The sequence below is a fragment of the Peromyscus leucopus genome, chromosome 20 (genome assembly GCF_004664715.2).
Source record: "Peromyscus leucopus breed LL Stock chromosome 20, UCI_PerLeu_2.1, whole genome shotgun sequence".
NCBI classification, from domain to species: Eukaryota; Metazoa; Chordata; class Mammalia; order Rodentia; family Cricetidae; genus Peromyscus; species Peromyscus leucopus.
The window spans coordinates 46,506,834-46,571,675 of NC_051080.1; the positions used below are offsets into that span (position 1 = coordinate 46,506,834).

General features: G+C 43.5%; 1 protein-coding gene across 3 annotated transcripts; it reads left to right on the forward strand.

The window, feature by feature from the left end:
* The first annotated feature begins 10,916 nt into the window (after positions 1–10,916).
* Fzd6 (frizzled class receptor 6) lies at positions 10,917–45,264 on the forward strand. Of its 3 annotated transcripts, none has more exons than XM_037197744.1 (7): positions 10,917–11,046; positions 11,800–12,142; positions 31,919–32,115; positions 39,279–40,296; positions 42,297–42,445; positions 43,262–43,690; positions 44,810–45,264. In XM_037197744.1, the coding sequence occupies exons 2-7, from the start codon at positions 11,966–11,968 to the stop codon at positions 44,976–44,978; spliced, it is 2,139 nt and encodes a 712-aa protein (XP_037053639.1). In that variant the 5' UTR covers positions 10,917–11,046; positions 11,800–11,965; the 3' UTR covers positions 44,979–45,264. The 3 variants fall into 3 exon arrangements, with proteins under 3 accessions (XP_037053639.1, XP_028735065.1, XP_028735066.1); XM_028879232.2 differs by having other exon boundaries at positions 11,827–12,142; XM_028879233.2 differs by lacking the exon at positions 10,917–11,046 and adding an exon at positions 11,140–11,236 and having other exon boundaries at positions 11,827–12,142.
* The last annotated feature ends 19,578 nt before the right edge of the window (positions 45,265–64,842 follow it).

Sequence of the window (64,842 nt, forward strand, 5' to 3'; positions counted from 1 at the left end):
CTTAATAGACCGGCACCTTAAAATAACCACAGTTACTGTGCCAAGGACTGTAAGGAAAACAGTAGGAAAGACACAAAAAAATTTAAGGAAGAAAGAATTAAGATTTCCTGGATATAAAAAACACTGCCGGTACTGGGGTTGGCTCAGCAGCTAAGGACAACTCACTGCTCTCGCAGAGGACCTGGGTTCAGTTCCCAGCACCCACGTGGTGACTCAAAACTGCCTATAACTCCAGTTGCAGGGGATCAGACACCCTCTTCTCACCTCTGTGGGCACTAGGCTCGCACAAGGTGCATGTACATACATACATGCAGGCAAAACAAAATAAAAATAAATGAATCTTTTTAAAGGGAACTACTGTAATAAAAATAACAAATTCCTAGGATAGGTTCACTAATATCAGTAGATTGGACATGGTTGAGGAGAGAAGCTCTGAGCTCAAGATAAATCAATAGAAACTTGTAAAACCAAAAAGAGAAAAGCAATGGAATGTAATATCCAAAACTGGCTCAGCTAAAAAGTAACATTTATTCGATGGGAGTAGCAGAAGGGTAAAAACAAAAAGGAACAGAGAAAAAAATAAAACCACATGCTCAAGAATTTCCAAGGTTAGTGCTAGGCATCAATAATGTCAAGATTAATTCCCTAAAAATAGAGGGAATATTTTCCAGCACATTTTATGAAAGCAGCATTACCCAAAATCAAATCTGGACAAAAGCATCAGACAGACAAGTATCTCTCATGAATGTAGACATAAAATGCCTTAATTATCAGATATACTTCAACAGGGGATAAAAATAACTGTTGTAGCTGGAGAGATGGCTTAACCATTGAGACAACACACGCTGCTCTCGTAGACGGCTTGAGTTCAGTTTCCGGCACCCACATCGGGAAGTTCACAACTGCCTCTAACTCCAGCTCCAGGGGATCCAATGCTTCTGGCCTCTGCACTCCCCTGCATGGACCCCCATACACACATATGTTGTCACACACACATATGTTGTGAGATATTTGGTTACACTGGGTAAAGATATGTCACTGTGATGGGCACAATGCTTTAAGGACAATATTAAAACCCAGGTAATTCTTTCATGTCTGTAAGATATATTTTTAGACAGTTCCCTTTTCTACAAGAGGTTCCATGTCTCAATCTCTTTGTAAAAGTTAGACTTTGAGAAAGCATTCATTTTTCATCTCATTATTCCATATTTCTTTCGTCAATATAAACTCCTATGTAGAGTAAAGATGGATCTATCCATCCCCTATTTTGTATTGTTTTTTTTTTTCCCTCTTGGAGCATACCAGATCCTACCAACGATTCTACGCTTGGTGTCCAGGGAACTTACTTTCAACAGTTGGCACCACGTGTATTCCCGAGGCTTTCTCCCTAGTCTGTGTACGCACGCCCTGCTCTCCTTTCCTGAACTGTGAAATACGTACGGTTAATGTTCCAAGTGTTGTGTTCTCATGTGTACCTAGCTATCTCCATTGAGTCAGAAAAGTTTCCAGGGCTGGAAGCTGTAGTTAGTAATTCCAGATAAGAGATTTAAGAAGCATTCACACTCTGCTGAATCTTACAGGAAAATATTTGAAAAGGAACAGAACTTCCAGGGAAAATTACAGCTGTTGCATGTTCGACTGAAAAAGTAAAACTGAAAAAACCACCCAAAGAATCATCAATATAAAGAAAGAGAAAAGGACCCATAAGCTGCAAATTCCTATGCTGTCCCGTGGACTAGTGGTCCTTGCCAAGTGAGAGTCCGTTTCCACAGGTGCCTTGCCCTGAGGACACCTGTTGGACAGGTAGTCATACGCTGATCTGAGACTAGGATGCACAGCTCCCAACAACTCTCCCCTTTTTATTTTTTAAAATAATGAGGCAGACCTAACAGGTCATATCACACAAGGCAGAATTCAAACGTTTGATGATGACTAGAAAAAGAATAACAAGAATCAAAATAGTCCTACTGTAATGTCCAGATTAACAATAAAAGTCCTAAAATCTTCAGCAGAAACATAAGACTGGATAGAAGAAAGGAAGGAGGCAGCAAAGTGGGTGTGTGAGATAATAGACATGTGATGGTTAATCACGAATATTAGTATCTAATCAGAAGTATTTCAGATTTTTTAAATGTGTGCCTGAATCTACTTTCAGGTAAAATTAGTGTCATTATATTGCAAAAGAGTAACAGAAATCCATTTCTATGCGGTATGACAAGAGACCATGAGTCTGACTTTTATATTTTGAATTTGAGGGCACATGCATAATGTAGCTTCTTATAAAACATCAGCCCTACCCATTAATACTTTATCTGTACCTTCCTGTGTCACAAGTGCCAGGGAAACATTTTTGGATAAATTATTAACATGATTAGCTGTATGTACTTGCTGTACCAAAGCAGTGGTAGATGCTGCCCCAGAAGCTACAATAGATATCAGGGCAGTAATGCCCCAAATCAAACCTGCAATAAATCACTTTGGAAGAGAAAAAGTTTGGGAAACAGTCTCCAAGGCATATATACCAGTAACATCAAACCAAGGCAATGATAAGTTTACAGGCAGCAAAACTAAAAGAGGTTGTCTAGTAATTAGGAAATTACCTGGAGTAAAAGTATGATCAATACAGTTAGTAATATCACAGTTAATATAAGAAATAACATAAGTAGAATTTGGTTTTTCCATATGCAAAGGTCCAAAGTTTCCACCTGTCAGTACAGCAGAAGGGGCAGTGACACAGGCCGGAAGGCCACCTATGACTGTGGAGGACTGCAGAGGCCTTCTAACTTAAGTATAACTGGTGGCCGCAAATAACTTGTTAAATGTCTTTGAAGAACAGGATGAGTTGAAGGTTTGGCCAAAACATAGGGACTAGAAACAGACCAGCCATAAATTTTATCTTGAATGTCTTTAAGGGAATAAGCAACACCTCCATAAGAAAAAACCACAAATACCAACTTGAATGCCCCATAACAGGACCAACAGACTCCCATTTGCCCTGGGGCAAGCAATCAAGAACCCCTTGGGGAGACTCTCTTTATTAGTAGCCAATTGAGAGGAGAGGGATTTATCAGTCCCTGAGACAAAAGAGAAAAACCAAAGATCTTTTATTGTCTTACTTCCTCTAGGGGAGTTAGATATCAACGTCCTGTAAGAGAAAGAAACACATCCTGACTCAGGAGTAATATCTTTGAGAAGTAGACAGGCCAGGCATCTGCACGTCCTGTATAGTTTAGAAGACCAGAAATCTTATAATGAACAAGAACATTTATCCCCCCATCAACCTAGAGTCATTAACTGTCGCTCTCACTTCCTCAAAATCCCAAGCTGCAGGGTGAAACAGAGGTAGCCCTGGGACATAATTCCAGAACTGTTCCGGAGCAGCACATATTGGTAATAAAGATAGCGCCATCTGCATGGAGAGTAGAGCAATCATAGCCAAAATCAGAGAGGGAGGAGTGACCTCACCACCTTGATCAATCTCGGATCCTCAGTCATATGTCCCAGGTTTGGAATTCAAAATCCCAGTCCTCCTGTTGAATGAGTGACAACAGGTGATGTTATAGTCTATGCCTACTTCCTGCTGACTCTGGGGCATCGATGGAGGACCCAAAAGTCTGGAATGTTGACCAAGTTGGGAAGAGCAGACTGCTCCATTTGCTGTCCAGGCTCTGCGAGACCATCAGTGTGCTAGGGAACGTACAGGCAGCAGGTGGAGCAGTCTTTAGTCTTTAACTGGAAATCTTCTGAAACAGATGTATATTAAGGGCAGGAAACAAAGTTTTGTTTCCAAAGACTTTTGAGGTTTTTTTTTTTCTTAGATGTACATTTGAAATTTCCAGGTCCACATTCCTGGTAGCTGGGGGAGGGGTGTCTCAAAAGGTCGCGTCCTCCCAGGAGTAGGCAGGTGGAGAAACAGGTTTGTTGATTGGCAATACTTATCTGGAGTCCATTTTGACCCCCAAGAGGAGGATCCACGTTGATTTCCTGAAGCTTATAAGAACCCTTCTCTCTCTCTCTCTCTCTCTCTCTCTCTCTCTCTCTCTCTCTCTTTCTTTCTTTCTTTCTTTCTTTTCTTTGTTTCTTTCTTTCTTTCTTTTTTTTTTCTGTTTCTTTTGAGACAGGGTTTCTCTGTAGCTTTGGAGTCTGTCCTGGACTAGCTCTGTAGACCAGGTTGGCCTCGAACTCACAGAGATCCACCTGCCTCTGCCTCCTGAGTGCTGGGATTACAGGGGTGTGCCACCACCACCCGGCTTTCTTTTTGTCTTTTTAAAGAGGCAAAAGTTTTAGCATGTTAGCATTATCATTGTTTGTAGTCTGTAATGAAATTCACATTGTAGAAAAGGCAGTAGATTCATGCCTTTGAGTCATAGTAAAAGTTTGTAAACCTAAAATAATTTTGGTTAAAAGCATTAACTTTTTTTTCTAGAAGACTGGGTGTATATAGATCAGACAAATGTTTTTAGTACATTGAGAAGCATTTTTTAACTCTATATTTAGAAAACAACCAAAGGGAAATTTAAAATATTGAGCGTGTGACTCTGATAATAAGTAGTTGGTGTTTACCAGTGTAGCTAGAGTTTTCCTGCCTTGCCCACAGTCAGGACAAATCTCTGTCACCCGCCAGTCCCACAGCCGCTCAGACCCAACCAAGTAAACACAGAGACTTATATTGCTTACAAACTGTATGGCCGTGGCAGGCTTCTTGCTAACTGTTCTTATATCTTAAATTAATCCATTTCCATAAATCTATACCTTGCCACATGGCTGGTGGCTTCCCGGTGTCTTCACATGCTGCTGGTCATGGCGGCAGCTGGCAGTGTCTCCCTGCCTCAGCCTTCCGCTTCCCAGAATTCTCCTCTCTCCTTGTCCTACCTACTTCCTGCCTGGCCACTGGCCAATCAGTGTTTTATTTATTGACCAATCAGAGCAATTTTACATACAGACCATCCCACAGCATACCAGAGCTAGATTAATAGATTATCAGAACTTTATTGGTTAATGTTAGAACACTGAACTTTTGAAGTTTTAATATAACAATAGCATAGTGAGAGAAAGAAATCTGAAACATTTTTATACACCTTAAGCCATCTTGTTATATCCTCACAGATTATATCCACATACCTCAAAACACCTTTTCAGACCCTCACCACCCAAGCCTTCATATCCTTAGATCTCCATAACTTGTACTTACATACTTAAGTTATTTTTTTAACCACAAAACATTTTTTAGATCCATATAGCTTATGTTTATATCTTTAGACCTTGTATAAGGTCTCCATCTTTTTAAATCCAGTTGTTTACCATGATCAGTGGTTGATTACTGAACTGCTAACTGTAAGTCATTTTACTTGAAATAAAGGAATAATAAAAAGTTATTTTGAAACCTGTTTGGTGAATTTATCTCTTTTAGGAATCTGGTAGCAAAGCAAAATGTTTTTAGACCTAGTAGTAGCTTTAGGGAAGTGAAGCCTGTGGGATGATTTTTACATTTTACATTTTACTGAGATGGCAGCTGAAGGAACTGGGTTCTTGTTGCCCCCAAAGCTACAGTCAGTCATTATCCTTAGGGATCTGAAAATGGCAAACTATTACTGGAAATATAATTTAAATGGTCTATGTATCAATTAAAATGACAGACACCTATTACCTAGACAGGCTCTGGTGGTCTCCATAGTTTTGTTAGAGGTTTTTGGCTGTCATACAGAGCAGCACAGGCCTTTGGGTGTCAGAACTAGGTCTGAGATTTTTTTTTTCTATAGAAGAGCAGCTTAGAGGATTGACCTCATCTTGACCAGGCAAAGTAGGGTGATCGACCCAAAAGTATTCACAGTTTGAGCAAAGCTCTGGCAACAAGCAAGCCATGGGGGAGTTTTTTCTATTATTGGAAGTTTAAACATTTTAAATGCCATATCTTGTAGCTCTCTGAAGCATATATTTTAATAAAAACTTTATCTTATTTTTAATTACTTGTTTTAGACTTAACTTTTAAAGCTTATATAGAGGGCTAAGAAAGGCTTATTTTTATAATTAATTACATTATTATTTAGCAAGACCATAAGCATAATTTTGAACATATTAAAGAATTTGATCATTTTTATAAGGTGACTAATCATTAACTTGTATTTTTTTAATTATCCTTAATAGTTTACAATAGGTTAATAGCTTTTATAAGACTGAGACTTTATGTTTCATCTCTGTTAGCATTAGCCTTGAAAAAATTATGATTTTGAATTGAATTTTATTTTGTATCAAAATAAAACTTTTAATCATGGATGCAGTCTGTAGAGAGACTGGCAACTCTACTAATCCTTTTATAATGCACCATGAATGAAAATGGACTCAGCAAAGAAATCAGAATAGCCACCCCATGTGTGAAAAGAGAAAAGTTCATTCCAAACTACAAAGGCTGGATCCCAAGAAAGCAAGGAGAAATGGCAAGGAAAAGATTTTTAGGGTTAAACAAGAATTGGAGAGTGCAGACAGATCTCAGGGGATAATGAAGGAGTTCCAGGAAAGAGCTGAGAGCAGTTATGAGGAAGCAGAGGATGTAAGTGTCACAGTAACAAGAATTTCAATCCGGGATGTCTCCAAACCGACCAAAAAACCTGTCAGAGAGAAATACCCCAATCACAGAGGAAAGGAGTCTCTTTCCGTGTGATGGGAGCGCAATGGGGGGAGCAGAAGCTTCCTGGCATACCAGTGTGGCTTTCATAAGTAAAAGTAACAAAGCTGGGAGCAGGAGGGGAGAGGCAAGTGGTTAGAGCAGGAAGGGGAGGGAAAAGCTGGAGAATCAGTGACGTTGTCCCAAGTGCTGGGATTAAAGTGGGGGTGGGGGATCATCCACTGGAATTTCCAGTTTAGTGTCAGTACCCGGCCTGGCACCTTAGACACTGTCAGCCAAGCAGCCTTCCAAGCCATTTCCCCAGACCCATAAGCATTTCCTGAGTTAACTCTTTTCTTTCCTCAGTGAATCACCCTGCGGTGGGCCTGACACATGGCATCGTGGGAGCAAATCCTTTTGGCCCCTTCTTATGTTTGGGGGGTGTGTCATGTGGAGTGATTTAAAGCATGGTATCGTAGGCAGTACCAACCAGAACTATGGTACTTTGCTGCCTCCTTCTTAGATCCTGAATGAGATAACAAAAAAGAAACTTACAAAAGAGATGTAAAGTTTATGAGAGTGAGAGACATAAAAGCTTAAATTATTTATTTATTTAAGAAAACGTTTTAAGGTCTAAAAGGATATTTTAGGCTGGTAATACAAGATGTGATAGAAGATGGTCTAGATATAAAACTTTGGACTCATCAAGACAGGATAGATAATACAGTATTTTCTCTGAAATTGCCAAATACAAATGGACTGGACATTGTGAATGTAATTCTCACTTGATAATTATTCTTATTATATATAGTTTTACTGTGTTAGAATTGAACCCTTTCTTTTTTATTTAGACAAAAAGGGGGAAATGTTGTGGAGTATTATGTACACTGTAAAGCTGTGTCTCTGCCTAAGGCGCCTTCTGATTGGTTTAATAAAGAACTGAAAGGCCAATAGCTACACAGGAAAGGATATGTGGAATTTCCTGGAAGAGAGAGGAAGAGGAGGAGGAATCTAGGCCCATGGACTTTCACCAGCAGACTCTGAGCAAGTCAGATGTGCTGTACTGAAAAAAGGTAAACGCCACATGGTAGAACATAGATTAACAGAAATAGGTTAATTTAAGTTATGAGTTAGTTGGAGAAAAGCCTAAGCTAAGCCTGAGTTTTTATAATTAATAAGAAGTCTCTGTGTCATTATTTTGGGGTCTGGCCATCCAAGAAAAGTCTGCCTACAAGAGATGGAGACATTTCATACACATCAAAAAGGAAAAATCCACCAAGATCACATTTCAATTCTGAACATCTATGCCCCAAATGCAAGGGCACCCACATTTGTAAAAGAAGCGTTACTAGAGCTTAAACCACACACCAGACCTCACACACTGATGGTAGGAGATTTCAATACCCCACTCTAACCAATGGATAGGTCATCCAGACAAAAACTAAACAGAAGTATAATAGAGCTAACAGACATTATGAATCAAATGGACCTAACGAACACCCACAGAACATTTCACCCAAACACAAAAGAATACATCTTCTTCTCAGCACCTCTCAGGACATTCTCCAGAGCTGACCTCGCACTCGGTCACAAAGCAAGTCTCAACAGTTAAGCATCATATGTCACAACCACCATTCATCCTCTGGTTCAACAGATTAGAATCACTGTATAAAGTTCATCACATGAATACGCTAAAGAAGAGAAGTCACATGATCACATCAATGGATCCAGAGAAGCATTTGACAAAATTTGACTCTCAGCAAAGTGGGACCGGAGGAGAACTTCTTCAAGTTGCTAAAGAATATCTGTCAAGAACATACAGCTAGCAGATGTGAGAGTGAGAAAATTCACCAGAGAAGAACGGATCAGAAACAGTGCAGAAAGGAGAGTAGGGTGGAATACTTTACATGCTAAGAAAGAAAAAAAAAAAAAAAAAACATCTACCTTGGAAAAACTATGCTTCAAGATAGAAGTGAAAGTCTGCTTCAACTTTCAGTGACCACACCCCCAGCATTGGCTCAGAGAAACATGAAGAAACCGAGAAGGAAAAGATGAGCAAAGCCATCACTGTCAGAAAAAAAATCTGTGTGTTAGATGATGATGTCCAAGTTCACACGGCTCCAGGTCACACAGCTAGGCTTGGAAGCCAGTAATTCTGAACTCCCAAGTTTGTGCTCTTAATCTGATGCCATTGAAATGAGCTTTTTATATTGAAAGACAAGGATGATACAGATAATTGCTTGAATGTTCCACATCCACCCTCAAATGTCCCCAATCATTTTACTGTATCACTACTCACTATATAATTAAGTGCAATTAGGGATAAAAATAGACCGCATTTCTGTTAAAAAAAAAAAAAAAACTCATGGCATTTCTCCTCCAAATCACATAGTATATGTTTATGGATTTCCAATGTATCACATTAAAATGCCACTACCTGCTTCAGGTATTCTAGCCCGATCAGAGAAATGTTCAGAAAGCTTGTAAGGCAGTTACAGATAATTTTCCCTTCTGTATTTTGAACAAGGGCTCACTATGTATCCTGGGGTGACCCTCAACTTTCTCTGTAACCTAGGCTGGCATTGACTTTGAGATCATATCTCAGCCTTCCGAGTCCAGCTGAGAAATATTTCTTCTATATAGAGCCTTAAAAATTTTGTGAGAAATACTCTTCCCATGTAGAAGGTTAATTTTCCACACGGAAACATCCTGCATAGAAACCCATTCTGCAGTAAATAAACTGTCTGGCTTTTAATAATATTAAGATTAAGATAATATTAAAATTTCTTTAACACTGCCTCGGCGTTTACAGTTGTCCTATGCTTTTTTTTGTTGTTCTTGTTTCGTTTTTTTCTTTTTATTATTAAGAAATTTTCTATTCATTTTACGTGCCAAGCACAGATGCCCTCTCCTTCCTGCCCCTCCCCCTGTCTTCCTCCCCAACCTACCCACCCAATTCCCACCTCCTCCAAGACAAGGCCTCCCCTGGGGAGTCAGCAGAGCCTGGTACATTCAGATGAGGCAGGTCCAAGCCCCTCCTCCCTGCACCACGGCTGCGCAAAGTGCAAAGTGTGCAAAGTGTCTCAGCATAGGCACTGGGCTCCAAAAAGCTGGCTCATGTGCTAGGGACGGGTCCTGATCCCACTGCCTGGGGGGGGGGGGGGCGAGGGGAGCCTAAACAGTTCAAGCTAAACAACTGTCTCGGCTATCCAGAAGGCCTAGTCCAATCTCATTGGGGGCTCCACTAGTTTGGCTGGCCATCTCTGTTTTCCCATCACGATCTCAATGTCCCTTGCTCATAGAATCCCTTCTCTCTCTCTCAGGAACTCAGAGATCCACCTGTCTCTGCCACCCGAGTGCTGCGATGAAAGGCATGTGCCACCATGCCCGGCTTGTCCTAAACTTTTGATAAAGCTGGGAAAGAATTCTCTTCTCCAAATTCATCTCCATTTTAATGTTTTGCCCATCTCAAATCCTGGTTATTCAGTGGTGTCCTTTATCCCAGATGCTGAAATGTGACATTTTTCTATATCTCAGTGATTCGGCTAATAGCAGCCTCAAGTTACTTTACAGGCTGGAAATGTAGTTCAACATAGCAGGCATTCTATTACTAGTATACACAAGGCCTTGGGGTCCCTCCCCATTAGGGACAGCAACAACAAAAAAAGCCACTTTGCATTTGTCAAAGCGTTTCTACAAGTTCGTTTGGACCTCACCCCAGAGTCCTGCAGATTAGATTTAAATGATTGTGAAAGACTAACATCAAGTAACCATCGGGTGTGCGCAGTTATCCCGTCTACATAGGGAGGGCTCTCAGCACTCCCTCGTCCCTTCTAGGTCACGTATCCGAAGCGAGGGTGGCAGAGCTGGTACCAAGCACCGCGTCGACTAAAGCAGTCGAGTTTCTGGGGCCCTTCCCGGCAGGGAAGCTGCAGAACCTGCCGGGGCTGGAATTCCACCGGCACCTGCCGTTCCGGGTGGTTGCCAGCCTGCCCGAGTTCACGGGCTTTGAAGGCAAGCTCCCCGGGAAGTGACAATGCGGGCCAACTCCGGTCTCCGCAACAAGTCGCCGGGGAGACGCCCCGCGCGGTTCAACGGGAAGTGGGTTCCGAGGGGGGGGAGCTTGGGGGTCAGCGCTGCGGCTGCGGAGTGGCCGGGGTGGCGGGGACCGGCCCGGCCGCTGGCGAGCGAGCGGGACGGGGCGGGGCGGGGCGGGGCCGGTCCCGCCGCCGCTGCCTCCGCCGCCGCCGCCGCCGCCGCCGCGAGCCCCAACCTGCCCGGCCGACCTGGCGGCGCAGTCTCGCGGGATCGCCCAGCTCTCGCTCCCCGCGGGGCCCCGGAGGCGGTCGAGGCCCGGACGCTGCCCCCCTCCCCACCCCACCCAGCCCCCGCCCGGGCCGTGAGAGGTGGCGGGGCCGCGCGACGCCGAGGGAGAGCCGCCCGAGGTGAGGCGTCCCCGGGCCGGCCCGACGGGGCGGGCGAGCAGCGGCCGGGGCTGGCGCCGCAGGGGCGTCCCCTCCGGGTCCCCGCGGGCCCCGGGACGCCGCTGCTCCGCTGCAGGCCGGGGACAGGTGCCCGGGCACGGGGCAGCGGGCTCGGGGGAGCCCCCCCCAGCCCGGGAGCCGCCGACGGAAGGTTTGCACCGGGTGGAAGGCGGGGTGAGGAGGGCATGGGATGAGCGCACTGCAGGGTCCGTGCCGAGGTGAACCAGCCCAAGGGGGTGGATGGCACTGTGGAGTCTCCAGGCCGCCCCACTCTTCCTGGGGCACCCGGGTCAACCCGGCCCGACAGACGGGCCTTTGGGGACAACAGCAAAAGCGTGTCCGCAGAAGACTGCTGTTGTAGGGTGCTGACCTTGAACTCCGGGGCTTAGGGACTCCCCCCGGGCTTCAGTGTCCCCCACATAGCGAGGCGACCACCACCCACGTCCCTTTTCTCGCCTCCAGCCTGCCCGTCCCACGTCTCTCCTTTGCCCCGCGTTGTTCCATCCTAAACCCCCCATCACACTTCTCCAGAACTGAAGCCTCCTTAGCAAACCGATGCGGTCCATGCCGGGGCAGGTGGGGACGGAGCTGGCTCGGGTGGACGTTTTCCATGGTTTTTTGACCCCAGGGTCGGTCACCTAGAGTGAAGTTCGGCGTACATTTCAATGTGTGGCAGATGTGGCTGATCGCACACTTTTGGGGTTGTTTTTACAGCAGTTGACCCCAGAACTCATTTTTCAGGAAGCGGCTTCCTTCAGAATGGTCAAAATAAAGGCATGAGGCGTTTGGACGTTTTTATCTCCGAGTGAGAATCTTCTGATGAGGCAAGGAGTTTGAGATTTAATCCAAGCCATGTGGTAAAGTCGGGGGTCCGAAGAAAATGGAAAGGCCCGGGTTTCTGTGGCTGTGCCTCTTCCTGCCCGCGGTAAGGGGACACAGCCTTTTCACCTGTGAGCCCATCACTGTGCCCAGATGTATGAAGATGGCCTACAACATGACCTTCTTCCCCAACCTGATGGGCCATTACGACCAGGGAAAAGCCGCTGTGAAAATGGAGGTCAGTGCTCCTGAAGCCTTTATCGAAAATTGCTTTATACGTAGGTTGTTTTTTTAAACTATTATTTTATCTTTTCTTTTTCACAAGTCATGTTTATCAAATTACTAGTGAAAATTAAATCCCACCCCACTGTCGTATTTTGTGTACAATTGGGGCCTCTAGTTAATTCGCTTAAAGGAAGCGAATTCGCTTAAATCACAATGAACAGTGATTACAGATGATTAAAATATTTTGTGTTTCCAAGTTTTGGATGGTTGTGTCTCTAAAATGGTGAATTCTGAATTCTTTTAATGGTTGACTGAGTGTCTAATCTGTATTGCTTGAGCTAAAATTGAAGAAACTTACATGTTTTTTAAAAAGTACTTGTCATTTGGTTTAGTTTTTTCCAAAGCAAATAAATTATTGAAACGTTTTGGCGTTCAAGATAATGTTTTACTGAAAAGTGACTTTTTCAGGCATAGCATTTGAGGATGTTGTTGTTTTCTATAAGTTCCTTGTGAGCAGAAACCCCACTGGTAGGGTAAAGAACAGAGTGACACTAAAGATTGCCTTAGGTGCCTCAGTTCCCCGCCTGTCTCTGGTTTAGAGATATGCAGATGTCTCAGGGAGCTGTGGGAAGAAAGAGCTACCTGTGGAGACAGGAACCTGCCCTGCCACACAGATCTGTTAGGTTGATAAGTTTCATGAAGGAAAAAAGAGACAAGTGTGTGTTTCTGTAATCTCTCTAGAAAAGCTGAAGGCAGTAAAGGTTTTTCCTCAGGCTGCCTCTAAGAGACAGAAACCCCTAGAAATGTAACTAGATAGGGCTTTTTAAAGTGGCTGCATTTGCTCTTGCTGCTTTGAAGGTCTGCCATTGTCTGACTGCCTCGCTCTAGACTCCTGTCTGGGTAGGACACTTTTTAAATACTAAGATATCATTTTAAAAGATTTACAGGTTACAGGTTTGTAATCTCTCAGGGGTTTTTCCAAACCAATGCAAACTCTCCTTCCCTTTCATCAGACTGAGGACTGATCACTGCCCCTCCCAAATGCAGCGAGTTCCCCCACTCTGCCACATCCTCCACCCTGTGAGGTGTTCTTGGAACACTCCACAAACGATTCGGGGAGACTTCCATCGTTTAATCAGAGCCATAAGTGTGTAGTGGGAATACCATCAAGCGATAATTACAGCCTTTGTTCTTGCTTTCTCTGATGATAATGTTCTACAACCCACTTTTTCAGTGAGTTTTTTCAAGCATTATATTTTCATCCGGCTTCCTCTCTGTGTTTAGCTATGTGCATTTTAAGTCTGAATGCTGACAGTGACTTATAAACTCCTAACATTGACCCTGAGTTCCTTCGTGTTGGATGGCGGGGGCAGCCCAGAAGGACACGCTAGTGTTTTAAAGGCTTTTTGAAGACAGTAACAACTGGTTTCTGTTACATGCACTTTTATAAAGACAAGTGTTTGTTTTCTACCTTAAAAAGTTGTTTTTTTCCTCTCCTAGCTTCTTTCTCAGATAGTTTTAGTCTGCACCCCTCAAGAAGGGTTTTTGCTCTTTATTCGAGTACTGACATTACCGTCTCTTCCTGTATCATCTCCACAATACCAAGCGCTCCTGGCCTTGGGGCTGTCCAGGTTTCCTGTTACATTTCCAGTGAATTAGTTTTAAGATATGGACTGAGGAATTTCATGGCAGTCACGGCAGCCACTTGTTCCTTCTTTCTTTTCTCATCTTTTTGCAAAGACTTCTATTTTGAGACAGAATCTTGCTTAGTTGCCCCGTCTGGTCTTGAACCCTCTCTGTAGGCCAGGCAGACCTTAAACTTAGACACCTTCCTCCCTTTTCCTCCCAGTGGCAGGGGTTAGAAGTCTGCCAGTAGCACAGGATTTCTTTTCTTTTTTAGTGAACATGGTCTTCTTGTGTTTTCCAGACTGGCCTAGAACTTGCTGTCTATCCTGGGCTGCTTTTGAGTTCATGATCCTCCTGCCTTCATGCTCTGAATGCTAGGATTATAGGCACTAATCACCATGCCTACTTCAAATGTACTTTCTTAGCTCCCAGGAATTCCATGTTAAGTCAAGAGATCTATCTTATTTCTCTCTTTTAAAAATTAATTTATTATTAATTGTATGTGTGTATATGCACAGTGTGTGTGTGTGTGTGTGTGTGTGTGTGTGTACATTGCATTCTTAGTAATATGTTACCTAGGCTGCATCTTACTTGCTTTCCATGTGAATCATTTGTGCATTTGTGTGTGGCGTGAAGAGGCCAGACAGGAGTACATTGGGTGTCTTTATTGCTTTCCTCCACATTGTCTTGAGATACGGTCTCTGATTGTACTGGAATCTTGCTGTTTTGTCTAGGATGTCTGGCCAGCAGGCCTTTGGGATCTACCTGTCTGCCCCCATTGCTGGGATTACAGGCATGTACAGCCATGCTCAGCTTTTTATTTGGGTGCTGGGAATTCGAACTTAGGTTCCCATGCTTGCAACTCTTACTGCTCGTGGTGGTTTGAAAGAGAAAGGCTTTTTTTTTTTTTTTTTTTTTTTTTTTTTTTTAAGAGATAGGCTTATATGTGTGAATACTTGCTCCCCAGTTGGTGAAACTATTTGAGAAGGATTAGGAGGTGTGGCCTTGCTTGGAGGAGGTATGTCACTGTGGGGGACTTTGAGGTTTCAGAAAACTGGCACCTTTCTCAGTATCTCTCTCAGCCTCCTACTCGTGGATCAGTATGTTGGCTCTCAGCTACTGCCTCGCCTGCCTGCCTGTCATCATGCTCCCACCATGATGGTCATGGACTCTAACCTCTAACCATAAGCCCCAAATAAACTGTTTCTTCTATAAGTTGCCTTGGTCATGGTGTTTTATCACAGCAATAAAAATATCTAAGACATTCCTTGCACCATCTCGACAGACTCTGAATGTGAATTAAATTTTTTTTTCATGGCCCAGCGGTGGTGGCACACGCCTTTAATCCCGGCGCTTGGGAGCCAGAGCCAGGAGGATCGCTGTGAGATCAAGGCCAGCCTGGGCTACAGAGCGAGATCCAGGACAGGCACCAAAACTACACAGAGAAACTTTGTCAAAAAACGTATTATTTTTGAACTATATGTATGTGCATATGTTTGTGTGAAAGTATTGCATGTGAGTGTAGGTACCCCCAGAGACCAGAAGAAGTCATCATATCCCCTGGAGTTGGAATTACAGGCAGTGCTGAGCTACTGGACATGGGTACTGGGAACTGAGCTGCAGTCCTCTGGAAGAGGCAGCAAGCACTTGTTACTGCTGAACTGTCTCTCCAGCTCTACCCTGCACCACCATGTGAATTTTGTTGTTGTTTTTGAGACTACATGGCTTTTTCTGGCTTAGAACTTGCTATGTTGACCAGGCTAGCCTCTAACTCATAGAGATACACCCACCTCTGCCTCTGGAGTGCTGGGATTGAAGTCATGGACCACCAGACCCTACTCTATATGAGTTTTTAGTCAAATTTATCACAAGTCAAAAGGATCGGACAGGGATATCATGGCTCTTTAATTTTGCTTCAGAAATTGCTTGAAATAAGAGATTTCAGTTTTTCCTCCTCATTTTATTAGCTAAGCATAAGGTCATGTGTATTACAAAGAGTTAAGTTATGATTCTGAGTAGTAAGTTGGCTTTGTAATAAAGGATGTTGTGCAACAACTCTCCCTGGTGGGAAAACAAATGGCGGCTGGTTTTCCATTATGTTTCTTTTGTTTTCTATCAAGAGCATAGCTTCAGAACTTAGGAGGTTGACATCCTGTGAGAAGCTGATTTCATATGCTAGGACTGAGGTTGGTCTAGGGAAAATGGAAACAGGAATATTGTATTATTCTTTGTTGAAGTCCAGACAGAACCCGAGTCATGTGTTGTGTGTTTAGACCAGCATGTGGCCACTCTGCTTTTAAACAGTTTAAAGGAAGTAAGCCACAAAAAAACTTCCTTTCCATATTAAAGTGTCAATGTTCAATTAAAAAAAGGAATGGACAGATACTGGATCAACAGACTTCTAAGAAAAAAATGTTTCTGTGTAGAGTGACTTTTTTAGACATTTGCTTTTTTGTGCTTTTAGAGGAATCCAGTGGACTCTGTCCTGATATCATTTACCGCCTCCCTTCGTTCTTATACCCAAGTCTGTAAAGGAGAGCAGATGTTTAGTGTGGCCCCGCTGCTTTGCTTTAGGGTGTACTAGGTAAAACAGCGGTGGCTCTCCCACAAGTAATAGAGGGGTCGTAGTGAAATAAAGAAACACTTGAGAGTGTTCTCTGTCAGAAGTATCATAGCTGCTGTTTTAAACAGAGACCCACAGCTCACTTTCCCTTGGGATGTTGTGTTGTAGATACAGGGGAAGCCCCCCGACTACTTCTGGGTCTACTGAGTAAAGGTAGACCCCATGTGAACAGAAGGGTCTGTGACTAGGCACAGGGCTCCCACTTGTTCCTAGGTCCCCCAGTCTAGGATGCTGTCAGTCATGCCCTCTGAAGAGCAGAGCCTGTCCACAGAGGGAAGACTGGTGATTGTTTTCTTTCCTTGAAAATGTGGAATGCAGGTAATAATATGTTTTATTTCTCCATTTTGTGTATTTATAATATATTTATTAATATTTATTCATGGTACCTGAATGTATGGTTTTCTCAGAATTAGCTTTCCATGTTGGACAGTTGCCTATCTAATGTCAACCAGTAGTATGTATATTTTTTCCAGTTTTCCAAAGGAAATAAATTAAATGGTATAATGTTCCCTGCCAAGAAATATTTTTCAGATCCATATGGAAATGTTGTGCATTTTTAATTTTTATTGTCTGGAAGCTTCACTTTACATTTGTTAAAGAAGCCGACTAGTCTGAGATTGAACTCGTTGATAAAAGCAAGTAAAAGCATTTGTAACACAGCAATACATAATAGATTGATTTTCTTAAAGAATTCACTCTAGGCCAGGCATGTGGGTACACACCTTTAATCCCAGCACAGGGGATGAAGAAGCAGGAGGATTTCTGAGTCGAGACCAGCCTGGTCTACAAATCAAGGTCCAGGGCAGCCAGGGCTACACAGAGAAACCTTGTCTTGAAAAACAAACAAAACAAAACAAACCACAAGAATTTTCTGCAGACTTTTATAACCACCTTGACAGTGTTTCCATTTAATTGGCATTGGGGACCTTCAAGAGTTCAGTGTTCCTTTTCTCCCTATGGTCTGTCACTTTCTTTATCAGTCTCTTTGCAGATTTCTTGATTGTCTCTCACTTCTCTTCACTATCGCTAGACCTCGGCTTTCTTTTTGGTGCCCTTTAAAGCAGAAGTGAAGCCTTCTTCTTTCTGTGTGCACCACTGAGTGCGACCAGGAGTAGGGAGCATACGTTCTGAAATGAAAATCAGATGCTTGGCTGCTACCGACAGGATGCTGATCGTGCTTCAGTGAAAGGATAATTGTTCTTGAGCACTCACCGAGACACAGCCCCCCAAAGTAGTGCCACAGGACCGCTCTGCTTAGGCTTCAAAAGAAGTACGACACCTTCCCTTCTCTCGGCCGGCACCCCAGTTAAACATTCGAGTGCACACTTTTCAGAACTTGTAGGACTGAACCCCAGGCCCTTTCCTGTGTACTTCACTGAGACTAGCGGGTATCCATCCATTCAACAGATTATTTGAGTGCATAAATCAGTAAATAACCAGAGACACCGGTCATACAATATTGAGTAAGAGCGACCTCCGTGCTCTCGTGGCGCATCAATGAAATATAAAACAATCTATCTGGTTTTGTCTTACTATTTTCCATTATAGTTTTCAGTAAAGGTTTATATTCTTAGATTGCTCTCTGCCCACAGCTGCTCGTTAAACAAAATACACATTTAGAACTGTTTTAATATTATTTTGATCTGATCATTGATTCATTTCTTTTATATGCTTTTGATTATTTGCACTCTGTAAAGGAGCCTCCTTGGTTTTTGGGTTTTTTTTATTCTTCCTAAGATAAGGAGGGCATCTGAATTTGTGAGGCAGGAAGGAATTGACTAGTAGAGCGGTGGGCAACTTATTTAACAGACAGATGAGAAGTGGAGCCCAGCTCCAAGGAAATCAGCTTCACCCAAGACACTGGTGGAGGAGGAGTCTACTTAGGAGAACTGCGCATAGAATTTCATTGAGGGCAGATGCTTACTGGAAGGGATTCAGGGTCTTCACCTGGCAGTGCATAGCTGCATGGTCCATCTGGATGTGGTGCCATATTAAGGGCTTTAGACCGTTTGTTTCTCTGCTTTTGGCATCTCGACCACTCAGTGATAGCCGGGTCAACCTCAAGGGAAGTCATACTATTGAATTTAGATACACCTTCCTGCTACTGTGACCCCGTTGTTCCAGAGCCTAGCAATCAAATCTTGGAATAATGAGAAAAAACAAAACAAAACAAAAACCCGATTCTCGTCCAGAGTGGATATTTAGTCTACATGGTTGAGAGTTTCCTCTGCATCGAAACCTGTTGGCTTGTATTCACACACAGCCACACCACTGGATATTATAGGCTCCTTTTGGAAAAATGTGCTTACATACTGCTTTTCCAGATTTCTAGTCACAAGTTCTCCTGTCTTCCTCTTTAAAATAACTGTGTGGGGCCAGCGAGATGGCTCAGCAAGTAAAGGTGACTGCCACTAAGCCTAGTCAGAGTGGATCCCTGGGGCCTACATGGTAGAAGGAGAAAACTAACTCAGAAGCTGGCCTCTGACCTCCACATGTGCGCTATGGCATGTGTCACACACACACACACACACACACACACACACACACACACACACACGCGCGCGCTAAATTTAAAACAAATTCTCTTTTAAAAATATCCCTATCTGGTTATGCTATTAGTCATATTCTATCAGTGTAACTTCTTATCTCAAACTATCTTCCAACTGATAATGTGGATAAGACACAACAGTTAAAATTCTGTTTACTTAGGGCTCTCTCTAAATAAAGTTAACATGATATAGTAGTTCACTCTTGGCTGGGCCAGCTTGTTTAAGCTAGACTGTTACTGGTCCTCTTTTGTCATTTAGTCAAAGGGAATTCTCCACGAGGCCATAGTGCTGCTGCTGCTGCTGTTTGTTCTCTGGGGCTGGTGCTTGGATGCAGAGCCTTGGGCGTGCCAGGCAAGCTGTTCAAACTTGAGCTGCACCCCAGCCCATCAGTGACGTTTTAGGACAGAACAGCAACACGGCAGCAGTAGATAGTCTAAGAACTTGAACAGTACGCTTATGATGCTGCCCATGTCTTTAAGACATGCTTAGCCGCTTGAAGATGGAATGCCTTTGGGTACACCTGACGTCATGAGTGGGTGAGTTTGATAGCTCCTCGTTCATAGAAGTGACTTAGGTTGGTGACCTAGACGTTATTCAGATTCTCTAGATTTTCCATTGATTTGTTCAATCCCTACTAGGACCAGTACAAGACCAAGGTGGAAAGTGCCTTTAATTCAGTAGAATTAAACCCGTTTATTTGCTCTAATGTGTTACCATGGATCTGGAGCATAGGTCTATGACCTCATCACTTTTACATCCTTAATATAATGGGCTAGTCTGACATCTGTGAAATGGTGATGCGGTTCAGGGTCTCTGGCAGGGAAATTGAGATGCAGAACTGAAGAAATGGTTCTCATCTGAAGAGGTTATCAAGTAGCTCTCTGGTCCCAACTCCAGTTCCCACATCAGTAGATCTGAGATGGATGGCGAATCTGCATCTCTAAGAAGTTCATGGGAGTTGCTGGTGCCATTGATCTTGAGAATCCACTCTTTGAGAATTCCTTTCAAGGCAAGTTAGCCTGGATGTACCACTGGCCCGTCTGTATGTGCTAAAGAGCACTGGCCAGATTAGAGCTGCATACAGGTGCCATGGCAACACTAATTTATTGTAGTAAGGAAACTACATCTGGAAAAGAACCTTACCCATGCACTTGGGGTTGCTCAAGACAACTACTAAGAACACATCTAGTTTCCCTAGGATGTTAAAATGGGCAAGTAGTAGGGTTACTTGTTTTGATGGTGTCACTAATCTCAGAAAACCCTGTTGATCTACATTATTGATTTTCTTTTTAATTTTCTATCATGATAGAGAAAAGACCTCTTACTAGCTTGTGTTTGGCTCTTCCACCCATGGTATTGTTTGTAGGAAACCAAGATAGTGATGGTACTTTTGCTAGGTACAGCTGTTTAAGGCATACATACAGAGGTTGACAGGTGATGGTGGGCTGCCTTTGTCCAGCCTCCAGAAACCCCGTTTCTGAAGCTAGCTTGCCAAATCTAGGTTCTCTGAGAAACAAGCCCATATTCTTGTTGGTTTTATTTTTTAGCTCTTTTGGGGGGCCCACCACCCTGCTCCCAAATAAATCACACAGAGTCTTATTCTAATTATGAATGCCTGGCCTTAGCTTGGCTTGTTTCTAGCCAGCTTTTCTTAACTAATTATCCTGTCTACCTTTTGCCTCTGGGCTTTTGTCTTTCTCTATTCTGTATATCTTTCTTTACTTCTTTTTCCGTGGCTGACTGTGTAGCTGGGTCCTGGTCCCTAGAGTCCTCCTCTCCTCCTTTTCTCATTCCTTGATCTTTTTCCTCCCAGATTTCTCCTCCTATTTATTCTCTCTTCCTACCAGCCTCGCCTATCCTTTCTCCTGCTTTGCTATTGGCCATTCAGCTCTTTATCAGACCCTCAGGTGTTTTAGACAGACAAAGTAAAACAACTTCATAGAGTTAAACAAATGCAACATAAAAAAATGCAACATCTTTGCATCGTTAAACAAATGTTCCACAGCATAAACAAATGTAACACATCTTCAATTAATATTCCACAACACATATTGGTATTTAAATTGTGTTCCTTTTTTCTATCTTTCCCTGGACCCTCAGAAGTAAATCTCAACAGTGTCTTGCAACTAATTTTAGCTTTTTGTTTTCGGATTTTGTTTTGATTTGACCCTCACAGATTATGTCAAAGTGGAACTCTTGGTTGAAGCATTAAAGAGTGATGGGAATGGAGCAGAGGCAGTTTACTTTCTTCTTACAAAGTAAAACTTGCCAAGAAGGAAGGTCTTGCCTCAGAGGCTGTGGGTTTAGAGGGCTGCATTTCCAAGCCCTCTGGCCTTGTCACCGTCCTCATTGGAGCTCTGGGTCTCACGGCTTCCTAACCCTGTCACTGTGGGATTTCTATGAGAGAAAGGCACATCCAGCTGACAGAGATTGACAGCCTGCAGGGTCAACTGTGTATTCCAGCCTCTGCGGCTCTCAGTCCCTTTGAAGTTTCGTGTTTAGAGTCAAGAAATGAGAGCGCTAACCAGGCTGCTCTCTAAACACGCCGCCCTTAGAGCCTTTACTTCACACCGTCTTCGAGGTCTTCACTCCGCTGTCTAGTTCTCTGATGGCAGCTACTCAGTTGATTCAGAAAGATCTATTATCTTTCCTTCATCGGAGGGTTCTGTCTCGGGTGTACTCAGGACCCAAGAGATTGCGAGACTCATTCAGTTTGCCATTTATGCCCCATATGTTGCCAGATTTTCATCTCTAAATGGTAATAGGATGCTTACTGCTTTTGGCCTCCAGTTAGGCTGGAAACTCATTTCTAGAATTTGTTCCATTTACTGAGATCATTTACAGTCCATTCTTTGTGGAATTTCCATACTAGTTAGTCATGTTGGCTGGTTTTAGGGGGAAAAATGGATGAAGCTTCAACAATATATAGACTCAATGACAAGGCTGGCAAAATCAGATTCAGATCTTGGGGGGTGGGGGGCACGAAAAGAGCCAGAACGTAGATAAGATCGTGCCAGAGGGTGTTTGTCACCATGCCAGGCTTTTGTCACTGCAGAGATGGTTGATCCCCAAAGTGGAACTGCTGAATAGCTGGAGAGTAAATGCTGATGCTAGAGCTCAGGCAAGACAGAGTTGCCTGCCAAAAGCACATTTCGTTGTTTCAGAGGTCAGCTTTGCTGCTCATGTCTCTGTTGCTTTTCATAAACTCTTGAGCTATCATGAATGTCCTTAGAGGTAGGTCATCTAGGAATCTTCTCTCATTTCACTCTGAGAATACCTTGAGACTCAGAGACAGAAAATTGTCTTGGAAGGTGACAACAGGTAGTTCAACAGTATTTAGAATTTAGTAAGAATTAAAGTACTGGTAGTATATCCCATCCGTTAAAAGATCATGTGAAGTAGCCCCCTGTTCTTGTTCTCATGGTCTGTTTATTCTATTTTAGCTGGTTTTAGTTTGGTTTTTTCAGAACACAGTAGAGGTGTTAATTCCCTTTTCTCTTGTCTTCTTCCTGGTTTCTGCCGGTACCAATAGTAGCAGCTCTGTCTAGGGTTCCAGCTGAGGATTGACCCTTGAAGGAATCTGCTTTTCATTTCTCTGAAGGTTAAAACTTCAGTTAACAGGACTACTTACTTATTTATTTCTTTGGTTTTTGAGCCAGGGTTTCTCTGTGTAGCCTGGGCTGTCCCAGAACTCTCTTTGTAGACCAGGCTGACCTCAAACTCACAGAGATCCGCCTGCCTCTGCCTCTCAAGTGCTGAGGTTAAAGGTGTGCACCACCACCGCCGAGCTGGACTATTTTTAATCATTATTAAATGCTAGACCCTCAAAAGTATTAGTGATACTTTTTGTTACTGTGTGACTTTCTTTGAGAATACAATAGAAAAATGAAAAATGCATGAGTGAGATCATGAAGACATAGGATCACTGAGAGAGTTGGGATATTTCACCAAGCAGGAAAAACAAATTAAAGAGACCGTGGAGCTTGACTATTTCCTCAGTTCAGAAGTTTACATGGCACTTCCTATGCAAATATACATAATTACAGCATGGAATTCAGAGTATAAAACTGAAGGACGTGAAGATTATCACAGGTTAGGCTTTTAGTATTTGTATCTAAAGATTTGGTTTCCAAATATGGAGCATGAACGTTCTCTGGAAAAATGTTGATTACTAGTGAGATTTTTACTTCAAAAGCTTGAGAAAATACTCTCATCCTGTTCATGCTTTCAAGTGACTGCTATGTTGAGTTCAGTAGCAGGCTGACCCATTGTTTGAAGTAGTGCTTGTTTCTAAAGTATTTGTTCCAAAATTACCTGCGCACATTGAGGAGGTCTGCACAATATTTGGAATGATAAACATACCTTGAGGTTTTTGATGTGTGACCTGTGAATTTCTGTTGTAGATTTCCAGTCCTCTTCTAAGGTATTCCTCCTCCATCCTTGTTGGATTGAGACATTTTTACTTGGCTTGTGGTTTGAGAGTGTGATTTTCAGCAAGAACTGGGGTAAAGATCAAGAGGACAGACTCTGGGGTCACATGGGCTACAATCCCTCCTGTTGCTTACAGCTCTGTCACTATCCAAGGTTACTTAACCTCCCAGAGTCCGACCCTTCATCTGGAGGCTGTTTCACAGGGTTATTGTGGTGTCTGAAAAAGCTCATTTTAACATTTGATAATTATAAGATTTATAAGTATTGTAACAGTAGCAGTGAGTCTGGAATAAGAACATTTAGATTCTAATCCAGCATAGATTTGGGAATTTCCAAAATAATTTGCACTAAGAAGTTGGCACATACTCAGGCTTGGCCCAGCTCAGTGGTTGTGGGTCTGTGATGTCGAGGTGCTGTGAGGTCACTGTAGAAGGGAGCCCGGAGAAGCTCCTCAGCAGGGAGGGTTTCCTTCTGGGCCAGAGCAGCTGAGCCTTTCTTTGTTTGGTAGGCCGGGCTTTTTGTACTTAGCACTTAACCGTTTATTAGCTAGATGAGGTGTACACGGACGTTTTGAGAATCACTGACTCAAAGGTCCTCACAGGCTCCCAAGACTAAGTCCTTTGTCTGTTAGTCTGATCAACTTGCAAGTTGGTGGCTCTATTGGATCTGATCCAAAGATGTGTCCTCTTTGTCCTGCACAGTGTTTTAAATGTGTAAATTAAAGTGCCAAGATTCAAGATTTGGGAGATTTCTCACCTAAAAATTGAGGTTCTCTTTTTTGTATATGCAGAATTGATGTGTCTGATAATTCTGTGCTCACATCTCCAAGGAAAGGTCTGCTGGATCTAGGTGGCAGCCGCTGTCAGCCACTCCCCTGTCTCACACACATTTAACTGATGAGCCAGGCCTTCAGACAGAGTTTCCGTTTTCAGTGTCTGACTTAGTCTCTTTTCTGTATCTAAGTGTCATTGTTGCTGTAGTAGGCAAACTGTTTGTGTCAGGGCTCTCCAGAGGACTAGAACTCAGAATGAATATGTATTGAAAGTAGCTTCGTTAGGCTGGCTTTCATATGGCTCACTGGAGAGTCCAGCATTGACTAGCCGGATGCTGGAGAGCCTGAGAGACCAGAAGCTGCTCAGTACACACACCTTGTGTGTTTGTCCTATAAGAAAGTTGTAGAGCAGCCAGTGGCGCACGCCTTTAATCCCAGCACTCAGGAGGCAGAGCCAGGCAGATCTCTGTGAGTTGGAGGCCAGCCTGGTCTACAGAGCGAGATCAAGGACAGGCACCAAAACTACACAGAGAAACCCTGTCTCAGAAACAAACAAAACAAAAAAAAGGAAGTTGTAAAGCAGACATATGTGTGTGACTTGCATCTTGCCATTGAACTAAACATCAGTTTTTAAATGTTGGCCGTCAGCTCGCTGTGGCAGTTGTGAAGTGGTTTCTCTGTCAGAACACAGCACTGTGCCCTTGCATTCTTCCTACTGAAGAATCTGGTTACCAGACTCTACGTGAGGACCCTAGCCTTTTCATAAAGGCTGTTTTAAAGTCTTTATGTTGGAATATTTAGGGCCTGCTGGGCTGGGGTTGCTGGGCTCTATGGAGATGGATTGTTCTGGCTGTTACTGTGTTTTGTTTTGTTTTTTTTTTTTTATGCTGGTGTCTAGACACCTGGGGTTGGGAAGACTGTAATTCTAGGTGTTGGTATCTTGTCTTTGTTGGGTGGAAGTTTTGTTCCTTGGTTTCTGTTTCTTTTCTAGTTCTTAAGAGAGTGTAGTAGACTGTTGCCTGTAGGAAAATCTGGGGTCCTGATAGGTACGGGCACTGGGGATTTCAGGTAAAATGTGTTTCTGGATATTGGGACCTGGGACTTAGGAATGGGGAGGGGCTGGGGGCAGTAGCGGGCTTTCACAAGAGGGAGAAAAGCAGAGTGTTCCACCAGGATCTGCTCAGTCAGTCCACTCGGTATGCGGGCAGAAAGTGAGGGGAGGCTACAGCAGAATGTTTGCTGAAGAGCCAGGGATGAGACTGGGGGATTGGACTTCGAGGGATGGAGGGAGAGGTGAAGATGTGCAGTTAGCTTACTTGCTGCTCTGGCGGGAGTGGCCTGTGGGTTCCCAGAGAGCGCCTGCTGGAGTTGGGGGCTGCAATAAAGCAGTGCACAGGGCATGGGAGTTAGGAGGGGAAGACCTGTTGGGTCCACTGGAGATGGGGGGAGGGCTGCAGGAGGTATTCTGGTGCAGAGCTGGGGGATTAGATTTGGAGGAACAGAAGGTGAGGCGGAGGTCTGCAGTCAGCCCACCTGCTTCCCTGGCCAGATACTCAAAACTATTCTATTAGAATTAGACTGGTTGAGGACAGTATAAACAAGAAATCAGTGAGCAGCTGTTCATGCCTCCTCACCAGAAGAGGATTCTCATAGGGTCTCGGCAGTTTCCTGGCCAGGTGAAAGGCTGACCATTGAGTGCCTTTTTACTGGAAAAGGTTGAGAGAGAGATACAGAATACCAACTGTGGGCTGGAAAGATGGCTTTGCCATTCTCAAAGGCTTGGCTCACAACCAGAGTGCCAGAATACCAATTGTGATGGCCCTGTATTTCCTTAGTCACTTTGCCCCATCAGGTCGGGTGAACTTTCCATGGGTCCAACATTCTCTAAACTTATTGTCATGTGATTGTTGATTGTGGATCCTCAGGTTTTGATATACCTGGCCGTGAACTTTCTATACTTTTGTCTCAGCCTCATTATTATGAAATTGTCCATCACACACACACACACACACACACACACACACACACACACACACACACTTTTTTTTTTTTTTTAGTTTTTTTTTTTTTTTTTTTTTTTAGTTTTTTTTAGTTTTTCGAGACAGGGTTTCTCTGTGTAGCTTTGCGCCTTTCCACTTTGGAGACCAGGCTGGCCTCGAACTCATGGAGATCCACCTGCCTCTGCCTCCTGAGTGCTGGGATTAAAGGAGTGCACCACCACCACCCAGCTAGCTGTTCATATTTTAAGAAGCAATGTATTAGGTATAAGTAGTATTCAGCAGTGTATTTTAAAGTGTATTTGCAAGTCAGGAGCTGTTTAGTTGGCCGTACTGATGAAAACACCATCCCTATTCCTTTTTATCTTCCAGAAACTTTTCAAACCTTATAATTCACCAATGAGAGCTTTTCCTAGGTTTTTTTTTTTTTTTTAACTTGTTTGTTAATACAGCTGTGATTTTGGGATTTTTTTTTAAATGTTTAAATAAAAGCATTTCTGTGGCATTAAGAAGATGGAGAAATGATGCTAAATGATGATGTTCAGTACATTCCTCTCAAATCAGAATTTCCAGTCCTCTCCTACTACACATTCTCTCTATATGATGTCAGTTTTTATATTGATGACTTTAAGAGTAGGTATTCTTTTTAAAGATACATTTATTATTTATTCATGTATGTGCATGTGTGTGTGTGTGTGTGTGTGTGTGTGTGTGTGTGTGTGTGTGTATCCGTGTCCTCTGGAGTGGGAGTTATAGTCAGTTGTGAGCTGCCCAGCATGGGTGCTGGGATCCGAACTCAGGTCCTCTGGAAGAGCAGGAGTGCCCTTAACTGCCGAGCGTCTCTCCAGCCCCGAATCTGTATTTGAAAGCATCTTGCCTGCACTGCTGTGTGTGTAACTGCCTGCTAGCAGTTGCTCTGCACTGAATTGTCCCATGGACACTGTCCCGTCAACAGTTGGGTGAGTGGAGGAGCAGATGATGGGGTGACAGTGCAGTGGGATCCCACAGCAGTTAGAAGGAATGGACTATTGCTCCACAGAACAGCATGGATGCATCTCACAGTAATGACCTTGGGCTGGAGAGCTGACTCTGCAGTTAAGAACACTTACTGCATTGCAGAGGATGGATGGGGAGGGTGGTTTCAGGTCCCCATATCAGATGGCTCACAGCCACTTGTGACTGCAGTGCCAGGGAATCAGATGACCTCTGACCTCTTGGGACACCTGTATACACACACGGTACACATAAACTCACTCGGGCACACATCACTAAAATCCATAAATGAATCCTTAAACAAATGATGATTCCGGGTTAAAGAAGCTAAGCAACAGAAAAGCACACATACTGTGTGGTTCCACTTGTATAAAATAGAGAAGTGGTTGCCAGGGATGGGAGGTGTGCATGAGGTGGGGAAGTGACGGGGAGGGGAGGGCTACAGGGGAACTAGATTATAGTCATCTTGATTAGAGTAATGCTTTCAACACTTAGCTAGTTGTACACTTCGTATATATTTAATTCATCACATATGACTACCTGAATAAAACTGGGGAAACCCTCCATACCAAAGGCTTTCCACAGAAGAACAGCAGTCCTTGCCCGCACTTCCCACCCTGCTTCCCGGAGCAGCCACTCAACTGTTACGAGTTTTCTCTGTTCTTTGTTGACTGTCTCTGTTGAATTTCAGTCTCTGTTTGTAGGTCAGAGTTTGGTTCTCCTATTCTACTGCTTTTACTTTTCTTTCCTGCATCCTAATGACAGTGTTTAGTCGAATTCTTATTAGTGTTAGTGTTGCAAGGGACATTAAATATCAGATACCGCTGTGTCGAGAAGTCTGTTTTATTTCTTTAATATCTCCCACAGTTAATGCAATAGCTGCATTTCCCCCAGTTCCGTTGCTGTCTGTACGTGTGGCTGATTCTTTCAGATGTCTTAATAGTCTTGTCAGACACCTAGCATCGATTTCCCGAGGTGTTCCAGGTACTGTACAACCTGTTTTCTGTGTGTGTTTCTTTTTATTTCTTCTTGGAGTTTTATTTTTGAGACAGAGCTTCATGTAGCCCAAGCTGGCTTCAGACTGATCCTTCTCCCTCCGCTTCTTGAGTGCTGGGTTCTATTTTCTCTATTGTGTCTTCAGTGTCAGAGATTCTCTGTTCCATCTCTTGCAATCGGTTGGTTATACTTGTTTCTGTAGTTCCTGTTCATTTAGTCAGGATTTCTATTTCTAGCATTCCCTCAGCATGTGTTTTCTTTATTGTCTCAAATTCATTTTTCAGATCTTGGAATGTTTCTTTCATCTTTTTAATTGTTTTTTCTTGGCTTTCTTTGATTTCTTCCCATTTTTTGTTCGTTTTTTCTTGGAGTTTTATTTTTGAGACAGAGCTTCATGTAGCCCAAGCTGGCTTCAGACTCACTGTGTCACCAAGGATGATCTTGAACTTCTGATCCTTCTCCCTCTGCTTCTTGTGTGCTGGCTTTAGAATCCATCATACCTGGTTTACACGGTGCTGGGACCTTATGCATGCTGGGCAAGCACTCAGCCAACTGAGCTACGTCCCCAGCCCCTGCAGTCTGTTGGTTCCAGTATCCCACTCCCCTTCCCAGGGCTCTTTCCTTCACACATCTGCCTTCCTGTGCTCTGATGGCTTTGTGCACTAGACTCAGAGCTGTGCTGCTCAGGGCCCTTTCTACTCTTCAGTGTCGGTCACCTCAGTCCCACACCCTCCACCATTTTCCCTCTTGGTTTCTCCCATCGGTATCTTCTCCAGGAAGGCTGCATACTTGACTTTTCCACCCCTCTTACTGAAAATAGATTTTTATCCCTCACATGATATATCCTGGTTATGGTTTCCCCTCCCTCGACTCTTCCCAGTTCCTCTCCACCTCCCCTCCCATCCAGATCCACCTCCTTTCCGTCTCTCATTAGAAAACAAACGGGCTTCTAAGGGAATATAATATAATATAATATAATATAATATAATATAATGTAATGTAATGTAATGTAATGTAATGTAATACAATACAATACAATACAATACAATACAATACAATACAATATAACCAAAACTAACATTTCCGAACAGAACAAAACAAACAGAAGGAAAAGAGCCCAAGAGAAAGCACAAGAAAGAGACTCACTGATGGTATAATCAGGAATCCCATAAAAACCGTGACCTGGAAATCATAATGCATATGCAAAGGACCTGTAGGGTAAAAGTAGAGAAGGAAAAGTATATATAAATAAAATAGAAAAGGGAAGCCCTGACAGGACAATATGAGACAGGCAGCCTCCAAGGCTCCCGAGTCCACTTCCTGTTGGCTGTCTGCTGCTGGGCGTGCGGTCTACCCTTGAGAGTAGTCTGTTGTCCCCAGTGAGACTCCCTTGGAGTAGATGAAATTATTGTTTGCAGGTGGTTGTCTGCTGGAGATATCTCTGGGTTAGGGATAGGGACACCTGTCCACTCTCCCTTTCCGTTCTAGGACACCATCTGGTGCAGACCTGTACAAGTTGTCTCAGTCTCTCTGCGTTCATAGGTGCCTAGATCATTGATTAAGAGGACCTTGTTTTCTTGGTGGCCTCCATCCCCTCTGGCTGGTACACTCTTTCAGCCTCCTTTTCTGCCAGGGTCCCTGATCCCTGACAGGAGGGATTTGATGGAGACATCCCTTTTAGGACTGAGTGTCTCAAGGTCTCACTCTCTGCATAATGTCTGGCTGTGGGTCTCTGTATTTGTTCCCATCTGCTGCAGGAGGAGTTTCTCTGGACACACTGTACTTTTTAATTTGAAAGTTAATTTTTAAAATTCCTTCCAGGGCCAAAAATGTCATTATTTTACCCTAACCTAAATATTTGGCTAGATATAGAATTCTGTATTGAAAGTGACTTTCCCTCTGAACTTTAGAATTATTTCTTCATTGCCTTTTGGCGCCTGATAGATTATCAAATATTTAGGTATGTCCTCCTTTGGACACAGTTGTGACCCTTTCTTTGCTGGCCCATTGCTTTGTTTTAGGCATGCTTTGCCATTCATTGTCCATCCATCCTCTGCACAGGCATTCATTATTTATATATGTGTATGTATATGACATCACTGGGTAGCAGACACTACTGTAGACTCTGGGGATACAGCAGTGACTGGAACAGACTTCCTTCCCACCTTTAATTTCAGCTAGTGGTCAAGGCCAACGTTAAGAAACAGCAGTACAGAACCACTCCTTAGACAGGTAAGGACAAGCTGCAGGAAGGGGTGGGAAGAGACAGACTGTTTCAGACAGGTGGGTAGAGGATGTCTCCAGGAGACAGGCGAGCAGACTCTAGTGAGGTCAGAAGTCACGACTGAGGCAGAAGGAAAGGACAGAATGTGAAACCACTTGTGACAGCCGTCACACCAAGTCCCATGGCAAACCCTGAGTCTTTATTCTGTTTACAGCAAAACCAGCACACTTCCTCTTGCTGAAGATCTTTTCCTTTTGTCTTACAGGATACCAATTTTTTTGGATCCCTACCCACCTCACTGCCTGCTCCTTTTTAGGTCTTCTATTTGTTGATTCTAAATAAAGAAATGCTCTAGAGATCAGATCCTGATCCCCTTGCACCAGAACACTGCTCCAGGGAAACCCACCAGCACTACCTCTCTGGTGCACTCCAGATGTGAACATCTGCTTCCTGACAGCTCCATTTGGCTTCACCAAGCACCTCACACTCAGCCCATTTACAACATAATTCAGACCCACTGTCCTTCACACAGTCTCCCAATCGTCCAGATCTCATGATGCTCAAGCTGTTCAGGCCAAGAATCTTGAAAAGAATGAAAGAATTCATTCTTTTTATACCCAGTCTGTCCATAAATCCTACAATTCTTCCTTCAAAATATATTTCAAATTCGGCCACTTCCCATTATTACCACCCAGTGGAAGTCACTGTGCCCGCCCTTTCTAGCCCACTGCAGAGGCCCTCTGGGCCTCACTACCCCATGCTTGCTAATCTTACATCTACAGCCATCCATAGTCCCACAAACGTGATTCTTTAAGATCTAAGTCTGCCCTTGTTCGAGGACTCCAAAAGAACCGTCAGAGGCTTCACCGTGCCCCGCCGGCCTCCCCCGCCGGCACTGGTTCCCGTCCGTCTCCTGCATTGCTCTCCTTTGCTTGTCCCCATCCATGGTGCTTCTGCCTCAGTCTTTACACTATGCCTCAGTTGTGACTTCTGACCTCACTAGAGTCTGCTCGCCTGTCTCCTGGAGACATCCTCTACCCACCTATCTGAAACAGTCTGTTTCTTCCCACCCCTTCCTGCAGCTTGTCCTTACCTGTCTAAGGAGTGGTTCTGTACTGCTGTTTCTTAACGTTGGCCTTGACCACTAGCTGAAATTAAAAGAGGGAAGGAAGTCTGTTCCAGTCGCTGCTGTATCCCCAGAGTCTACAGTAGTGTCTGCTACCCTGTGTGTGTGTGTGTGTGTGTGTGTGTGTGTGTGTGTGTGTATACATATATATATGTGTGTGTGTGTGTGTGTATATATATATATCTGAATGATGAATGCCTGTGCAGATGGGATGAATGAACAATGATAAAGCATTTCTTCTAAAAATAAAAAAGGTATAACCTATAAAATAACTTCCACCTTGTAGGAAGAACTCATACATATCTAACAGACTAAAAAGTTCCTACCTCAAAATGTAACCATATTGAAAGAAAGAGTTAAAGACTCATTTGGAAGATAAGTAAAAAGGTATATGCTTTAAGCATTTGTGATTAACATTTTTCTAACTGTGTCTTTCTATGTTTTCTTAATAGCACTTTCTGCCTCTTGCAAATCTGGAATGTTCACCAAATGTTGAAATATTCCTTTGCCAAGCTTTCATACCAACCTGCACAGAGCAAATCCATGTGGTTCCACCTTGTCGTAAATTATGTGAGACAGTATATTCTGATTGCAAAAACTTAATTGACACTTTTGGGATCTGGTGGCCTGAAGAACTTGAATGTAACAGGTAAATTATGTTTTTCACTGAAAGTTGAAAATACAAATACTGAATATTTTTAGTATTTTTAGCTACCCATGATATTACTAACATTGACTCACACTTGGGCACAATGGTGGTAAGCACTGTAGACCTACCTATTGGTTAGCAATCTACAGACTTAGTTTTTGCTCTCAGGGAACTTACGGTGAGGGAGAAGGGGCAGATAATAATCGAGTAGTTCTGCTAGTAAATGCAGTAATGACTGAGACACAGCAAAGGCGAGAGCGTGATTAGAACTGGGGCTGGGGAGGGTCAAGAAGGAGTTGACTGTCACCTAAACTGTGACAGATACGGCTGAGTTACTTCGGTGATGGGAGAGGGGAAGAGCATTCCAGACACCAGGAGCAGCTTGTCCAGATACCTTGTGATGGGAAAGCTCTTGGCACAGTAGGGCGTTGAAATGCCATGAGGAGCTGAGCACAGTGGCACAGGCCTATAATCTGAGTGCTCCTCAGGAGGCTGTGCCAGGGGATCGGGACTTCAAGGCTATCTTGTGAGACCCTGTCTCGAAAATAAAATAATAAGAACAACTGTGGTACAAGATAAAGAGAGAAGCAGCAGTCAGGCCCTCCAGGTGCACAACACTGTCTCCTGCCGGGGGCAGGGGTCCCCAGTGTGCCAGGGTCGGAATGGCTTCTGTGCAGGTCAGGGCGCTCCTGCTGCGGGCCCATGAGGGATGTTGGAAAGCTCTCCTTGGCAGTTCACCTCAGGACTCCAGGCTGCCTCCCTTTTCCAGCGCTGATGAGTAGGGAGTTCACCTCAGCTGCCTCTGCGAGTAGCCCTATACATCCGGGTGTTTTGTTTTGTTTTGTTTGTTTGTCAAGATGTCAGTCATTTGGTCACAACTGGACTGACTAATAAGGAGAGTGTGAATGTGTGTCCAGGAGGAGGAATCCAAGGATGAGGAAGTACCTGGTCCAGCCACTGTGGAGGAGCAGTCGCTCCTTTACTGGAGTGCTGGGGGCAGAGGCTGGACTGTGGGGCTGAGAGGGATGGAGGGGTGGAGAATAAAGTCAGACACGTGCACAGTCTTCAGGAAACCTGGTGTTGAAACAGAAAGAGGGTGTGGCTGCTGGAGGGACTCAGAAGATTTCCTAGTGAGGTAAGTGGGGAGAAAGAGAAAGCACAGAGGTCAACATCGGGACTTTATCTGTGGTAGAGTTTCATTGGACAGATTTAGTACAAGATAAAGGAACAATAACTGACTACTGTAAGAACTTCAGATCAAGGGAAAGACAGCCATACACAACAAGAAGAAACAGTCAATAGAGTCTTCTGAGGAGGAGATAGGATCCCAAGCACAAATGTGACAGGCAGGAGGCGCCTCCATCCTAGTGGTGGGATGGGTCAGGGTGGCCCTGAATGGTTGGGTTGTATGGTTACCAAGATGCTTGGAGGACTTCTGCCTGCTCGTATCCGTTGGAAGTAGCTGGTGTCTGGGTCCTGTTGAATCTGGGAGGTGGTTATAAATTTGAAAGGCGGCAGGTGGAGTAGACTGTCGAGGCACTGTGGGTAATCCTGAATTTGTAGTGGATACTCTGGTCTGTGGAGACATTCTGCAGCAGTGGTGGGATGCTGGGGCCTGTTACCTGGGGAACAGGTATTTGGGATTAATCTGTGGTTGAAGATTTATCAGATGGATACAGTGCAAAGATGAGAAAGGGTAACATGAGAGGCTGCAGAGAACATTTGTTGTTCTTATAGAGAACCCGGGTTCGACTCCCAAGCACCCACATGACAGCTCACAACTGTCCATTACTCTTGTTTCAGGGGATCTGATGCCCTCTGTTAGCCTCTGAGGGCACTAGGCATCCACATAAAGAAATGGACGCAAAACACTTGCATACATAAAATGAGTAATAGAAAGAAAGAGTGAGAGGAAAGAATAATGAAAAGGATATTCAACATTAGTCAGTCTGTGACTGCCTAAATGGATGAGGACTGAGGTGGAAACAGGATGTCCCTGTGAGGTTTAAAAAGGCATTGTAGACAGTTTATAAACACACCCTAAGATTGGAGCTTACAGACCACTGGCAAGATGCCTGAGCTGATTTTTGAAGCTAGCGCACCCCTACAGAAAACAGCCAGATTCCTAGGTCACCATAACTAAAGACAGCTGAAGTGGTTCTGGATTATCTTTGGAGAGAAGGAAGTTAAGAAGCCAGAGTTTAATGAGTAGTTCACAAAGAGGTCAAATCCCTGAGGATGATACCGGCAGGAGGGGAGAGGAGAGAACCCCAGATCCCCCTCGGTCTTCATGCCTGCTTACTGTATGCCCTCCTGGCCTAAGCTGAAGATAGAGCAGGGAAGAATTCCCATTGTCCTGGATCTTACAACTTAGTGGCAGGAGGATGACATTAATAAATTCTAGGTGTACTCAGAGGTGATGTCGGTGGGAAAGATGCTTGCTCTTTCTGGGATTGCCTGCACAGTTTTAAAGCATAAAGGTCATGAATCACAAAAACATGAGTGGTATTGAAGCTGACATTTCCCCCTCTTTTGGAGTTTTAATTTTGTAAAGTTTGATTTTGTTGAGAAACATTGTTTTCTTATACCAAATCAAATTTGTTTTGTGTTTGAAATGCCCGATACATTGCATTGGAAAATAGAATCTCCATTTTTTTTAAAAAAAAAACTTGTGTAAACCCAATGTCAAACCATATATCACTAGTATAAAGCAGACAAACCTCTTTTTTTAAACTACTGATGATTTGATCACTAGAAATACTCTAATTTCTCCCTGGATGTTAGAACAGTCTTTAAAGTTTTATGGCATCTTACTCTGCAAATACAAAAGCAGGAGAATTTCTGACTAGAGCTCTTGTCCTCGCCTGCTGGAAGCTTTAACGCACCCACACAGGCAGCTTCTGTTCGACTCTGGGACTCTGGAAGAACGACACACTTAGGCTCTGGGTTCCCAGGACAGCGCCTCCGCCCTTCCAAGTGCCTTTGCTTTGGAACGGTGGGGAACGCTCTTCAGTCCTTGGAGGCCCAGGTCCCCAGCTTGTCAGGGCCGGACACGCTTCTTATGCAGGACTGTGTTGCCGGTGGTCAGTGTGTCTCCTTCTAACCACACCTCCTCCCCGTCCTCTCTCTCCTGTCTTTCCCTGTAGCACAGCCTATCCAGTACACAGTGGGAGAGTCCTGGGGTCTCATTCCGTACCTATCCAGGACACAGTGGGAGAGTCCTGGGGTCTTATTCCGTGCCTATCCAGTACACAGTGGGAGAGTCCTGGGGTCTCATTCCGTACCTATCCAGGACACAGTGGGAGAGTCCTGGGGTCTTATTCCGTGCCTATCCAGGACACAGTGGGAGAGTCCTGGGGTCTTATTCCGTGCCTATCCAGTACACAGTGGGAGAGTCCTGGGGTCTCATTCCGCACCTATCCAGTACACAGTGGCAGAGTCCTGGGGTCTCGTTCCACACCTATCCAGGACACAGTGGGAGAGTCCTGGGGTCTCATTCCACACCTATCCAGGACACAGTGGGAGAGTCCTGGGGTCTTATTCCGTGCCTATCCAGTACACAGTGGCAGAGTCCTGGGGTCTCGTTCCACTTTCTTCCCCTCATTCTCTGTCTTCGATGGCCACACCGTCTCCATCACTGTGTGCCTGTCCCGTTTTCAAGACAACACACTTGGGCCGCAATGAAGGCTTGTGCTGCTCTTGCAGAGAGCCGGAGTGTGGGTCCCAGCACCCGTATCAGGTGCCTCCCAGCCGCTTGTCATGCAGCCTTCTGGAGGTCTTCACCTTCGTGGGCACCGCAGTCACATGCACACACATGGACCCACAGTTTTAAATGAGAAAATCCATGAGCAGGTGCCTCCACCACCCAGAATACTGTGATGGAGTTTTAAGTTATTGCTGCATTCCATAATGAAAATGATGCAAAAGTGCTCACTTAATGTGTTTTTATAATGTGAACCATCCTACTGTGTCAGGATCAAAATGCTACTTGTGTTTCTTATATATACCATCACACCATACTAATGTAATCTATTTAGGCAAGGTAAAATTGTCTATTAGATATGAGTCTCAGGAATACATTTTTTTCACCTAAATAAATTCCATCTCGGCCTTTCTGTGACAGTGAATAAATGTGATTGATGTGATTAATATTGTGTAGGTCTGACCAACCGCTGTTACAGTTCACAGTAAGAAAACAGGATTTAAAGCTAGGCATGGTGGTGCACTCATGTAATACCAACTCAGGACCCAGGGTAGGAGGACCCAAGTTGAAGGCCAGCCTGAGGTATGTACCAGGTTTAGGCTTAGGCTAGCCTGGTCTACACAGTGACAGCTTGGAGAGGGTTTTAAGCACAGTTAATTATGAATGATCCTTCCAATTCATTGAACTTTACACTTTAATGTTCATTATTTTGTTTCCTATTCTATAGACATTAGGAGTTTAGAATTTTAAATATTTTGTTTATATAGTGAAATCTCACACAGTAAGTTGGGGAAGGCTGGTTTTTTGTTTTGTGTTGTTTATCGCCAGGCTGAAGAAAGTATAGAACCTTTGTGGAATTCACACATTCTGGTAGATGCATAATCATTTTCCAAAACAATTTATTAATATGTGGTAAATTGTAAATGCCCATATCCTAAATCTGAGAAATTGTCTATAGAAACTCCTAACAAATTCTGAGCCATCCACAAGAATATCAGTTATTCCTTCTAAAAACCCTATTGTGGTGGGTGATTTGTGCATGCCGTAGTGTATGGGTGGAGGTCAGAGGACACTGTGGGCTCAGGTCTGTCCTTCCACCATGGGGGTCCTGGAGATTGAACTTAGATCGTCGGGGTTGGCCCCAAGCATCTTTACTTGTTGAGCCACTTACGGGCCCCCATTTTTTAAAGTAGAAAAATATCTGAATGTCCATCATGAAAGAACAATTAGCAATTGTGATGCACTTACACACTGAACTACTACTATATTAGGTTGATAAAATGAACACAGCTGACTCACACCTGTCGATATTAATAAACTGAGAAAATTGTGTTGCATGTAGAAAGCGAAGTTATGGCATGATGCCATTTATATACAGTTCAGGACCTGTGAAACTACTAGACAAGGTTATGGCTAGTAAATAATACAGTAAAATATCCTCAGATGCTTGAGGAGAATAAAAACCAAATTTCTGTTAGTGAATGCTCTTGAGAAGAAAGAAAAGGGAGTAAGATGTGACGGAAGGAGTCCTGACCATGTGTGTAATATTATATTGCTTTACTTCAAAGACACTAAGCATGATGGGCAGTGGTGGCACATGCCTTTAATTCCAGCACTCAGGAGGCAGAGACAGGCGGATCTCTGTGAGTTCGAGGCCAGCCTGGGTCCAAAGGCTCCAAAGCTACACAGAGAAACCCTATCTTAAAAAACCAGAGCGGGCCAGGAAAAAGACACTAAGCAGAACTAAACTGAATGATGTTACATTTCAATAAAGTTGCAAGATTTTGAGTATTCATTTTACAGGAATGTATTTCTATCTCCCTGTCTTTGTTTTGAGACAGAGTCTCACTGTGTAGCCCTGACTATCCTGGATCTCACTCTGTAGACCAGGCTGGTCTCCAGTTCACAGAGATCAGCCTGCCTCTGCCTCCTGAATCCTGAGATCAAGGTGTTCGCCACTACACCAAGCACTTATTCTATCTATCTATCTATCTATCTATCTATCTATCTATCTATCTATCTATATCTATATCTATATCTATATATATATATATATATAGATATATATATATAGATATATATATATATATCTCCCCCACCCCCTCTCTCTTTCTGTCTTTCTCCTTCAAAAAGTATTTTATTGGGGCTTGAGTGATGGCTCAGAGGTTAAGAGCACTGACTGTTCTTCCAGAGGACCCGGTTTCATTCCCAGCACCAACATGGCAGCTCACAACTGTCTGTAACTCCAGTTCCAGGGGATCTGGCATCTTCACACAGACATACATGTAAGCAAAGCATCAATGCACATATAAAATACATAAATTTTTTAAAGTATGTTATTGATATTTATGAGTGTTTTGCCTGCCCGTATGTCTGTGCAGCATGTGTGTGCAGTGCCCACAGATGCCAAAGGAGGGCGTCTAATCCTCTAGGACTGGATTTACACAAAGTCCCTAACTGCCATGACAGTGCTGGAAATCAAACTCAGGTCCTCTGGAAGAGGAGCCAGTGCCTTAACCACTGAGCAACCTCTCCACCCTCTTATTCTCTATTTTAATCTTAGTTTGTTTTATTTTGGATGCATTCTCATTGTTTTTAAAGCATATAGACCCTTCAAAGTAATACCAGTGTGCACAAATTCAGCTCAGTGGTAAAGTTCTATATAGAAGAGAATTATCTGTGTGTTGTTCAAATTAGTCCACGAGCAAAGAGGCTGACAGCCAGTCAAACCAGTGATAATGAGTCAAGCTGGTCCGCAACCTGTGTCGTGATGGTGGTCCTGTCCTTCTTTTAAGAATGTAAGCTCTACCCTGTCACTCTCCTTAGCCATCCTAGTTTTATTCCCCTTGATCACGTGATTGATCAGGAATTGCTCTGAGCCTTAGAGAAAGGAAGCAGGGTAGGATGGAGCTCAGTGGAAAGAGCGCTTGTCTAGCAGGCGCTGTCCCACACTCAGACAAAGAAAAGCCAGTTTCCTTGGGTTTTATATTTCACATGCCATTATTAAGCAGGCCAGTATTTTGTCTGGAGATTACCGAAATAAGTAAATTATACATTCTCTTAAATATTCAGTCTTAAAGGCAGAAAATATTTAAAATTATGACTTGACTGATTATTTTCCAAGGATATAGATTTTTATGATTTTCTGTCTTCATGTTGATATATTTAAGTGAGCTGAGGCTTTGTGAACAACCATAGTTTTTAGTCAATTTCAAAACTCTAACCAACCCTGAATCACTCAGCCTTACATGTCTCCCATCAACTGTGAATGCAACAAGACCATGGTTTACACTGGGAAAGTGTAAGATAAAGTGGGGGTGGGTCTGAGAGGAGTTAGGGGGACAGAGAGGTGAATATGATCAGAATACTTTGTATGCATGTATGAAATTCAAAAGAATTAATGAAAAATTGTATTTAAAGACTGATGACCTCACATATTGAGTTTTTGTGATCTTTACAGATTGCCACACTGTGATGACTCTGGTCCCATAACTCCTGATCCACACACAGAGCTCCTTGGTCCTCAGAGGAAAACTGAACAAGTCCCAAGAGACATTGGCTTTTGGTGCCCAAAGCATCTCAAGGTTTCAGGAGAGCAAGGCTATAAGTTCCTGGGGATTGACCAGTGTGCCCCTCCGTGCCCCAACATGTATTTTAAAAGTGATGAGCTGGACTTTGCCAAAAGTTTCATAGGAATAGTTTCAATATTTTGTCTTTGTGCAACTCTGTTCACATTTCTTACATTTTTAATTGATGTTAGAAGATTCAGATACCCAGAGAGACCAATTATCTATTACTCTGTCTGCTACAGCATTGTCTCTCTCATGTACTTTGTTGGGTTTTTGCTGGGCAATAGCACGGCTTGTAATAAGGCAGACGAGAAGCCGGAGCTCGGGAACACAGTCGTTCTGGGCTCGAAGAATAAGGCTTGCAGCGTGGTGTTTATGTTTTTGTATTTTTTCACAATGGCTGGCACTGTGTGGTGGGTGATTCTCACCATCACTTGGTTCCTAGCCGCAGGAAGAAAGTGGAGTTGTGAAGCCATTGAGCAGAAGGCGGTGTGGTTCCATGCGGTTGCCTGGGGCATGCCCGGCTTCCTGACCGTCATGCTGCTCGCTATGAACAAAGTCGAGGGGGACAACATTAGCGGGGTTTGCTTCGTGGGCCTCTATGACCTGGATGCCTCTCGGTACTTTGTCCTCTTGCCTCTGTGCCTCTGTGTGTTTGTTGGGCTGTCTCTCCTCTTAGCTGGCATCATTTCCTTAAATCACGTTCGACAAGTTATACAACATGATGGCCGGAACCAAGAGAAACTGAAGAAATTCATGATTCGAATCGGAGTCTTCAGTGGCCTGTATCTTGTGCCCTTAGTGACACTTCTTGGTTGCTATGTCTATGAACTAGTGAACAGGATCACCTGGGAGATAACTTGGTTCTCAGATCATTGTCGCCAGTACCGCATCCCGTGCCCTTATCAGGTAGGAGCTACCATTTGGATTATGCCTCTATTTACTTTTCGTGTTCCTGGAAATGCACTTGTATTAATCATGGTCAGAAAATTAGATTTCGGTTTGAGAAGACCTAACAGACACAGGGAGTCCTTCCCTGTGTGCCAGTCAGGCTGGGTGACAGGCTGAAGCCCTTCCCTGTGCACGGGTCAGGCTGGGCGACAGACTGAAGTCCTTCCCTGTGCTCGGGTCAGGCTGGGCGACAGGCTGAGTTCACTCCTCAAGCAGTAGTTCTAATTACAGTTATGATACAGTGAGTCTCTTGTAGTTATTTTAAGCATTGAATTGAAAACAACAATTAAATTGGGTTATAAAAGCAGATTAACAATCATGAAGAATAGGCCTCACCAGAGGGATAAAAGGAAAAGTAAATTCTCCTGAACTGGAGAGGTTTACTGTTTTTTTCCCAACTCCTTTGGTAGGAAACCATGTTTGGGTTTAACCTTTTGTGCCGTGTATGCTTCTAAAAACAGAACTTGATTTCTGCCCATCCCATCCTGTCATTCTTAACAGAGAAAAACCACACAATTGAAAATAGGTTTCATGTGGCTCTGGTGCTTATGATTAGTATAAGGTGCTGTTTTTAAAATGAAAAATTGCAAATTCATGAAAATATATTTTTAAGTAAAATAAATGTTAACAGTATGCAGTATGCCTATACTTAGGAGGCTGAGGTAGGAGAATGGTTGAGTTTGAAGTCAGCCTGGGCAATATAGTAAGACTGTCTTGAATAAAGTAATTAATATTGAGGGTTCTGCCTGCCTGGGATGTAGCTTAGTGGCAGAGTCCTTGCATAGTGTGAGTAAGGTCCTGGGATGTATTGGACAGCTTCTCTCCCTCCCTCCCTCCTCCCTCCCTCCCTCCCTCCCTCCCTCCCTCCCTCTCTCCCTCCCTCCCTCTCTCTCTCCCTCCCTCCCTCCCTCCCTTTCTCCTCCCTCCCTCCCTCTCTCCCTCCTTCCCTCTCTCCCTATTCTTCCTGTTCTTTGGCTCCTCCTATAGACTCATTTAAATCTATAAGGATGAGCACTACAGCATTTTTTGCAGTTGGAACAGTTGGTTACTTAGGGAAGTAACCTAAGGATGCTGCAATAGGGGCTGGTTGAGTGAGGTAGAACTCACAAAGGAACAAGCCTTGAAAAGCAAAGCTCTGTCTGCTGGTGTGCGTGGGGCTCCTAGGCATATTGATTAGCACAAAAAACAAGATACAGTGCAATCTCTGCAATACTTTTATACTTGAACACTTACTATAGTATTTGAAAATGTATGCTTTAAACAACAGTATGATTTTACTTTTTATGAAATTTCTACATTTTCACATCTTACTAATAGTTGTTTTGTGGCAGACAAACAAATTTTAATATCATGTGCACTGGTGCAGAAGGACTAGAAAATAAGAGTTTGGTTAGTTTTTAGTTTTTCCTTCTTATGCATATGAGTGTTTGCCTGCACGTGTGGATATGGCCACATGTACGTTTGGTGCCGCAAAGGACAGGGGAGGGCGCTGGAGCGGAGCTGTGGATGGTCGTGACCACCACGTGGTGCTGGGACCCGAACCCGAGTCCTCTGCAAGGGCAGCCGGTGCTCCCGACTGCCGAGCCGTCCCTAGCCCCTAAGTATGTCTTAAACGTAGATATAGTGAAGGGAAATAGTTAAATACTCACAGACAAATACTTTAGCAATTATGAGAGGCCACTTGACCAATAGGAGAGGGAAAGGTCAAGAGGTCATGCAAAGATTCTGAAAATCATAAGTATTTTTCTCTGTGAGAGCCATATTTTGATATACATATAAGTTCCTTGTTCAGAACTTCATAAAAATGTATTGAACTTAAAATGTTGTTCCTTATATTATTTATTCGAACCTTTTGCAGTAGAACAGACTGAAGATTTATAATTTGCTCAAACTTTACTTTGACAATGCAGATTTTTTTTTCCATTTTAAATATGTTATCATTTATTTTGTTTTTGTAGGCAAACACAGAAGCTCGACCAGAATTGGCTTTATTTATGATAAAATACCTGATGACATTAATTGTTGGCATCTCTGCGGTCTTCTGGGTTGGAAGTAAAAAGACGTGCGCAGAGTGGGCCGGGTTCTTTAAACGGAACCGCAAACGAGAGTAAGTGCGGCTGTCCATCCTAAGATTGGTTTAAAGTAAACAAACAAAATTCCCATGTTTTCTACCTAAAATCATAACGGTTCAAAACATTGATATTCTGTAATATCAATACTTACTTAGGAGTAGATAGTTCATTTTGGTTCTTTATATGTATTGTGTATAATGTGCTGTAGATTTTTTTATTTCCCACTGATTTTATTATCACACTCTTTGTGTTACAGACTTCATAACTATAGATGGACAAGTGGGGCCTACCTGTAGCCCCCACACTTGGTGGCTAGAGGCAGGAAGATGGCAAATTTGAGGCTCATTGGGATAGCAAGACCCTGTCTGCAAAATATCTTAATTCAGAACTATATGCTTTTCTACTAATAATGTTTGAAAACTGAAAATTTCATTTAACTGGGCTTTATTATTTTCATGTTATCAGTGTGTATCTCATATTTATGTATCCATACTAACTTTACGATAACTTGTCAACTTTAATGTTAGAAGACGGGGTCATTGATTATACTGTGCCCTCTTTCTTCTGGCTTACCCCATGTTCAGCATATTTGTGTGATACAAATACAGTCAGTCTCATTGGGATGATTGTATTCCCTTGCCTTCAGTCTTTGGTTTTTGACTGTTTAATTTCTCACCAGTGTGCTGCTTCTCTTAGCAAAAGCAAAGAAGGTGTTTGCGCAAAAGATTTCAGGATCTAGGAATCCCAGATTTTATAAATGCTACAGACCGGACAGAGCTTCTAACTAAGGAGTCTATCTGTAACACTTGAGATGGCCTGAGCAAATTCTCCCTGGGTTTCCTTCCCCGCAGCCCCATCAGCGAAAGCCGGAGAGTGCTGCAGGAGTCCTGTGAGTTTTTCCTGAAGCACAATTCCAAAGTGAAACACAAGCAGAAGCACTACAAGCCAGGGTCACATAAGCTGAAGGTCATTTCCAAGTCCATGGGGACCAGCACAGGCGTGACGGCAGACCACGGCACCTCCGCTGTGGCGATCGCTGACCACGACTACTTAGGACAGGAAACTTCCACAGAAGTCCAGACCTCCCCTGAAGCGTCCGTGAAGGAGGTGAGAGCAGACAGAGCAAACCCGCCCAGAGCAAAGGACCGGGACTGTGGAGAACCTGTTTCCCCTGCAGCGTCCAGCTCCAAGCTCTCCGGGGAGCAGAACGACAGGAAAGGCCGAGCCGGCAGTGGGAAGGAGAAAAGCAGTGTGTCGGAAGGGGCTCCGAGTGAAGGAAGGTGAGGTCAGCTGTGCTTCTGAAGTTGGTGTGATTCGAAATAGAGCCTTACCCATTTTTTATTGGCACGTACTGCATCTGGGACAAAAGCATTTTATGATGAGATACCTTTACTTTTAATTCAAGGAAGTTTGATTTCAACCAATAAATATGCTACTGAATAGTTCAATTCTTAGCTTTAAGAAGAGTCTTAATGTAGGAGTTCAAGTTGGAAAATGATATTCATTTCTTATGATAGTTGTTACGAGTTATTTGACATTTAGGTAAGTGTTTAAAGTACATCTGAAGTACAGGCCAAACTGTCATCATACATCATAGCTGAGCATAGTGGTACATGCCTGTAATCCCAGTGCTGGGAAGCTGGAGTTACAAGGGTCATGAATTTGAGGCCAACCCAGGTTACACACAAGCAAGTTCAAGCCCAGCCTGGGCTATAATAGTAGCGAGAAAGAAACATCTCGAGGAAACAAAACACATTATTTCACTCTGTATCTAAGGTGATCATAAGTTTTTAACTTCTGAATATGAAAAAATATGGTGGATTTTTCCCAATGGCCAAAAGTAACCAAAGCACAGGATTGGTTATGGTTTTTGTTTTTGTTTTTTCTCAGAATGTTGACAGCTAACTACAGCAAGACCTTAAGGTTGTCCTAAGCCCTCTCAGACAGGTCTGAATATAATATAATAATATAATAATATAATAATATATAATAATATAATATAATGCTTCCGTGTACCCGGCTGTAACTAGCTAGATGCTTTATCCTCCATGGGATTGGAGCTGAGGTCTTGGTCACCATTGTATTCCTAAACTCTTAGGCTGTGTTTTAACACTGCTAAGGAATCACTAAGCTGGGAGCAGGAATCTGCCCGAGGAATTGTGTTCCCTGTGAGATATATTGTGCTCTGCCGTACAGGACAGCACTGAGTAGTTTTGAAGTCAGCAAAGGTTGTATCTGAGAAAAGGTGTTTGTAATTTGAAGTATTACCCAAAAGCTTTAGTGGATTGTCTTCTGATAGAGGTCAGAGCTGCTTGGGGGTAAATGAGCCACAGTTAGGAGGATGATTGACATCCTCTTGTGCTTCCACATATATGCGTGTCAACTTTCTTTTTTTCCAGGGTAAGTCCGAAGAGTGACGTCACTGAAACTGGCCTAGTGAAGTGCAGCAATTTGCAGGTCCCCGGTTCTTCAGAACCAGGCAGCCTCAAAGGTTCCACATCTCTACTTGTTCACTCGGCTTCTGCAGTTAGAAAAGAGCAGGGTGCTGACGGGCGTTCAGACACTTGAAGAAACTTTTATCTCATTACCCTGAAGTCAGTTCTTACTACACTGGAGACGACAATGTGTTTGTCTTTTTACAAAAACCACTGGCAGAGCAGCTCAGTGGTAGAGCATTCACCCGGAATACTTGAGGACCTGGGTTCATCTCCCAGCCCTGCAAAAAGAAAAATCACTGTTACATTCTTCTTTTGCACTTAAACCAGCTTTGTCTACTGTCTAGTTGTTTGTTTGTTTGTTCGTTTGTTTGAGACAGGGCTTCTCTTTGTATCCCTGGCTGTCCTGGAGCTCACTCTGTAGACCAGGCTGGCCTCGAACTCACCGAGATCTGCCTGCCTTGCTGGGATTAAAGGCGTGCGCCAGCACCGCTGGCTGTTTGTCTACTGTTATACTGGGGGGGGGGGGGGACAGATTTCAAGAGTAATGCAATGCATTCATACCTGAAAAACCAAAAATATCCAGGTTAATAACATTGTCAAACTGTAGGCGGTGGGGAGGGCATTAGAGGAATCTTCCTTCTATTTATGAAGATTCTTTCTTGAAAGTATTTTAAGATATTTTATGCTGTTTCATTCTTTTGATATAAACCAGGATTTTTCTGAAGTATTTAAAAGTTATCATTGAACCTTTATATGTATATATATATATTTGAAAACACACTTATATGCATTTGAACTTTTTTGAAAAATCCTAGAAAATTGATTCAAATATTTGTATGATGTTATTATAGTATTTTAGCTACTTTGCTATTACAGTAGCTGTTACACTGAATTTTTAAGAAACTTGTAAAACAGCATTCTTTTTTTGTTTGTTTGTTTGTTTTTCGAGACAGTTTCTCTGTGTAGCTTTGCGCCTTTCCTGGAACTCACTCTGTACACCAGGCTGGCCTTGAACTCACAGCGATCCGCCTGCCTCTGCCTCCCGAGTGCTGGGATTAAAGGCGTGCGCCACCACCGATAAAGAATAGGTATTACACTGAGAGGTTTGTAAGAAGCATTCACCTTTCAAAGCCCCTCCACCTTATCTTACCTGTGAGTTTTGTGAGTGTTGACATGTGAAGAGTTTCACAGGTCTCTGTGGAGATGCTGTGGAGACGGTGTCCTCCTTGTTGTCCTGCCTCCTGCTGTCTGTCTCTGACTGGAAAGCTTTCACTTGTAAATTTTTGGTTTTTTTCTGGAGCTGAGGACCAAACCCAAGGCCTTGTGACTCTACCACTGAGCTAAATCCCCAACCCCTCACTTGTAAATCTTTATAAATTACACAAAGCTATTGAGTTCCTTTTTTTTTAAGGTTTCATGACCACTCAAGATTGAATTATGGCCATTTATAGTTGCTCATACTTTTCTATTTTATTATTTTTTATCTTTTTGAGACAGGGTCTTACTATGTAGCTCTATCCAGCTGTCCTGGAACTCAGTATGTAGACCAGGCTGGCCTTAAACTCACAGAGTGCCACCTACCTCTGTCTCCCGAGTGCTGGGATTAAAGACTTGAGCCACCACACCCAGATTTCATCCTTTTTTAAAATTTAAACTTAAATTTTTATACTACTACAGACACATTGTGTTGTATCTTTTTCAGATGCTATGCAAAATTCATGTCCGCAACTCAACTTGCAAAAGAAAGTTCTAGCAATAGTAGTGAAATATAATGTGGTTTGAACAACACACTTGAAAATAATAAGGAATTTCCTTAGTTTTGTTTCTCATTAAGTATTATTTCCTGAGCAACATTTTCTTGGGTGCTTTGGGCCTGTCAGACCTTCTGCTAAAGTTTAAATTAAAATTATCATGTACTGTATGGAAAATGTTGTAAATACTAACTTTTCCACATTTGTAAACTTTGTACACAAGAACTTTTTTGTGTGATCTTTTCATCAATAAAATTTTCTTTGTACAAAGTATTGTGTTTTGTGTTGAGATGTATAGTACTGACACAGGAAATCGTGTAATTTTTTCAGGTTAATGATGGCATAACTAATAAACCAGAAGTTCCTTTTTAACTGAGGAAGAATATTTGCTTTCTGTCACAGTTTCTTGTAGCAGGCTTTCTTTTGGGCCACCAACCAGCTCCCAAATCATGACACAGAGACTTCTTATTAGTTTTGAATGCTTGGCCTTAGTTTAGGCTTGTTTTGGGATAGCTTTTTAAACTTAAATTCATCTATGTTTGGCCTCAGGGCTTTTTACTTTTCTTTCATTCTGTATGTCCTACTCCCTGGCTGGCTGGGTGGCCCCAGGTATCTCCCTCCCTCTCTCTCTCCCTCTTTTTCTCTCTCTTGAGTCTCGATTTCTCCTCCTACTTATTCTCTCTGCCCGCCAGCCCTGCCTATCCCTCTACCCGCTAGCTATTGTTATTCAGCTTTTTATTAGACCAATACGGTGCCTTAGGCAGGCAAAGCAACACATACTTACACTGCTAAACAAATGCAGCATAAACAAATGTAAAGCATCTTTACATAGTTCAAGTAATAGTCCACATTTCCCCCTTTTCTCTAAATAAAAAGGAAGGTTTTAACTTTAACAGTAAAATTATATACAGTAAACAGTTATCAAGTAAGAATTATATTTATAATATTCAGTCCCTTTGCATTTGGCAAATTTGGAAAAAGCACTCTATTATCTATCCTATCTTGATGAACCAAAGCGCTGTACTTAGTTTATGTCCTATCATAACTAATGAGAACTGTAACTATGACTATGCAGTCTTCACCTCCGTTGAAGACCCCAGAAGGATATAATATTACCTGAGTAAACAGGAAGTGAAGAACAAGCAATTTCCAAAACTATAGAAACAACAGAGACAATGGCTGCCTGGACAGTCACCCCGGATTCCTCTGCAATGTTGGGCATCCATCTTTGGCCTGCAGGCCTAGAATATCCGGCAGACTTTTCTGTGAAGTAGGAATTTTGAAGGACTGTCCTACCTTTTTTTTTTTTTTAAGTTCAGCAGTCACTTTGTGTCCTGCATGTCCAGTTTGTACAGCAACTGTCAGTGGGCAAGGAAGAGCAGTTTCTTTGCCCAAATGACTAGTTTTGCCACAATGAAAGCAAACCCCTTGTGGAGGTTCTTCAATACCCATCTTCCTTTCATGAATTAGATTGATTTTACCAGGAGCAGACGTATCTCACTGTCATAAAAAATCCTACGTTAACAAAACATTTTAAATGCCATATTCTGTAGGTCTTTGAAGCATTTGAAGATTACCTATTTAAAGCGTATCTGTTTAACCTTGAAAACATACCTAATATGACTACAAGTTTGATTATTAGAGATGACTGACTACTACCTGCATTTCTTAATTACATTATATTTTTTAATGAGTTGCATAAGCACAATACCCCAAATAACTTTGTATCAATATACCAAAATGTCTTAAACAAGAATAGAAATTTATATAGAGTATGTTCTAACAAAAATGACCTTAAATTTGTATCAATATACAAAAATCTGTACCAATGTAAAATATTTGAGATTAATAATTGTCTTTTTATCCTATATTCTTATAACCTCACTAAATGATGACAAACATCCACAACCCACCAAATGACCAAAAACCACTCACCCCACCTCTTGAGAATGTGGATCTTGTGTTCTATAGACTGCTTCCTGTTGTCTGAGGGTGATGGCATCTCCAGGGGACTCTGAGAAAATTGAGATAATGATCAAGTCCTGAGAGAATTAGTTGTAACATTTGTTGTCCGGTCTCAGAACTGTTTCCATGCAGAGGGATCAGTATATATGGCACTTGACTTGTAGCTTTTCTTGGTTTATTTCTTTATGTCTGTAGGTTTTCAGGAGGACTTCCATGTTCAAATCTGATCTCGATTACCTTGAAGGAATCCACAGGTTTTTATTTCCTGTGGAAACAAAAGTATAAACTCAGCAGGGCAGTAGTGGTCTCAGGAGGCAGTGCCAGGCAGATCTCTGTGAGTTTGAGGCCCATCTGGGCTACAGAGTGAGTTCCAGGAAAGGTGCAAAGCTATACAGAGAAACCCTGTCTCAAAAAACAAAGAGAGAAAGAAAGAGAGAGAGTCAAAAGTATAAACTCTTCCCCAACACAATACATTTTCTGAATTCCATTTTAAAGTTAAGGCATTCTTAAAGTATCTAGGCTGGTTTAATTCAGCAGTTCCTGTTACAATTCCATGTCTCTCAGCAGCTGTTGTTCACTCATCAGCACTCAAAAAATTGAAAGTCAACACACCACTATACAGGATCCAGACTCCCTGTGTGTTTCCCACCTTTACATGGCTTTTTCCCTTTATATTACTTTACTCTCTCTTTAAAGACTTTATTATTTTTAAACTATTTTTTCCTATGACTGTCTATACCCATTTTCTTTTCTTTCTTAAGCCTGCACACATTTTTATTCAAATTTATTTGAAATGCATTGGTGTGAAAGTGTCAGATCCCCTGGAACTGGAGTTACAGACAGTTGTGAGCTACCATGTGGGTGCTGGGAATCAAACCTGGGTCCTCTGGAAGAGCAGCCAGTGCTCTTAACCACTGAGCCATCTCTCCAGCCCTGTCTACACACATTTCTAAACACTTTGTAACCTGTTTAGATTATTTTTTTTCCTGCCTTTATTATGCGTCTCTAGCCTTTTCTGACACTGTAAACCAAACCTTAAATTGCTAAGCCATAACTAGGCCCTCCACCATGGCTTTGCTGGCTGGCTCTGCCCACTCCCTGGGTCCATCAGAGCTGAGCCTTAAGCCCTTTAAGCATTTAACTGGCAGCTGCGCTTAACCATCCCAGCTCTAGGAAGCCAATGCCCCACTGTGGCAGGGGTCTTTCCTTAGCTTGTTGTTTCTACTTGACATGCCCCCTACCCAAGTGCTGGCTGTGCAGCAGAGCCCTGTCCATTTGGGGTTTTTGTTTTTTTGTTTTGTTTTCAGCTTTCTCAGACCCTAAGTGAAATTTGGGCCACATGTTGGAATGCCAAATGTAGCTAGCTTTCTTTTGGGCTGCCGACCAGCTCCCAAATAATGACGCAGAGGCTTGTTAGTTATGAATGCTTGGCCTTAGTTTAGGCTTATTTTGGGCTAGCTTTATTAACTAAATTAACCTGTTTCTCTTCATCTATGTTTTTCCTTGGGTCTTTTTACCTTTCTTTCATTAGGTAAGTCCTACTCTGTGTCTGGCTGGATGGTGGCTGCCTGATTGACTGGCCTTGGGCTCCTCCCTCTCTTTCAACCTTGTTCTCTCCATCTCTCTTCTCTCTGCCCACCAGCCCCACCTATCCCTCTGCTGCCGAGCTATTGGCCATTTAGCTTTTTATTAGACCAATCAGGTGCCTTAAACAGCCAAGGTGAAACAAATGCAACACATCTTTACATCTTAAATGCAACATAAACAAATGTAACACATCTTTACATTGTTAAACAAATGTATCAAAAATAAATGTAACACATCTTTGCCTAAAGTAATATTCCACAACAGTTCCTTTCCAAAGTATAAATTATGTAGTTATGTTTTCTATAACATGTTAGAGCCAATGGGAGACCTGCTAGGTAAGACAAAGGGAACCAGGACCCCATGTGTCTGTTTCCAAGAATGGATTGGGTCATTTGAACAAACCTCCTCAGTAAATCGATGCAGTGAAGCAATATTGCTTTCCAGATACTGGAAAGCTGATGGAGTAGTGAGGAAATGTCAGGGTAAGATCTGGGAGGAGGGGAATTCCCTTCACCAGCGCCAGTGTTTGCAGCTTCTTTTGTCTGGGGCAATTAGCTGATAAGAAGTGTTGCTGAGAAGTGGACATGTTATGGAAAAAGCCTCAGAGACTGAAGTTGTGACAAGGAGAAAAGGGACAGTACCTGCCATAAATTTAGGATTGTGACCTCAACAGGCTGAAAACAACTACTTCACGCTCTCTGGTTAGGAGAGAAAAAACTCTGACACTAGATTAAGGTAGTTCTGCCTGAGGAACCCGCACATAACAGACAGAAGCAGATGAAAACCCTTTGGAGGAAGAGAGTTATTGTTGGACTCCATGAATTTGTTTGTTTTGAGACAGGTTCGCTGGCCTAAGGTGGCCTACATAGAAAGCACCATGTACTCCAGGCTAGCCTCCGGATTGCAGTCCTGCCTATACCTCCTGAATGCTGGGATTACAGGCCCACGCCACCATACTTGGCCTTACACAACCTCTTTTTAACAATAGTATCTAGGGGACCGGAGAGATTGTTCAGCAGTTTGGAGCCCTTGTTCTTCGAGGGACCTGGGTTCAGTTCCAGCACCCACAACCATTCCTAACTCAGTTCCAGGAGATCTGATGCTGTTTTCTGTCCTCTGTGGGCACCTGGTGTGCAGGTGGTACATAGACATACAGGCAAAACATACACATAAAGTACATAAGTGGAAACATGTTTAAAGAGTGTCTATTAGGCCAGGTGTGGTGGCACATGTTTTTAATCCCAGCACTCTGTGAGCTCAAGTTCAGCCAGACCTATGTAGAGAGACCCTATCTCAAAAAGTCAAAAAAGTGTCTATTCTATAATAAATGAGGCACGACTGACCAAAATAAATCCATTTTTAAAAACACTAATCTATCTTACAATTTTTTTCAAAAAACTAATGATGTAAAGTGTTACTACATGTATTTTTCTATCAATGTTAGTTAACATTAAACTAGCCACCGTGGTTAGTAAGCCTCCAAATCTTAGAAGTACAAGTCTTACCTGTACCTAGCAGGTACAGATGTCTTGGTATTATTCAGCCCTGCCCTTGACCACAGCCATCCGTGGCTGCATCACCTTTCCCTTGGAGGGATACACACTTCCATCACTATTCCATTCGCCAGAATGTGGGCACAAATTCATACCCGGCAGCCAGAGGGGCCGAGGAATGTGTTCAGGGATCCTCGCTTGTCAGGAGAAACAGGCTTGGCAAGCCACCAGCTGCTGTGGAACAACCTTTGTACCCTGGAAATATGTGTTGCTCTCATTGTTAATAAAAAGCTGATTGGCCGATAGTTGGTCAGGAAGAGATTGGGTAAGAGCCAGACACAGAGAATGCTAGGAAGAGGAAGGGTGGAGTCTGGAGTCACCAGCAGACCCTGAGAGAAGCAAGATGGGCGTGCCATACTGAGAAAAGGTACCAGTCATGTGGCAAAGCATAAATAAAAAGTATGGGTTAATTTAAATGTAAGAGTTAGCTAGTAACAAGCCTGAGCTATTGGCTGAGTATTTACAATTAATATTAAGTTTCTGAATGGTTATTTGGGAGCAGCTGTGGCACAGGAAAACTCTGTCTACAACCAGCCAACATTTCAAAAGGGTAATTCGATGTGTTTGATAAGTCTACTAATGTTTTGATTTATGTCTATTTATTTATAAGTCTACTAATGTAATGATATTCTTCAGTTCTTTTAATAGCCTTCCTTGGTCACAATATATCATTTAATATATAACTGAATTTGAATGTTATTGATTTATTTAAAGTAAACAATATATATATGTATATATATGTATATGTATATATATATATACATATACAATGTATATATATATATACATCCACATATTGGCTTAGTACTTATAAATAGCTTGAATTTTAAAGACATTCATTGTGAATACTTTGAAGAAATCTCTAAATTATTATTTAATTTGAAAGAAAACAGGTGTGTGTGTGTGTGTGTGTGTGTGTGTGTGTGTGTGTGTGTTTTATGAAGTCAGTCTTTAATTTGAAAAGGGCCCAGTAACTTAGAGGTAACAATTTATAAGACTTACATAGCATTTTGAAACTGGGGAGATGGCTCTGTGGTGAACAGTACTGGTTGACTCTCCAGAGGACCCAGGTTGGGTTCCCAGAACCCATGGGATGGCTCACAACCATCCAAGGGCAGATCTGACACCTTTTTAGCCTCCACAGGCACCAGGGATACATATGGTGCACAGACGTACATACAGACCAAATAACCATATGCATAAAATAAATAGATAAAAATTTAAACGTAATTACATAGCATTTTCAATTAAAGAAATTTGGATTAAAATGACAAGACCATTGGATTTATATTTGTAGCAATTAAGTTTGCATGAACAGTGTACAACTATACTCACAGGCATCCAAGATAAGGTGATATATTCTCAGAGATCCTCAACAAAGCTTACACGGGACAGAATGGCATCTTAAAGGCCCAGAGCACCCTGGGAATCCATAAGTGCTACACTACTCTGAAGAAATCCTACCTAAACTTTCCAGGTAAAACCAGTTTGGAATTTCCAGCCATCATCAAAATCAGTTTCCCTGCTGCCTCTGTTCTATCCAGAAATGTGCCGCTGCTGGGTGTGTCCACTCGCTGCCTCTGCAAAGCACGGCGTTGCCAAGGCAACAGTGAGTGGCCACACCCACCCGGAAAGGAAAGATGTAATTTATAATAACCACACGGAACCCTGCTGCTTCCTTTCTGCTTGGAAAGCATAATCGCCAATAACTCACTGCCCACAGTCGAAGGCAACGATTGTGATTCCAGGTGACAAAGGCCTTTAGCAGCCGCCACTGTGACCTGTCGTGTGCAAAGAAACCAAACTGCTGTTAACTCACCACAGCCGTGTGTCCAGAAAGAAGGCGGGGGGCTTAGAAGGCTGGTCCCGGTCCCCCGGAGCCCAGGGCGGTGGGAAGTGGCCCAGTGGAGTTCCTGGGAGTCGTTGCTGGAGGAGGGAGGCCCGCTGGGGGCCTCTGCAGAAGAATGGGGGTGTGCGGTGCTCAGTGGGAAGAGGTTGTTGAAACGGCTTAAGTGTGGAGCCAAACCTGAGGTCTTCATTTTCCATCCCCAGAAGAGAAACAGACTAGGAAAACCTTTGAAGAAAGATTTTCTAGTTTTCTACCACAAAAGGAGGTAAGGGTGAACTTACTTAAAGTTTTGATTAAAATGACCTTTTAAAAGTTTTCCAGCCGGGCGGTAGTGGCGCTTGCCTTTAATCCCAGTACTTAGGAGGCAGAGGCAGGCGGATCTCTGTGAGTTCCAGGCCAGCCTGGTCTACAGAGTGAGTTCCAAGACAGCCAGAGAAACCCTGTCTTGAAACAAAACAAAAACAAAATTTTTTCCAAATAAATTATTTTGCAAACATATACTGTAAATGTGCATATGCTTTATGTGTTTCCTACTTATTTCTGACTTACACTGAATTTCAACATACCTATGCAAAGATTCTACTAACCCCCACTCACATATATAATGTAAGCATATTGTTACATACTATTTTATATATATACTTATTTATTTAAATTTGTTAGTTTGTTTATTTTTAGATAGAATCTCATAGGTAGACCTAGCTGGCCTTGAACCTGTAGTAATCCTCCTGCCTCTGCCTCTCCAGCTCTAGGATTACAGGTCTGCACCAGGACAGGCAGCTCAGACTATGATGTAGGTATGTTGCGGAAAGAAGTGTGATGTCAGCAGTGACTTAGACACATTTTTCCTAAACTCAGAAGAAACTAAAACACTGTGATGCTCTCACCATAATTTCCCCCAAAGGATTAGCTACTTTGTGAGCTGATTTCCTTGGGGATCTGTCCCAGGGATTCCAGGATTAATTGTTTCCACATCACAGACTGTACAAGCCTGAGGAGACGCCCCACACTCGAGCTAAGACAGTCACCGCCCCGCTGGTTCCTGCCCTCCCACTTGCCCACTTGAGAATGTTTCGGTCTTTCAGAGTTGATCACTGGCAAACCCTTACTGGTGTTTTGTATCTCCTGTCCCCTCCACCGTTGGGACAGGCTCTCTGGGACAAGGACAGCATGGCATTTCTAATGTCCCCCTTGGCAGGCTCTGGGCAAACAGAAAGTAAAGAACAAAACAACAGGCCAGCGTTTCCTCAACCGACAGTCAGCACTGCCTGTCGCCGGCCCTCGGACTCCGGGCGTCACACGTGCCAGGCTGAAGATGTTTTTAATCTAGCTGGATCAATCAATTTGATCTATCTGGATAGACATCACAGACAGACAAAGGCCGCACGGGCAGTTCCAGCAGCTCACGAGCTCGCCTTCCAAAGCCAGAAGCGTTTAGCCCCAGGCCCTGGGAACCAGAGCCTTGGGTTGCAAGCTTTGAAACCGTGGCTGTTCAGTGCACTCAGGGACAGCGTTCCAGCTCCGAGCCCGGGGGCTGAGGCTCTTGGCCTCCTCTTGGGTGTTACAGCCCTGAGGTGGAACTGTTGGGGTTCCCACCCTCTAGGGGCGCTCTAGCTACCTCAGCTACTGTACTCCTGGTTGCTGCTCCCACCCTAGTTCTGAAGAAAGCCCGTGATTTCTTTCCACTCTCCATGCAATCATCTCAGCCTGCTCCACACACAATAACAATGATAAATATGCAAAGTAGAAGCCTTATCGGGAGGGCCTAATGTTAAAACACTGCAAGATGTCCGTGGGGGGTGAGGGTGGGGTGGCGGGTGGGGGTGCGGTGCTGGGGGGGTGGGCAGGGGTCAGTGTGCCGTCCAGAAGCCTCCCAGACTAACTAACCCCGGAAGAGGGGCGAGCAGCCTGTTTATCCGGCCAGGAGAAGGGTGTGGCACGCTTGTACTTAGATTATAAATCCACCAGTCACAGCCTGCCACATGCCCACTTCCAAGTCCGCCGGTCACAGACCTCCAGCTCCTCACACGTGTTTTGCTAGAGGAGCCCTCCTTCATCCCAGACATTGCTGAGGACCGCTATTCTAAACCCAAGAAGAGTCAAGGGTGGGACCTTCTGCAGCCAGGGTCGCCTGGACTGCTGGGAGGTCATAACGGACAGGAAGGTTTCTGTCCACTGTCGACTAAAGCGCTGTAAGCTAGGGCAAGGCCTCCTGAAGCGGAAGTTCGCGTGTTCAGCAACAACCACAGCCGTAGTGTTTCCTGCGGCCCACGTGGAGTTTCCATCCGTGAGATCACTGAGGCAGCAGAGATGCCATGATGACGGGCCGGGCCGGTCAGCCGCCAGTAGAGGGGCAGCTTGGGCGACATCTGCTTCTCAGGGCAGCCAGGCACAGCAGATGCAAGAGCAGGGCCTGATGTGTTGATCTAAACGTCAAATTGCCAGGGTCTCCAGCAGCTTAGCCTGCTTATTTGAGGGAAAAGTAATACTGAAGTTCATAATATAGGCCTATTATTATTATTATTATCATTATTATTACTCTCACTTGAAACAGGGACTCGCTGTGTAGCTGAGGCTGACCTTGACTGAGGCTGACCTTGACGTTTTGGTCCTCCAGCCTTGTCTTCCCAGCTCTGGGATGACAGACACGGGCCCCCATGCTCTGTTTTTACAGTGCTGCGGACAGAGTCTAGGCATTCACACATGCAAGACAAACACGGCAGCAGCAGCAGCAGCTGCGTCCTCAGTCTCTAGACTTCCTGGTGATAGTAGCATTCTTGTTTCCTCAAAAAAAAAAAAAAAAAAAATGAGTTCTTTGAGGATTTCGTGCAGAGTGTTTTGATCATATTTTGTTTTGGGTCCTGTAACTTACTGCTCCAGACCCACCTCTTCCATACCCAGCCAGCTTGGTCTTTTTTCTTTAAATACTCATTAAGTCCTGTGTCTGCTGCCTCTCTGTTCTTGTATGTGTGGCCTTCCACTGGAGCGTGGCTGTCTCACCGGGAGCAACACTCTCAACAAACCAACAAACCAACAAACGGACGCCCCTTCTCCCGGCAGCTGTCAGTTTCCAATAGTTCCTGGCTAGGGGTGGAAGGGACTTCTTGCCCACGTCCCATCCCCATGCTGGAATTCGGGCTGGCTTGAGGTTGCCCAGATCCCGCACATGCCGTCACAGCCACTGTGAGTTCATTTGTGACTCTGCCCTGTGTGTGCAGAAGACACTGGTTCCTTGTAATCATCGACTGCCTCTGCCTCTTACACTGTCTGCTTTCTCTCGTGCGATGATGCCCGGGCTTTGGGAGAAATGACGTGATCAGTATATATCATGGTTAAGGCCAAACAGTCTACAGTCTCTATTCTCTAAACCTTAGCCAGTTATGGGTCTCTTTGTTAATCACCACCTACTGGTAATAGAATCTTCTCTAATGAAAGTTCACAGATGCATTAATCCACGAGTGTAACCATAAGCCATTAGGGGTCAGTTTAATACTTTATCCTTTAGTAGAATCATAGTAATAGTTTCTTGCCTAGATCCTAGGACCTATCTAGTAACAGATTCTTGGGCTGACAGTGGTGTTGGGTATGGGTTTCATCTTGGAGTGGAACTTAATCCAAGCAGAAAGTGATGTTTGTGTTACCAGTGCATCAACGGGCATGTCTAGCCAGGCCTGTCATTATCGTAGCTTGCAAAGCTCACAGCTGGGTAAGATTGATGATTACTTTTCTCCTCCAGTGTGTGCGTAAAGATACCTATTCATCCATGTTCACTACCTCCCTATTCACAATAGCCAGGAAATGGAAGCAGCCTAGATGTCCGTCAACCAACAAATGGATAACGAAAATGTGGTATATTTAAACATCAACATTCTTCTGTTGTTATTGTTTTGAAATAGTTTCTTACTATGTGGCCCTAGCTGACCAGGAACTCACTATGTATCCCAGGCTGGCCGTCAACTCACAGAGATCTGCCTGCCTCTCTCTTTCTAGTGCTGGGATTAAAGGCGTGCACCACCACCACCACCTGGCTAAACATTAGCATTCTTAACACTATCTTACAGTACCTGATTCCTAGCCAGATACCCTGGAGAGAGCTAGGTCCCTCCACCCTTCTCATGGGTAGGTTTTCTGGACATCATATGGCCCGGAGGTGGGGTTTTTGTTGTTGTTGTTGTTGTTATTGTTGCAGTCCAGGTGCTAAAGGTGAAGCTTGGGACTTCAAGCATGCTACATGATTGCTCTTACTATCTACACACCCGGCTCCCAAAGGTGTTTTTTGTTTTTCTTGTTTTTTTGTTTTTTGTTTTTTTTTTTTTTGAGACAGGGTTTCTCTGTGTAGCTTTGCGCCTTTCCTGGAACTCGCTTTGTAAACCAGGCTGGCCTCGAACTCACAAAGATCTGCCTGGCTCTGCCTCCCAAGTGCTGGGATTAAAGGCGTGCGCCACCACCGCCCGGCTCCCAATGTTGTTTTTCATGAGATGAGGGAACTCCTGGGTTTCGAAGGCCAGACAGAACCTAAATGCTCACAAAATGCTCCAGAGACCACGTCTCCACTCAACAAGTATACAGTGAGGAGAAAACTTCATTTGTGCATGCAAGAGATAAGAATAGATAAAGAATTGCCAGTTAAAAGAAATGAACAGAAATGTATATCCCTCAATATAAACGCCTCCAAGGACAAACTAGTAACTGAGTTACGGTTATAAATAACAGCGTTGTGTGAGCAGTCCCAGTGAATGGTACTTTAAAGTTTACTATGGTTACATAATACAAGTTTAGCAAGCTTCTATTATGTGCTGAATTTGACACTACTATTAAATCAAGGCACATTGCATGTATCTGTGTATATTTTTGTATGTGTTTATCTAGATGTATGTGAATTGGCTTAATGATATTCATTCTTTTACTATCATTCTAGAATTATTCACCAGATAAAAATATCCTTTCCTCCTCATCCTCCACTTTTCAGAAGACACAGCACATTTCTTTCTGGAACATGACACACAGTTTTATTTATTCATTCTGCATGTGGAGACTAATGTAGGAACTATGTGACTGATGTAGTTGATCCTTCCTCCTACTGTGGCTTGGTTTAAAACTTAACGTAGATAAGTGACCTGTGTCTCGGGATAAAATGCTTAGAAATACTTGGCATGTCTCAGTCCTCTGCTGAATTCTAAGTTAAATATTTCAAGATGCCTTTGGTCAGCCAAGCCTGACTCTTGGTATGCAGACATGAGCAAATCACTAAGAAAATAATTAAAATCCCGTCTTTGGATATGCAGCTTGGAAACCAGAATATCTGTTGAACATATTAACAATGACTCACAGCCACATGAGTTAAATATACTGAAGAATTAAGTGTTTAGCTCATAGTTCTGGATGTGCTGAGGTCTAAAATTATTATAACTCCAAAAGAAGGTTGGGATTGAATTAGAGATACTGGACCTGATTCCTAACCCCAAGGCCAAGAATTGGCTAATAATGCACCCTGTTAGGCTCAGACACGAGAGGGACGTCCCTGTCTCCCTTGGCTGCCTGTGTTCCAAGTCTCCGTCAGGCAGGAGGGCAGAAACGTTTTTGAGGCAGCCCATGGTGGGACACATTCTCACTTCTGGTGGAATGTCTAATAGTCTCAGAAAGAAAAGTGTTCTGGTGATGAATTGTGAGGGAAGGGAGATCTTTTGGGGTCCCCAGGAGCCCCACTGTGTCTGGACTTCCTTGTCAGTTGGAGAAGGAGAAAGCTGGTCACAGGGACACTGTCAGCTTGTCTTAAGCACGTCCTTGTCCCCTTGTACATCACAGAGCCGCAGTGCTAGGACTTTGGGGTTCTCTAGGCTCCTACGGCCAAATCCAACCCTTTAGAAAGGAGTTGATACACATGTTCACCTTAAAATATAAATGTTCGTGGGATGTGATCTCAGATGAAAAGCAATCAAGTAGTGCAACTTTACTCAGGGTTACTGACTCATATGATGATTGATGGACCTCAGAAACACTATGCTGAGTGAAGGAAACCTGATACAACCGTATACACTAAGAATAAGTGGCCTAGAATGAGGTTAGCGATGGTTAGGGTCACAAGGTTGTACTGGTGTTTCTAGCACCTTTCTGTCAAATGTCCAGGTCGATGTCTTCTACTTAAGCCCTATCCAAAGTTCTGACCTAAAGTTAGCCCATCTGTGTCTTCCACCAAAAGGTTTTGTTGACAACCCAGCCTTCATCGGCCACTCCTGTTCACTGTAGAACCCCAGTGGCTCGCAGTTCTACTCTGGGTGGGAAAAGGATCTTACAAGTTGCTTCTTGATTTGCCTTAGTCTGTCGTGGTTGTCACATTCACTGGTTCAACACTAGATTTCGGTGACTGTGTGACGAGCTTCTGGTCAGTGAGGGGAGAAGTGGGTAGGTCTCCTCTCGGAAGGAGGCCCTTCCTCTCAAGGAGGGGATGCCAGGAGTCATCCCCTTCTTCCTCTAGGTGCTCCTGCACCCAGCAGAGGCATGTGGACCAAACGCTGCCAAGGGAAAACGGCATGAAGACGATGGAGAAACAGGAAGAGGAGAAAGCCTGAGTCCTTGATGATGCGTTTGAGCCTCTGAGTTAGTTCACCCAACTCCGGATCTGCCCTCCTTCTGAACACCTTTTTAAGAGGAAAGAACTGTCTTATTAGTTGAGGTTATGTTGAGTTCACTCTCTCTGTGTGTGTCTCTGTGTGTGTGTGTGTGTGTCTATGTGTGTGTGTGTGTGTGTGTGTGTGTGTGTGTGTGTGTGTGTGTAAGTACATGTGGGGGCCAGAGGTAGATACTGGGTGCCTTACACAATCATTCTCTCTTTTTGAGACAAGGTCTCTCGCTGAACCTGGAGTTCACTGGTTCCACGAGGTTGACTGGCCAGTGCACTCCAAGGATCCACCTATTCTCACCCCTGACCTCCCTGTCTCCCCCCAACTCTGCCTTACAGACGCACACTACTGTGCCTGGCTTTTTTGTTGGTGCCGGGGATCTGAACTCGGATCATTATAGGATTTCGTGGCAGGCATTTTATCAGCTGAGCCATCTCCCCACCCTGAGTTGCTATTACTGTCGCTAGAAGCATAGTGATCAATTTAACAATCAGCTCGTTGGAAGTGATACTTACACTCCAATACAGAGCGCCTGTCACATGAAAGACAAACAATGTCTATTGAAATATTCTAAGACTATCTGTCAGACTCTGTGATAATTTCAAATAGAGGTGCATCATTTCAACTAAGGAGCCAGAATTTCAGCTTTTTTATGCTTCAAGCTGAATGCCAAAGTTAGAGAGGGCAGGTGAGGTATCTAAGTTAGTAAATGTAGCTAGAGTTTTCCTGCCTTGCCCACAGTCAGGACAAGTCTCTGTCACCCGCCAGTCCCACAGCCACTCAGACCCAACCAAGTAAACACAGAGACTTGTATTGCTTACAAACTGTATGGCCATGGCAGGCTTCTTGCTAACTGTTCTTATATCGTAAATTAATCTATTTCCATAAATCTATACCTTGCCATGTGGCTCGTGGCTTACCAGTGTCTTCACATGCTTCTTGTCACGGCAGTGGCTGGCAATGTCTCCTTCTGCCTTCCTGTTCTTTCTTTTCTCCTCTCTGTTAGTCCCGCCTATACTTCCTGCCTGGCCACTGGCCAATCAGTGTTTTATTTGTTGACCAATCAGAGCAATTTGACATACAGACCATCCCACAGCAAGTAAAGGTACTTGCCACCCAACAACCTGAGTTTGACCCCTTGAACTCATGGTGGAAGGAACATGCTGACTCCATAAACATATTGTGTTGCAGGGGGATATTCAATCACACAGTGAACCCCAAGTTTGCATTTGCATGGATTAAATAAAATTAACCTTGGGCCAGGAGGCTGAGTTAGCAATTAGTTGACAGAAAGTAATCCTAGAGCCTCAGAGGGCATCCGGGAGAGATAGAGAGACACAGGAAGTGGTAGGGTGGGGTTTGGAGTGGTGCAGCTTTCTCTGGTTTGGCGGGGGTGGTACCACAGGCCTTTTTGGAGACACCAGCAAGGAGAGAGGGTGAGCAGTTGCTACTCAGCCTCCCTGAGCTCACAGGTTTTCGCCACAGCCTTCGAATCTCGAGACTTACTTATAAAAAGAATGATGGAGGTTTAGTTAAAGCTCCCTTTAGCAGCAGCGACAGGGCTGATGGCTGGGGGAACAGAATTCCCACCAGGCTGTGACCAGAGCGGCCAGGCTGCTGCTAGACACACAGTCCAGCAGCTGTGGAGTCGCAATCTCTGGCTGAAACAGCAGTAGGTTAAGGTGCAGCCACTGTGCAGAAGTTAAAACAACAATATTGTGTCATGTGCACACAAACACACACACACACACACACACACACACACACACACACGAAAGGTAAAAATAAATTAAGATGGCATGGTAGGGTTTATGTAGACTGAGGACATCTGGGAATCATCACTGCCACACTGCAGGAGTAACAGGGAATGCAGCAGTTAGCATCTGGCTGGGGAAATCTGCTTCATGCATACCAGGACTTCAACCTGAAGTATGAAATCATTGAAAATTCTGCTGTCAGCGTGAGGGAAGAGTAATGGAATAGGTCAGCGAGGAGCGGGCAGCTTTCCTCAGTATTGTATCTGGTGAGACGTTTTCTTCCGTACCCTGAGCGCCTACTTTCTCTAGTATTAGAGAAGTGCCACTCCAAGTGGAACTGCTTTGACAATTGCCACAGCTGAAGGGAATTTTGCTGCGGAGCAATGGCAGTCCTCGGGAGTGTTGGTTAAAAGTGTGACCTCGCTCCGAGGGTTCAGCTCAGCAGTGAATGGGTCCTGGCATTCATAAGGCCCTTGGGTTTTATCCCCAGCACTGGCCCCACATAGGACCCAGAGCTATGGATGGGGTCCTTTGTCAATACTGAACTATCTACCCAGTCATACACATTTTTTTAAAATAGTTTTTATTGGTGAAATTATTAAGGCCACTCCACGTAGTTAAAAGGAAGATTTATTTAGTGGGTGACTTACAAATGAAGGGATAGGTAGATTGCGGGGGTCTGGGGAAGGTGTATCGCAGTCCAGTGGTGTTCTCTGGAGCTCTGCTCAGTCAGCCTCCACCGTCTCGGGTCCAGGAACAGAGAGAGCACTGGCCCATCCAGATCTCCGGTCTCTCGGTGCCTCCCTTGGCCCTGCCTCGTAGGTGTGACAGTTGCCAGAGTCTCAGTGGGGGTTGGAACTTCCAGATCCACCCTGGAATGGCTACCCACTACAAGTTTTTATTTTTTTAGAGCAGTTTTAGATTTATAGATAAAAAAATTAGTAGACGGTGCCAAGCTTTCTCATGTACCCTTGCCCTCAACACACGAAGCTCTTTGTACTATCAAAGTTCCCACCAGAGTGATGTATTTGTGTCTACTGGTGAACATGTTACTGATGACTCATCCAAGGCCTGTGATTTATACCAGGGTTCATTCCCAGTGTTACACGTTCTAAGAGTTTAGATAAATGTGTCACAGCTGGGTATCTACCGTCATGGCCTTCCCCAAGGAGGTGTCCCTAGCCTAAATGCCTTCCTTCCCCACATCTCCTCTACACGTTGCATTTTCCAGAGTGCCCTCTGGTTAGAATTATATGTAGCCTTGTCAGATTGGCGTCTTTTACTGAGGAACATGCATTTAAAGTTCCTACGCGTCTTTTCATGGGTTAACACCTCAGCTGGTTTTCAGGGTTAAATACTGTTTTGTTGTCTAAATGTACCACAGTTTATTCATTCACCTATTGATGGCTCATGGTTGCTTCCAAGTTTCTGTAACTATGGATAAAACTGCTATAAGCATACATGTGAAGAATTTTGTGTAGACATAACTCTTCAACTTCTTTGAGTAAATACAAAGGATTGTGATTGCCGGGTCACATGGTAAGAGTATGTGTAGTCTGGAGACAACTGCCAGACTGTTCCCAAGTGGGCCATTTTGCAGTTTCACCAGTAGTGACTGAGTGTTCTTATTTTGTTTTGTTTTTTAAGACAGGGTTTCTCTATGTAGCCTTGGCTATCCTGGATCTCACTTTGTAGACCAGGCTGGCCTCAAACTCACAAAGATTGGCCAGCCTTTGCCTACCAAGGGTTGGATTAAGGGTGTGCACCACCACCACCTGTGAGTGCTTCTGTTGTTCTGTATCCTGGCCAACACTTGATGTGGTTCTAAAAGGCACACATCATACTCTTTCCTAATTTTTGATTATACAATGACATGGGATGCTGGGCAAGCTTTTCATGTGTTTACTTGCCATCTGCATGTCTTCTTTGAAGAGGTACTTTTTAAGGTTTTATTTGCCCATTTTTAAGTTAGGTTATTTTCCTACTGTTGAGTCAAACATTAACTTCATTTTAGTGACAGATTTCAAGGGATTGGTCCCTTCCCAACCTGACTCCACCCATCTGTTCGAGGTGCTCTGTTACTTGTATGGAGACAAGGGCCACAATTTCAGGTCAATTTGATGCTAATTATTTAACATCTAAGTGCCAGCTCCTTGTTTTAAATATTAGGAAAGATATAATACTCATCTTAGCTGTGTTTGGGGACAATAGTTATGGCAATAAAAATTAGGTAACACAGAAAGGCATAAAAAGCATGTTGGTAAAGTGTGGCATTTCTTCTAAGCATTTATCACAAAACTCTTTTAGTGCCAATCCAAACCTAAATTTCCTCTCTATATACATTTGAAAGTTATTTTACAAACATTAGATAAACTGCTAAGACATTCTTGAGAAATATGTAAACTTACAAACTGCTTATTCATCTCGCTGTCACCATGTGCTGAACTACAGCAGGACAGGAGAGGGTCGGTGTGCCGGGTTACAGGACAGGAGAGGGTCGGTGTGGTTACAGGACAGGAGAGGGTTGCTATGATGATGATCTCACACTGCTTCAAGCACAGAGACCAGAGGAAGACTATGTTAGTTGAGGTTTATCAAAGGATTCAGATTGGTTTTTTGAGGCAGAAATACAAAAAGATCAGCATGAAAACGAACAGCCTTGGAGCTAAAGTGCATTCATGTTTGCTGTAGTAGAGGCAGAAAAGGAATCTGAAATAACAACTTGGGAATTAAATGCCTAATAATTAACTTTCTACCAACAACTAATACCCCAGGGACTTGAAGACTGTGGGGAATACAGAGAAGAGCATGAGTTTGGGGGACAGCCTAAACTTTGTCTGGAGAACCATCAAGAGATAACCAAACGCTACAGCAAAGAGACTGACCAGAAAATCCAGCCTATCGGTGACATT

Bases quoted from the DNA above. Each gene is read 5' to 3' on its own strand.
- Fzd6 (XM_037197744.1), top strand. From the start codon at position 11,966: ATGGAAAGGCCCGGGTTTCTGTGGCTGTGCCTCTTCCTGCCCGCGGTA. The intron at 12,143-31,918 runs GTCAGTGCTCCT...TTTTCTTAATAG, and splicing joins AAGCCGCTGTGAAAATGGAG to CACTTTCTGCCTCTTGCAAA. The intron at 40,297-42,296 runs GTAGGAGCTACC...TTGTTTTTGTAG, and splicing joins GCATCCCGTGCCCTTATCAG to GCAAACACAGAAGCTCGACC.